Source organism: Scatophagus argus, chromosome 9 (genome assembly GCF_020382885.2).
Source record: "Scatophagus argus isolate fScaArg1 chromosome 9, fScaArg1.pri, whole genome shotgun sequence".
Lineage (NCBI taxonomy): Eukaryota > Metazoa > Chordata > Actinopteri > Scatophagidae > Scatophagus > Scatophagus argus.
The window spans coordinates 6,421,613-6,493,701 of record NC_058501.1 but is presented as its reverse complement, the minus strand read 5'-3'; the positions used below and the strand labels follow the sequence as shown (position 1 = coordinate 6,493,701).

At 41.8% G+C, this 72,089-nt stretch overlaps 3 protein-coding genes across 4 annotated transcripts in view; 1 reads left to right on the top strand and 2 right to left on the bottom strand.

The window, feature by feature from the left end:
• Positions 1-48,331: 48,331 nt before the first annotated feature.
• Positions 48,332-55,781, bottom strand: gdf6a (growth differentiation factor 6a). The gene is made up of 2 exons (XM_046400609.1): positions 55,221-55,781; positions 48,332-50,851 (listed from the first exon to the last, which is right to left on the bottom strand). Exons 1-2 carry the CDS (start codon positions 55,579-55,581, stop codon positions 49,893-49,895), a joined length of 1,320 nt encoding a protein of 439 aa, XP_046256565.1. The 5' UTR covers positions 55,582-55,781; the 3' UTR covers positions 48,332-49,892.
• Positions 55,782-62,385: 6,604 nt separating this feature from the next.
• On the top strand, positions 62,386-70,238 carry sybu (syntabulin (syntaxin-interacting)). Of its 2 annotated transcripts, XM_046399640.1 has the most exons (7): positions 62,386-62,424; positions 62,709-62,895; positions 63,953-64,153; positions 65,561-65,660; positions 65,784-65,933; positions 67,264-67,419; positions 68,373-70,238. In XM_046399640.1, exons 1-7 carry the CDS (start codon positions 62,401-62,403, stop codon positions 69,571-69,573), a joined length of 2,019 nt encoding a protein of 672 aa, XP_046255596.1. In that variant the 5' UTR covers positions 62,386-62,400; the 3' UTR covers positions 69,574-70,238. The 2 variants fall into 2 exon arrangements, with proteins under 2 accessions (XP_046255596.1, XP_046255595.1); XM_046399639.1 differs by lacking the exons at positions 62,386-62,424; positions 62,709-62,895; positions 63,953-64,153 and adding an exon at positions 64,624-64,777.
• A 1,582-nt stretch (positions 70,239-71,820) lies between these two features.
• Positions 71,821-72,089, bottom strand: part of ebag9 (estrogen receptor binding site associated antigen 9) — a 6,596-nt gene continuing 6,327 nt past the window's right edge. The window contains exon 7 of the mRNA XM_046399641.1: positions 71,821-72,089. This exon is cut by the window's right edge and continues 1,586 nt beyond it. The gene's annotated coding sequence lies outside the window, so the exon portion shown is untranslated.

The following is a 72,089-nucleotide window of genomic DNA, read 5'->3' as shown; positions in this document are numbered from 1 at the left end:
GGGACCACCATCCTGATCACTAACTACATGTATGCTGTGTGAGAAGAAAAGGTTGGCAGAGATGGCAACTAGAACCCAGGGAGGTGGGGCTTGGTGAACAGTTACTTAAGATTATTTTAGAGAATTAAAAAAAATCACAGTAAAATGTCTTTATATTTCATTTTGCTTCTGACCTTTGGAGCCACGTCAAGGGATCGTAAGTATACACCATTTCCTAATATTTTGATCAGCCTTAATCAACCTTATTATGACAGGGTGCTTCATTTGAGCGTGTATGATAAGCCTGTGCTTTGCCCTGTAAAGGATATGGCTGCTGACTGAAAGAATTAAATTATGCAAAGAGGGTCAGGTTGCTCAAACAGTTCGCCTGCAGGGCTGCCAGGGTGAGGTCCAGCCCATGGTGGACCTGGTTAGCAGGAGGCCCAATCTGTCTCCCAAAAGCCTTCAGTGCCAGCATGCATCTCATTAAGTTAACAGCTTGCCGTCAGCACGGAGACAGGAAGTCAGACTGTTGTGTCATGATGAATGCTCCCGTAAGCACTGCATGTCATAGATGGAGGTTAAACTGAGGTATTTAGAGAAGGCATAGGGGGGTTCATTGCGTTGTTGCAATATCCAAATCATACCCTCTTCTTTTTCATATACCTTTGCAATTTACCCACTTACCTGTAAGCGAAATATTTTTTTCTAAAACAAACCTGTAACTCCTAAGTTATGTTTTAGGTTCATTTTTGGATCTCAAACATCTCAGTCTTCTTGACTGGCATCTACTTGTGGTTTTGTAATACACTTGTGAGTATTCTCACTCATCAAAACAATTGTGAAATGTTCTTTTTAAAATCAAGCTGTCTGAACAAATAGTTATGTATACAGTATGACAGAGCGCAGAGTTATGCCTGATGGTGTAGAATTATAAACAAGAGGCTCATTAAAAGCCTGGAAGTCTTTTCTCCTTGGCAGTAGTGTTTTATTAGGGGTTGAGGCAGAAACTGCTTGCCTGTCACACTGATACATTTTGTTATTGCACTAATTTGCAAACAATACCCCAAGCACTTCATATATAACCATTTTCTGGGATAATTTGATTGCTCAGATGTTTGTCTGTGTCCCCTGTGTCAAAGGTTTTTGCCCCAGCGCTGAATGTACACTATGTCAGCAAAGAAAATAAACCTCATAAAAACTGGGGTCTGTGCCAGCCAGTACCCAGATGGTTCATTTAAGAACCATGAAAACAACATTATATGTTTCTTATTGTACATGTTTCATAAAACTGCTAAGGTTACCCCCTAATTCTCTCCATGCATGTGCACACAGACTCACACACTACACACATACACACATACGTACCCTCCCCACCACCACCACACATAAGGGCAATTCAACTTCATATATGGCCATGTGTGTTTGCACATACATTTGAAGTATGATGTTTGTTCACATTAAAATTCATGCATTTACCCCCATATGTTCAGAAGATGTAAGAGGAGAAATACTATACTGGCCAGATGTGAATGAAACAGAACAACACTACAACAATACTAATTCACTCTGTTAGATGTGTGCTTGGAGAAGTGAGCAATGTGTTGAATACATCCTGCACTTAGCAAAAACCTGAGTAAACAAAGGTTGAATTAATACCACTAACAAATAATAAAATATAATATAATAATAAAGGTGTACATTTATTGCTAGAAAATTAATGTTGATACTTTATTGCATTCAATATAACACATTTTAGGACTTTTACCCAAGAACAATTTGTATAGGTGACAGGTGACTGATTTCAGGTTTTATTCTTCTTAAGGGGATGTTTTATGGATGCAACAGGGTACAAAATGCATGAATTTGAAGCCCTGTGAATGAGACTATGCTGGAAGAAAGATGTGAGTAACAGTAGTATCACACCTTTAGCGAAACTGTGGAACAAAGTAACTGAACAATTTAGACACAAGCAGAAAGTGTAGTCATATTTGTCTTTCCATCTAATTACATTCTCACCAGGCGGCGGCAGTGATTGACCACTGTTTGCCAACTGTCAATTGAAATAAATAAGGGCAAGAGGAAGAGGAAATTTTCCTGTTTTGGTGTTTTAGCTTTTACATTAGGCTTCATTTTTCCACCAAGCTTTGGTTTATATTGTTATGACAGGATTGCTGCACCTGAGATGTCCAGCCTGTGTGCTGTATGTCCAGTTCTGTTGATTTTGTTATTTTCTGTCCATTGATGCCTGTTTTACTTTTATTGGAAAACAATTATCGAAATATCAATTTATCACTTTTTTACAAAATCACTCTCCACTTGAGAAAAGGGGTCTTCCTAATGAATTCTTTTGATGACAGGGCACTCCTAAAATGACCATCCCAACGCAGCCCCCCCAGCTTTGCTCCTCTGGCATCATTCCCGACCCCTGCCAGTCTCTGGGAAACTCCCAGTGTGCTCTCTGTTCCACCAGGAACCGCAGGAAATGAGTCTCGGGGAGCGCTGAAGTTTAATAAAAAATAAATGAATGGGGTGTCCCATGGACAGAGTGAATGAAGAGTGGGGAAAAAGAAGGAGAGAGAAGCTGGAGTTGGTCCTCTGAAGTGGAGGACAAGCAAGGGAGGAGAAGGGAAGGAAAAACAAGATTTAAATTTGAACCCATTACTGTGTGTGTTTCTGTACAGTGATGAATCAGGGAAACCAAAACCAGCTGCAACGAGGGGTTCTCGTGAATGGCAACAAGGATCAACTGGCTGAAAACCATCTAACCCTCTCTTTACCCTTTCTTACAATGACCACTGGGCATGGAGCTTACAAACACAGTGCAAACACACCCTCAACCACAATTTGCTTGTGTGTGAGTGTGTGCACAGAGATAGCTGCATAGATCCCTTTCTTCCCTCTCCTGACACAATAACTCTCATGCTCTGAATGGAGGGACAAACATTCCAAACATGCCACATGTCGGGGCTGCTGGCGAATCATTAAACTGTGGAAGAGAAACTGCAGGATACCCACTTTTTCTCCCATGTCTGCACTAATTACCCTTATACCTTTAATTGATGTTAAACATGAAACAGGTATTAACTTAAAGGAAAGGAGGAAAATGGAAATCTGCAGGGCATTTGGACTTACGTGGATGCACTTTATGCTCTGGCGAGGATATGTGATAACTCTATAAATTAGGGAGAGTATTATCTCCCCTCGGCAACTGACTGCTTCCAGGATTAAATCTTACCTCTGGGCCTCCACCCGGGAACATGGTATAAAACACAAGCCCGAATAATAAAGGTTTACTTTACAAATCCATCTCTTAACTGGTCTCAAAGAGAAAAAGGAGTGATTCTGAAATGCTAGTGGCTGCTGGACTCAGGGCTCGCATACCCTCGGGGCCCCAGCCCCCCTTTGAAAGCGTGGCCGTCTAAGTGCCTGAAGTGTAACACCAAGCAGTCTATTGATAGGCAGGTGATGTGCAGAACAAAGGGAGGATTCAGCACCTCAGTGACACAGTGGGAAAGAGATGAGTGATTATTAGCCCCACCGAGAGCCATGACAGACCATTTAAAGGCAGCTTCCTTTGATTGTGACAGTGTAATTGTTTCACAGATACAATCACGTTGAGCACTTACCTGGGGCAGGGGAAACTGGACTTTCATTAAAGTGCGGGATTGTCTCCAGGCTGCTCTGTAATTGTGTCTGTTGTCTTGTTTTGTGATGTTGTCGGGCTTTGTCCCTCTTCTGCTCTGAGGTAATCTAGAGGTGTGTGAGAGAATGTGTGTGGAGTTGACTCCAGGCTGTTTAGACACTGTAACAAATAGTGTTTAACACAAAGTAAAAGTGTGTGAGATGCAATTAAATATTTCCATTTACATGTTACAGATTTCTCAGATTATGATTAAAGAAAAACACTGTTAGAAATCTCTAATTTCAATGGTGAACTAGTCTGAAACAGACAAGAGGTGCGAATAAATCAAACTTAAGGAGTGTAAACAAAGATAAATAAATGGAAGGAAGGTGGGAAGTCTTCTCACTTAATCCCAGTTTCCTCAAGAGAGCAAACTAGCCTGTGTGTTTGTTTTTGATTCAGCAGGCTGAGATGACACAGTCTGTTGGGTACTCTATTGGCCATGTGGTCTGGGTCCATTGAGCGTGGCTGTGTGTCCGAGGGCTGAGCTGATTAGATAATAAACCGCAGGATGAAGAGAGAGATGGCAGAAGAGTCGGGAGGCCTCTTTGCTGCGTTTTTAACTGCTGCATCACCCTGTCAGGATGCCAAAGAGCTTCGTGGCTGACACAACAACCAGCACTGTACAAACATTTTAAAAGATTTTCAAAGTGTTGACATCCAGCCTGTGTTGCCAACTACTCATCTCTAACTGAATATGTTTTCTCGAGAATGGAATTAACTACTTTAAGGGATTTATCTGCATTGTAAACACAGGATGTTTACGCATTTGTTTAAGGAATTACACAAGTTGAGAGCCGGCCGCAGATTGCAGATTTTGCAACCGATAAGTAAAACATACAAATCATCAGTGCTTTAATACTTCTGTTTGATTTGAGGAGATTAGTTCCGGGGTAATAACAGAATCCCAGCGTGCTGCCAACCACGATTTGGAAAGAAAAAATACACAAACACACAACTGAGAGCTCAACACAAGAGCTCTCCCTCAGTTGTTTATTCCTGCATGTCGAAATGCAGTGTGAAGTATTTTTCATTAAAGAAAAATAAATTAGTGTTATTATTGTTCGAATCAGTCACGCTTCCCACAACCCATGTAATATAATCTCATTCCCCTTCCTCTCGGTTTTGTGTTCGCTGCTCAATTTAAATGATGTATTTTTGTTGTCAAATGACAAATGTACGCTAACTAGGAGCTTGTGTGTCTGTGTGTGCGTGCCGTGCAACTGCCACTGACCCCTGTCCTCTGTGTTCATGCTCAAAATACCAGCAGCTAATTTGAAACCTGTTGATAGGTATGGTGCAGATCAAGTGCAATTTGGGGGCAGCAATAAAGGCCGATGTGAGCGGAGGGAAACAGACGTGGATTCACTCTGGCCGGCACAAAGTTAAACAAAGACAAGTCTGCTTAAGTTGAAAACTTTTCATCTTGAGCAAAAACGAAAGGCATTTTGGCATCAGCTATTCTGATGGACTCTGCTTTATAAATTAAAAGAAAGAAATTAAATGAGCAGCAAATGGAGCTCTTAGTTAATTAAATAGATAGACAGGGTTAATGCCACTCTCAGTTTATGCTAAGCTAAGATATGCTAATCATGCCTCACAGAGGAGTGTTCGAACTTTCTTTCTGCTTATTGCTGTTACTGCTGTAACTTTCATATATTCTGTCCATTAGCTACTTTGCTAGTAGATTCAGATACACGAGTCATAACGTGAAAAAAATGCATATTGTAGCTCTTCTACTGGCATATAAGGAGGTAAAGTGACAGCTGACGCCAATATTGCATCCCTCAGTGGTTTGGCGTGTGTCCATGAGTCCCTGTGCTGTGCTTTCTACACAACAGGGTCAGTCTTCAAGCCAAATCTCTCTCCAAAAGCCTTCGAGAAGTGGAGTTAACAGGGCCCCCAGGAACAGAGCCTTAATGGGGATCCTGATGGGCCTCCATCTCTGTGGAAAGATCAGTTCCCCTGTTTAACGAGGCTCTGGGCCCCTCCTCGCCGTCGTCCTGCCTCTCCTCGCCGTTTCTCACGTCCGCCGGATCAGATTCACTTCCTTCTCACCGTAAATCTGGCGAGCAGCGGCCCTGATCGACGTTAATTACCTGCACTCCTCCTCAAGGAAGTTCACTCACTCGTCAGATGACTGAATGAACCGTTAACGTGCGCCAAGCTTGTGCTCGTGTGTGTGTGTGTGCATATGTGTGTGAAAAGGGAAATTGAGTTACGATAACAGGAGATGAGCAAATTGAATTCTCACACCATACATCCACGCAGTGGGACAGCCCACACCTCCCTTCCTCCTCACCCCCACCACCCCCACCTCCACCTCCCCTCCCTCCTGCCGCTGCGGAGTCCCCTGCTCTCTGTTTATAATTGCCTGAGCCCCCAGAATTTAAAATAATAAGATCAGGTTTCCAGGCAGGTAAGTGCATCCAGACTTGTTATCTGTGATATCACCAGTGCTTTAGCCCTCTTCCTCCCTCTCCCTCGTTCTCTCCCTTATCCCCCCTCTCTCTCCATCTCTCTCTCTTTCTAGGGTATCTCCTGCTTTTCTAAAACTGTACAGTGAAACATAATACTTTGCATTATATACTTTGTGAAAAGCGGTTTCTGCAGCATCTTGTCATCGTTTGGGTGACCGGCTGCTGTTTGAAGTGCTCTCGGGTTCAGGGCTCGGCGTATAACAGTGACGGCTCGACTGCACAACAGCGTATTATTTACCCAGATGGGGTTAATTGCTGAATAAAAGAATGGTTCTTTTCAGTTGACCATTGTAAAGCTTCACCCACCCCTCTACCAAGCCTTCCTACACACTCACACACACACACACAAAACTGCATGGCCACAGAAATATGAGCACACACGCGGAGAGCACACACACAGGGACATACACATGCACGTGGACATTTGTGCTCTCACTATGTGCACAGCCATAGAAATATTACAAGAATGCAAACAAAACGCCACACACAATTGGACATACATACACATGTGGAAATGCATATACATACATACATGATAACAAGAACTAAAAGTCTGACTTCTGCTGCAGTGCAACCTCTTCAGGTATTAAAAACCACAATATCTGTGTGTGTGTGTGTGTGTGTGTGTGCGTGTGCGTGTGTGTCTGTGGGTGTGATTGAGGGGACTTGGGGGGGGTGGGTGGGTAATAATCCACCAGCTTTCCCCATCAGATCAGTACTGAAAGAGGTGGCATTATCCCATAAAAATGTAAAAATGCAAGCCAATTACATATCTACATGAAACTCAAATTGCCAGCGTAATCAGATGACATATGATGGCATGTAACAAATATGAGAGAAAAAAATTACAAAGCATGTGAGGGAAGAGAGGGGAAAAAAGAGTTAATGCACAGAAGGCGGGAGAGAGAAAATGAGAGAATGTGAAAAAGAAAGAAGAGGAGAGGTTAAATAGCTCCCACACTTCAAGGCAGGATGGCAGGTTGGACAGGGCTTGACAAGTCCCAGAACAGTAGCCTCTCCTGATCCCCATTAGCAGCAGCCTGACAGTATTTCTCCTTTGAAGAACAGAAAGTCAACACTCCATTTGTGGAGATAAGGTGCAGGTGAAGGAGTGAGCATGGAGCCAGAAAATCAGTTTGGGCTATAGTGGCAAAGAAAAAAGAAAAGGTTAAATCATTTGAACTACTGCACTATTGAAACAATGTGTATGTTACCGCCGCTCTTTCCATCTATCCTCTAAAACTGCTTTTCAGAGCCCTTAACTGTTTAACACTTTACGTTGCTGCTGATCCACTCCTGTAAGCATCGGTTCAGCAGACATACAAATGCAGTGACATCACACACCTGAACAAAGCTTGGGAGTGAAGGCCATCAGAGTTCCCACTCTCCATTTCAGTGACCTGTATATCTCTTAAAAAGCCCACGCACTCTACCCCCCCGACTCCCCGTGCAGAAATCACGGTGTCCCATCTTAGCCCTGCTCTTCAAACAGGCCTGCATTGATTAACTCAGGGGGGCTTTCTCTGCCATCCACCTATTAATTATATGGCCTTCATTAACACTGAGCTGATGAATGGCCTCTGCTGGAAAGGCGAGTTAAGAGGAGGTGTTAACACAGCACCTGCCTGCACTCATGTGGCCACTTATTAACCAACAATGACCTTCCACATCATAAACCCACTGGCCGGCTATTTGCTGTCTAATAAACGGAGCCTCTCTACCTCTGTGCCGCCCCCACCCACCCTTTCCCCACTGGGTCCCCTTTACTTGAGCCCCTCAGAGTTTATTGTTCTGGGGGAAAAAAATGGATGCCTGTAAACTTCGGACACCTGGAATCAACTAAAATACAGATCTATGGGATCAAAAAGGAGTTAAATAGCATAGGTAGTGAATGGATTGATGAAGAGCCTCTCCACAGGTCCTCTTAAGAGGAGACGAGCAGAAGAAGAAGCAGCTAGAGGTAAGTGTCAAAGCTGTTCTCTCTTGACATCGTAGCTAATGGTAGCAGCACTCCAATGCTAATTCATCTTAATAGCGGTCAGCATATGTGTAGAAACACTCATTCAGAGTTACAGGTTTCTGTTGCTTTTTTATTCAGGCATCACAGGACTGTTACAGAAAGAGCAACAGTGCTAGCTCAGCACTGTGAGTAGGAGTGATATGATTATGATTTATGAGTAATAAAGTATAAATGAGGTGGGATCAAGTCCCAAGGCTTTGCACTTAAGTCCAAATTCAAGACTGACAAGATGCAACTGCTAAATTTTGGGTATAATCAAATGCGATGCTATTTGAACAGCAGAGCCTAGATTACAATTATTTTACAATTTCAAAAGTTGTTATTTCTGTCCATAATTGTTAACCTGCATATTTTGCACACGACACATGTTCATTGAGATGGTTTGTTTATGTGTTGCATTTGAATGCACCATCAAGTCGAGTTGATTTTGTCAAGTCAAGTTGCCTGATTAATGCAGTCTTTACACTGTGCCGTGGTAAAAGTGTTATGAAAATGTTACAGGTCAGACATAGTAAGTTTGACAGTGTGACTTTCAGGTAGTGAAAATTAGACGCTTATTCAGACTAGAGACATGAAATCGTCATCAAATTTACATGAGGAGGTGGATGTCTGAAGAGGCCAGAGATGAACAAGTGAAATAAGATATTTGGATATTTGTAAGTTTGTTAGCTATGACAGTGGGCTGTGAAATGATTGAAGAAATGTGTTTGAATTAAACTAGACGTGTTGAGACAGAACAGTAAAACCAAAAGAAACAAGTCCCAAAAAAGAAGAAAAAAGAATTTTTAAAAAATCACTGATGACTGGGGTGGTGGGAGGGATATATTTATGTCAGTGTCAGAGTGAGTAGTTTCGGCCATTTGCCCAGCGGTTAGAGTGCTCTACAGCGGCCGTGTGGATGGAGACCTCTCAACAGAGGGCTATAGTTTGGTAGATCTCAGACAGACATAATGGTCTGGGGCCAAGCCACCGCTCGGTCCCTCCACAGACCAGGGGGAGAAATGGGAGAGAGAGGCCTGGTAATGGGCCCTAATGTGAGGACGTATTTATTTCATCCACTGGCCCAAGTAATTGGCTGTCTTTCAGTGTGGCCAGGGTTAAAATGCCGAGTGATGGATGGCAGTTTTGACAGAGGTTAGCTGGCTTCCGCTTTCACTGCTATTCTTCTCTCTGAGAGGTGGATCCTGTCACTGGCTTTGGTAGAGTGATCCACTTTGAACCCCTTCATCCTGGACCAAAAAACTACAGGCCAGTGTTAGAAAAATTAATAACTGAACATTAAATAAAACATGAATTAAGGAAAACAATAGAACTATGAGCAAGGAACAGAACCCATGAAATTCACTCTGGAGGAGAACATAACTCTCCCAGTTTGAACTGTAATGTCACATTGAAATTCCTTCATGCTGTACTGAAGTCACTATGGGAGTATGGGATAAATGGGCATGTCAAACCTTTTAGCAACTAATCTTAATAAATGCAACGATGAGAGATGAATTTAGAGGGGAAAGCACAAACCAAACCAATTATGAAAGCCACTGCTATGCTGGCATGAGAATATTATTCTGTCCATTAGTATAAATGTATTGTACAATAAACTCAACTAATTCCCTAGTCAATGCATCTGAGGGAAAAGAGAGTGGCCTCTGCAGACGACTCTGCTCAAGTTTCAGTTGTTTATAGCCATCATTGCTGAGTCTTCATCTGTTCATTTAAGAAAAGAAAAAACCGTGTTGACTAGAAATGGAATAATTCTGGATTTGTTTGAGATACCATCCCACAAAATGTTCTAATTAAATATTTCATCTGCTCTGAGCTTTGCCAAACCCACAAAGAGCCAGATATGTGGACTGGATCCTAAAAAAGCAGAGCCAAAAACGTTACATTTGAGATTAAAGCAAGTTTGCTTTGGCTCAGTGACAACAGCGAACAAGTGACTCTGAGAGCCATAAAAAACACATTCATGATGTACCAGAAAAAATGAAAGGAAGATGTAAAAAAGTGAAAAGGACAGTTAACCTCCCCAACCCCCACCTCTGCCTGTTCTCAGGTCTTGGCTCACTGTCTGACCTGGCAGGTGAATTCAGCCATTGCCGAAGTGGGGGCTGGCCCATTAAATTGCAACTTAGGGAGACGAGTTTTCCACAGTCACCAGGACCACCTAACCATTGCAGCTAAATAAAAGCAGTTAAACGCATAACATAAATCTAATCAAACAAGCCCCTCTCTCTCATTACTCCATCTGATTCAGTGGTGCTCCCTCATGCCACGGACAGAACACCATGCCAGGATGGCTGAAAAATCCGGAACTGAAATCCAGACACAATGAAGAGGACTTTCTAAAACCAGACATTTTGAACACGGTGCATGTTTTGCTTTTTTTGCTCAGAGGAGATTTTAAGAATTATGTTCCCTGTTATCCTGCTGTTGATCCCTTGATTATGGTACATACAGGTTATGCTGAAATTCTTAGGCAAGCTGGGAACGGGTCTTTGAGCATGCAGCACATACTGCTTTATGGGAATGAATCAACCATGTGACAGCTTTTAAATTCCTCAGAGTCTCCCAAACAAATGTTACTCCTGATGGTCAGAGAGGAAGTCTTTGCCTCATCCAAAAGTAAATCAAATACATATTTATGTCTTTATTTTCTGTCTCGCTCTCCTTTTCTTTTTTCCTCTCCCCTTCCCTCTGTGAAGCAGGGGCTACATGAAGAACTTTCCCTGCTTCAGCGGACTAGGCCGTAGGGATATTGGTCGAGACAGGCAATAGTGTTGATTACTCATTGGCCATTAGATTGCTTTCACTGCAGTGGCTAAGCCTCCTGCATCATGAGATCGCTTGGCTGAGTGCGAGATTAGAGAGCGTGCTTTGCTCAAATCCCCTGCTCAACCTCCACCCACTGACCCACCACCCCTTTACCCCTCCAAGCCACCCTTCTCTTTCTTTTCCCCACCTCAAAAAAAAAGTTCATCTGGCTCCCCTCAGGTCAGCGAGGCAGTGCAGCAGCAAGACAGGTTGACTAGCAGCACAATCCTTATTACCTCATTTCCTGTGACCACAGTTTTACCCCCTTTTCTTTTTCTAGTGCAGGAACATGTTTTATGATGGTAATACATAGTTAATGGTCCCTATGACTTAATTGTTTTTAGGGTCAATTTAGAGTGACAAATTCAACTGAACCCAATTGTTTTGTTGGCTTCTTGGCACATGTTTGGCAAGCGTGGAAGGAGCAGGTTCTGTTTGTGATTTTAGTGAGTTCTGTCACACATACAAAATACAGGGAAACTCTACATACGCATAAAACACATGGACAAACATACTGCCGCATATATTTGGACTTATGACACCCATGTGGGCAGAATGAAGGATGGTAAGAACTCAGTGTTAAACAAAGATCCTGAGAACTTTTACAGTTTTATCCCTCTGTTTCTAAAGTTGGTTTCTCTGGCTCTGATGGGATTCAGAAAAATCAACAAGAGCTTTCCTTCATAAAACAGAGCAAGAGAGAAAAAATCGCATGCACCACTTCGTATCCGCTAGTCCTCTCAAAGTGAACCCAAAGCTTACTTTGAGAGTTTATGGTTTTGAGCCTCCTCTTCAAAATAAGCTTGTACTTGAAAGGTGGCAAAGCAAAAGCAGGGAGAGGCATAGCAGTGCAGCTTAAAGCTCATTACTCTCTCTGCCCGGCACCTTGCTGAGTTGAAAAGGCTTGGCTGCCTCTCATAGGCACATTCACTGGCTGCTAATCAGGTCAACAGCGGAATTAACCAATCTTTTAAATTTAGTCACTGATGCTTGCAGGTTGTAAAAATACTTGCTTTTGAGTGTCATTGTGGTTTACTGTGATATAGTTCTTGTCTGTCATTTAGAACAAAGAGGGATACTTTGAGAGAGTTAAAAGGCAAGGCTGCATGCCCTTATCCTCCTTCAGGGAGGCATGCAAGCTTAAGTTATGAGCTTTTTATACACTATTTTACAACTGAAGTTAATTATTTCGAAAGCAACAATTTTACATATTTTAAATTATATATATATGTATAGATATATAGATACACATATGTGTGTGGGTGTGTGTGTGTGTGTGTGTGTGTGTGAGTGTGTGCACCGGATGTACACAGGCTGAGTCCTCAGCAGCAGCACTGGGTCAATTCCAACCTGTTGGAAAACAAGGAACAGCTCCACTCGACCAGCCACTGCCGCTTGCATGCTAAGACATCACTAACTCAATAATACAATACATGATAATATAAAACTCTAAAAGGAGCCATTCTTTGCAATCTCAGAAACCACTGGCTCTCAGCTGACAATGACTTCAGGGGGTAGTGATTCAGGCCTTCCAGTGTAACCAAGGCATATCCAAATCACAGATTTCTGGGCCAAAACTTCTTCTTTTGTGCAACAGTCGTTGCTTACACTATGAATAGCAACTTGAGATATAAATGCAGATAATTTATTTGTTAATAAAATGAATATAAAGCTAAATCATCGACAGATGATAGCCAGTCGGTTCTGAGGTTACAATTTGGCCAATGAGTTCCATCTCTGTGCTCACTAGACAGCACAAAGCACACTCAAACATGATTGGTCAGTAGAAATCAAACTACAAACAGACCACAAATGGAGAGTACAATGTTTCTGATATTAAAGTCCTGTCACTTGTTGACAGATTCTTCATTCATATGCAGATATACTGTATGTTTAAACACACTAAATTATACATATTAGGCAGAGTAGCAAAAGTAAACATTAATCATTTCACACAAATGTATTCCACATGATTATAAATACTGACACATTAATATGTAGCCATCAGTTTAATGTCACAGCTGCTAAATGTGGGACTGATTTCACCTTATTACTGTATCACTCACAGTAATCTGTATCACTGCATTGTGGTCTTGGTACTTTTTCTGCTTGCTGAGGATCTAATATTTGGTAGAGCACAGGCTTTCTCAACTTCATTCATTTACATTAGACAGAGCGCATATCTTTAAAAGGACAAAACAATGCATTACCTGCTGTTTTGTGTGGCAGACACACACACACGCACACACACACACACACACACACACATCCACCAGGGCAGCTGGTGTGTACTAGCCAGTCTCCCTGACACAGATGGTCATACAGTACATTGTCCTGACTGAGAGGTGCATCAATCTCTCTCATGTAGCACGGTGCTAAAGTGAGGCCATAAAGCAGCAAAAACAGAGTGGCATGTGTGTGTTTTCCAAAGAGGAATTTTTACTGAGCTCTCCTTCTAAAAGACCACATCCCTGCCTTCAGCCTCTTTTACTTGCCACCTCCTTAACACACACTTTTACCCACACACACATACACACACCTACAGACAGCCGTCACCCGTTAGAATGTAACGTGCTGACTTTCACCGTAGGTTTTATCAAGTCTTTCTGCAGTGTGACTAAATGGCACCAGACAATTTTGAGGTTGAAATATGAGGTCACAGAGCTCTGACAGGTTGCACATAAAAGGTTATTGATCTCTCTTCAGGGACAGATGTAAATCTGAAAGAGGCAAACCTTAGCAGGCCCCCGCACCCTCACCCTAGGTGCTGTTTCACTTTTGCAGTCATGCAGCCTCAGGGTGTCTAGGAGGTTTGGATGGTGAGAGATGAGGTGGGGGGTGTTGTGTAGTTGAGTACTATTGAACTGTGAGAATGTGGGAGATGCTCTCTGACATCTCAGTGTGGATTACAGCTCATGAGCCATCACTCCCAGTTGGCCCTGCTCTACATCATCATCATCCACTCAGACCTGCAGGTCTGGGTTCGCCTGGTCTGGTCTGGTCCTTCACCACCACTACAGGTACAGTAGCAGTGAGAGATGGGGCTACAAATGATTGGTGAGACTGGTCTAAAGGAAAACAGGATAATATCTCTTAGATTTATGAACCCCTCACTGAAGCTCCATGGGTAAAAAGCAGAAAGAGTAAATACAGATATTCTTTATCTGTTATTTAAACCTCTGAAAGTTATGTTATTGATTCTATAACATGGCATTCAGATGTGTAAAAAATAGAAACAAGGCTACTAGGAGATGTTTGTTGTACTAACCTGAAAATTTGCTTAACTGCAATTTTCCGGTTTAGCGGGCTATTTATTATAGGATTTAAGATATTAAGGACCACAGCTACTGTTAATCTGATCTGCAGGCTGTTTTGAATGTTATCCTACCCATGTCTGAAAAGAAAGAAAAGAAAGTAAAAAAGCATTTACTATACACAACAAAGTATGAAGGTGGACCTTATGATTGTTCTGGATCACCAAACAACTGGGAACATGGATGTCAGCGACAGATTTTATTGCCTGGAGCCATGCTGCTAGCTTGGCTAAAACAATGTGCAAGTGACAAGGTTGAGCTACTTGGCTGCTGATTATTCTCGCAACTAAGCGTTTGGATGAGCTGTACCAGACACTGTATTACACATGTTCGTTCTCTGAGAGGACAAACAGGACATCACAAGTGAGAAGGAAGCCCGTGTGTGTTTGAAGCACAGCCATTATATGACGTACAATTCATCATCCGCTCACTCCACTCCACAAGCCATTAATAAAAGACCAAACACCATGACTCACCCCATCTTTGTCTGTTTCATATTGAGTGTATAAGGACCAGGAGACAGACAGGTATACCAAGTCAGAAATAGAAATCATATGTACAGTGGAGCATTTATTTCTTACAAAAACAGAGAAAGAGAGATATCAGGGCTCACAGATAAAAGGATTTTGCTTTCGTCAAAGAGAAAAATCCTCACCCAGTGAGATCATTCCTCAAATTCCAGTGAGGAGTAGGAGCCAGTCTCACCACTGGCTCATTTGGTATGATTGACATTATTTGCTACCATTAGCCACTAGTATGGAGTTGCCCTTTGACCCCCCAGCAACCATGTTGTTTGAAACAACTTTAAGCAGTACGGTTTAATCTGCATGGGAAAAAAAGCTTGTGGAACCCGTCTGTCCAGGGCCTCTTAGATCAATCAACAATTAGAGGTGAGATAATGGTGGCCGTATCTCCAGGGTCAGTGATCCTAGATTCTCCTCCTTGCCCAGCCCGCCTGAGCCCAGTTCCTCTTGCTCCATCACCACAGCCATAATAACCACTGCAAAGGCTATAGATGCAGGCGTAGTAAGCTGCTTGTTTCTTTAACCACAGCGGTTTGACATTAAGAAAAGCAGAAACACTTTCTTTTCCTCTGAGCAAAAAGACAGACGTTTCAGCCAAGAAGTTCCTGCCTTTGCCTCATCAGACTGACGTAAGTGTGAATTAAGTAGCGCAACACAGAGGCGAGGTACAGCAGGCTTTAAATATGAGCTATGCACAGGAGCATTTTGATTGACAATTCGATCCTGCAGTTGAAAGCTTGTTTATTATCTACTGTGCATGGTACGTGGCACCGCTGAGATATTTATGCTCAATAAAAGAAGTTACAGTAAGGTAGTGGTATAACAGTCACATGAAGGATACTGCAGTGACTGTGATGGATTTACACACCACATAGTCAGAGAGATTTATTTTATATTTTGAAACTTGTGGTATTTTGTAAGAGGAATAAAATGCACGATACGAGCTTTGACAATCTGTGAAGCATTTCTTCCATCAATAATTCCCTGTTTTGAGTGACCCCGTCTATGCTCTGCCTCCCTGCTGTAACAAAATGCCATTACAGAAACATGGTCACAGTACAGCCAGTGTATGTCCAAGTTAAAAGGGGTGAGTGGTGTAAAAATGAAGAACACCTGAGGTATATTAAGTTTGCAACAGGCTGAACTGTGACCCTCCCGTATTGAGCAGCTGGTGTGAAACAAGGGTTAACAACATCTACACCCTCGCTTGCCTCGCCAAAAAAGACTGCAGAGGTGATGAGGAGCTAGAACCACATGAAGCAAGGAAAGGGGAACTAAGAAGGGGGCAAGGAGGACCAGGGGAGGTCCCTGGTTAAAAGCAATCAATAGCTGCACATTCAGAGCTACGATATAATTAGCACAAATGTAATGAGAAGCAATTTCATTCCTCACCTTAGGTGTTTAAACTCAGGAAGAAACCATCCAGGTGAATGCTTCTAAGAAGGCTTTTTCTGACATGTGATATCGATTTGCTCTTGTCTGTCAGTAAAGTGAGTCATTGTTTAACTTCCTCTCCAACACCCAAAGCCATCTCTCCGCGGGATGAGGAATGTTTGGATGTTGAATGATGAGAGTTCTACTGTTGGTAATAATCCTCCTCGCTGTGTTGGGCTGCACAAACACATTGGATTTATACATGTATCACACTGATGACAGCTCAGGGCTACACTGAAAGTAAACATGTGCTGGTTCTGTTCAAGTCAAAAATTCTAACTATTTACTTGTATATTTTCACATGTCTGGAGCAATTATGGCAGTGGTGGATTGTAATGTCAAGTACATTTACTCAAGGACTGCCCCGAAGTATAACTTCTAGGTTTTTGACATTATGTGTAACTTACTGTAATACGTCATTACATTGTCAGTGGGGTACACTGTGGTGTGCACTTCACCAAATACATATTGTATTTCACAGATATAAATGATGATTTTTTGAATTAAATTCTCCAGACATTGAAAATTAACTCAGTTTGCTCAGTAAATTCTCACTTACACATTCATGCATCTGTAGCAATGATCTAATGATACTATAATAATGGGATCATTTTTATGCTAAATGATTATTAATACTTTTTATACTTTAAGTAGTAAACTGCATAATGTATTTCTTTTGTTTTGAATGCAGTTTTGTTTTTTCTTGTCACATTGAGGTAATGTTTATTTTGGTAAAACAATCACTGAAGTATAACTTTTGGCTGTAAAGTCATGATGAACTACAATGTCCAGTGATGTCTAGCATAAACTGAAATGTTAACATTAAATAAAGTAATAATGAAGTCCCACTGAACAAATCACTGACGTTTGTGCTGAATGTCTTGGTTAATTATCTTTTGAGAATTCTCAAAAATTCAGTAAAAAAGCTGAAGGTTAGATATTATTAGAAACTTTATTCCTCAGCGTAATATACAACCCCTGAGCCAAAAATGTTGGGACACTGTATGAAACATAAATAAATATATTAAATGATTTGTAAACAAACTGTTTACTGACAAATGTTTTATGAAGTGTTCCTGAGCCCATGCAGTAATACCATTATCCAAAGTGTTGAACCTCAGTCCATCCCTGCTTGTGAATTACTGAGCCTTTGGAGGACGCTCCTTTCACACCCAGTCATGATATTATCAACTGTTACCAATGAACCTGTTCACCTGTGGAAGGTTTCAAACTGCTGTTGTTTGAGCAGTACACAACTTTCTAAGTCTTTTGTTCCTCATGTCCCAAAAACCAGTGAAGTCGATAAGATAAAACATTAAATATAATGTCCTTGTACTGTTTTCAAATGAATATATGCCATAAAGGATTAGCACTTTATGGCATTCTGTTTTATTTATATTTTACACAGTGTTGGAATCAGGGTTGCAAGTATCTAAAACTTTTGTTTGCTGTAAATATTCACGCAAAAATGAAATACAAAATATCAATGGCTGATGAGGCACTTTGACTGGACAAAGAAAGGCCAGGTTCTGTTAAAATGTCTTAAAGTGTGACATCACGTGACGCCAAACAAAGAAACCAACAAATAGAAACAGTTCCCATCTCATCAAGCAGCAAACGCCCATTCAGTGAGTAACTATTTTAGATTCACACTCCACAAAAGCCAGAGTTAAGCCAGAGGCTGTTTATGTCATGCTCAACATATTCCTTTCTTCAAGAATCAACACATTTACTTGGGCAATAAGACACATCCGCAATTTAGGATGTGTCTTATTGCACCAAGGTCTTAAGGTAGCCTGCTAATTGTTTAAATGTGTTTTTTCTCCAGAGACCCCTCTGTTTTCTGGTTTGTGTTGCTGTGTACTATAAGGGGGTTCATAAAGTAACATTTCCTTACTCCAGGCAACGTTCCTTGTCAAGCAGGCCTTGCACAACAATATAACCTCTGTGTTTGTTTGATGCTACACAATCTTTGACACATCAAAAATGTGTCTGAATTCGATTTAAAGAAGATAGAAAAAAGAAAATAAAGAAGAGATTGAAGCGTGTTTTGTGTCTGAGCAAGTAAAGCATGATCCAAAACAGTTATAGGCCTTCAAGTTGACACAAGGACTTGTATACAGTAGTGGTTAGTTGCTGTGAACACACGTGTCCTGCCTTAGACCTGTTTGTCTCCTCTCTCTGCAGTGCCAGATGCTGCACTGATGTGTTCTTCCATATGGAACCACTTGGCTAAGCAAACAGAGAGGAGGCTGGATCACCACAGTGGGAAGGGAACTGTCCCTCTGAGTAATAATAATGAAAAGTAGGCTAACCATACGTCAACTATCCCACATATACAACAGTCTTCATCCCTCAAACCCTCCCTCTCTCTTTACCCAGCCAACCTTTTTCTCTGCTCTTTACCTGCCATAATCCACAGCAGGTTCACAACAAGTGCACCTATTTACTAGTACTGACATTGCATTGATATGGATTTTGTGAAGGCCAGTGAGAGCATTTGTGAATTATTGCTGCTATTTTGTAGCAGCACTGAAAAAAACAAAATGTCTTTTGTTTTTGCCAGAACATTAGTTATTGTATTATTACATTATTATATCATTTGACAAACCATCAGAAGTTAATAACAAAAAAAGGTAAAGAAAATAAAATTACTGAAATATGATCAGATAGTTGTTTAAATTTAAGGGCTGCCCATAGAAAGTAGTAATATTGGCCAAAACAGCATGCAATGAGTGTATTAAACAAGCTGCATGTATCTGTCATATCAGAGATTGACAACAAATGCATGTACTTATTTTGCAATTTTGGAAGTATCATGTTCATTTAGATTTTGTACACAAACTGGCAGTGTTAAGATATTTAAAGGTGCAATATGTAAGAATTATCCACCTTTCAAATATCATGGTTTGGCATTTTAGTTTAGTTAGTTACTGTTTTATTGGGCTTCCTCCTCTTCTGTCTAGTTTTCCTTCACATTTTTGTATTTGATGAGTTTCACCTGTTCCTCATTTGTTTTCCCTCCATAGTGTATTTATCTGTTACTTAGTCCTACATGTTGCAAGTGTCTCTGTTGTTCTCCCCATGTTCCTGTTTTGATTATGCACTGGATTTATTTTGTGTTGTTTTTGCCTCACTTTCATTTGGACCGTTTGCTGTTTGGACTCACTCTGTTTTTTACATGGACTTCCAGATGCTTTTAGCTCTTTGTGTTTCCCTGCCTGATTTAGTTACCACCTCAAGTAAGTTAATTAATGTTTCCTGTATCCATTATACCTCCCCTTGTGTCCGTGTCTGCATTTTAGGTCCTACATTCTGAACTGGACATAACATTGGAGGTCACTTCGAAAAGTAGGGGGCAAGATATCACCAGAGTTAGTACTAACTGCTTCTCATTATATCCTTTGCTAGTAAGCTGTCACCTAGTTTGCTCAGTTAGCCATGTGGCTAGTGTCCAGCTGACTAGACCTGGACTTGGAGCTTCGAGCACCAGGTGAATGTGGTGTTTACACTGCAGTCATCAGGCCACACTCAGACCAAAGACGGACGTCTACATAAATGATTTAAGTTAGCATTTCAGCAAGACCAGCCTGTTGGACTAACTGGGACAAAATTTGATCTACGAATATCACAGTATCGGTTTTTTAGTTTTATCAAGGCCAAAAGAATTCACCATAATGAGTTTATTACACAATGACGCTATCAGTCAAATTTATCTTCATCTTTGTTTATTGTGTTTTTTGATTCTTTGAACAAATGAATTACACTCAAAATACAAGGGAAGGGAGACAGAGAGAGAGTCTGTAACTATAACTGTAAAAAATAAAGTACAAAAAGAACACCTGGGCTGAATGAATAGTGAAAAGGCAATCAAATCAATTAATAAACAAAAAATCCACTGAGCCTAACATCTGCACTAGATTATTTACTCCATATATTATAATGTCAGTGTATTATTTGTTTTTATTGTACCAATTAGTTAGACACTGACCTCACCACAACAAGAGATCAGTCCTCATAGGTCCAGTGTTCTTAAAGGGTTGCTAAGCCCAAATGTCATTGAAATGTAATCCTTCAACTTAAATCCCCAGAATCAGACCTGTGATATTTTCTCATGACAACAGCAATGTACATGCCTGTGCACACAAACAGACACACACTCTCTCTATCTCACAGACACACACACACACACACACTGACTGTATCATAATGAAATGTCTGCCTGGCAAATGATGATACAGTAAAACAAACTCAATTCCCAGTGACAGCAGCTCTTTGATCAGAGAATTGGCTTCTTTCAGCTCCTGATGACATATACCTGAGTGTGTGTGTGTGTGTGTGTGTGTGTGTGTGTGTGTGTGTGTGTACATGTCTGTGTCAGTCTGCCCTCGGGTCACATTGGGAGGAAAAATGAGACGGCTTCATATCAAGACACACACACCACTGTACTCCTCGCCAGTGGTCCTCCTATATTACAAAATATGATTTATAGCCCCTAAATACAGCCATGAGGTGCTTTAATAAGACAGGGAGCTTATAAAGAGGGACTTGAGATTAAGAGCAGATCCCTGATCCTCTTGGGTCAATGAGGAGCATATAATATGGTTTGGGGGGCAGGGGGTGGGGTGACGGGACAGATGTACAGAGGTCCTGAAGGTAAGGAGATGAGATCTTATTTGCTGTCGAACTCAATCCTGGCTTCACTCTGGCTTTCTGAGCTCTGCAATGTTCCTCCTCTGTGGGAGAAGATATTACAAAATAGAGATGGAATTCTCCTTTTTTTTTAACCCTGTTTCAATTAGAGAGGTAGTATTTATCTCCCGACGTAATGAACAGAGACGTAGAATAATGTGCAGGTTCAGGGATTTCAACTTGACCACTGAGAAATAACTAAAGGTTCTTTGTATGGTCCCTCCTGACTGATTTCTTTAGAAGCTGAGGTTGCTTTACTCTTAACCAATTACAAACGCACCATGTGATATGATACAGGCTGCACTTGCACTAATTATGGCATTTTAACCAAAGGGTGGGGTCTCTGGGATCCTCTGTGAGGTTAGAAACACACTTGCACACATGCATGCACATACACACACACATGCACATGTATTGCACACCTTTGCATCTATCCCTTCCTGTGCTCTGTGTGTGTGTGAAATAGAGAATTGGATCGGACTCTGGCTTCAGTCACAGAGTTGGACAAAGTGTCCAATGTGAACAGGGGTCGGCGTATGTCCTGAGACAGAAGGGAAAACCGCTCTGTGCTGACTGTCCTATTGTTTCCCTGTGGGGCGTTCGATGGCAAGTGACTGCTCAAAATTGCAGTTGCGCCCAAATTTCTAATTATTTTAACTTTGACCTCAGTTGTTGCTGACATTTCTAAACACAACCAATGAAGTAAGACTTGTGTTTGACTGACACATGTAGACAGGTGAGTTAGAGATGGGAAAAAAAAAATGACAAGGGTTATGATCATTTCATTTCACAACTATATAGACAGCAATGATCAGAAAACACCAGCAGGAAACAGTACCGTCATAATATGAAATTCACGTTTTTTTTTATTTAAATTTTGCTCTTTTGTTGCACAAGAATGTAAAAAGTAATAAAATGATGATGAGCTATACCTGGATCAATAAAGTATATCTATCTGTCTATCTATCTATTTTGTCTCTGCAAATGTCTGTGCCCCACCTCACAGTGAGTGAAGAGTAAATCTCTTATCGTGTGTATCGTGTGAAGGCAGCGTTAGCCCTGTTTATCCCCTGATTATAGGCCTTTGTGACAGCAGATATTTTGACATGTGCTAACAGGAAAAGCTCAGGTGTAATCACATCAGTGATGGCTGCATTCCATTGAAAATATGTCAGTTCCAGGGTCCAGATATTGTGCATGTTCCCTATGGCTTATTAGGAGACTTACATGAAATAGAACCATCATTAACACTATTTGTTGCATTTTATCTTTTCCTGCGAGGGCAATTCAGTTAACACGAAAGGAATCCAGACAACTAGAAAAGCAATTTGGGAAAGTATGGAGAAAGCAGACTATAAAGAAGGAAAATATTGGGTTTGCATTTTTTCTTTAACACTGCATTAAAATGTCCAGGTTTTTTTACACAAGGTCATGGTAATATTGATACATGGACATACTGTAGTTCAGGTGCCATTGAGGGCTAAATGTGTGCAGGTTTTCATCCCATTCTAGTTACCTCAACAGGTCAGTTTATCCCTTTGACCTGAAAGAACAGCAGACATTTAGATAGTCAAGTGCTTGGTTGGAATGAAAACCTGCTGACTGTTACCCCTCCATGGTACATGAGTGCCCATCCTTGCTACAACGAAACTTTACTGGTGTGTAATTGAGATCAAAATGAAAGCCAAATTCCAAGAAGGGTGTGGTCCAACTCATGAGTACTGAGTACTCCTGGACTGGAAAGTCAACATGTTGACGGGTGCTATGTTGGGTGTGATCCTATCCCAAGATGGTCTCTAGCTAACTTTACTACCAGCGAATAAAAATGCTGAACACTTTAATTTCACTCGTCTTATACCACTGATGCTCTGTAGTAGCTCTGTTGAGACTCAAATTGTCCCTGCAGCTCAGCTGTGGACCTGGGGAAGCCATTAGCATGAGAGAGACTTTAACAGAGACGTCTCTGCAGCTCAGAGGGCCAAGGCAGTCCAGACTCTGATTTGGAGTTGATTGAGGTGTGTGGCAAACAGGCAAGGTCTTATCATCACCTACACTTCCTCTCTTACTCAACCTCCCCATCTCTCTCTCTCTCTCTCTATCTCTCTATCTCTCACACACACACTCCGTGTGGTCCGAAGCATTGACCATCTGGGAGAAATGGAGGAGGACAGGGTCCCAATCCAACTAACTCTGTCAGCAAGGCAACGCATTTCCTCCCCCTCTGTCTGTGTGAAAGACAGAGAAAGGAAGAGAGAGAGAGAGAAAGAGAGAAATGAAGAGAGGGAGTCTGTCCTTGCTCCGTCTAGTGTCTGCTTACTGCTAACCTCCCCAGGTCCTGCATTGCCTCATCCTATATGAGCTCAAAATGGGCTGGGACCAATGTGTCAGGGGTCGCACTGTGGGGACTAGGCTTGGCCTGAAAGCCTGGGAAACGTGTAGATATTTGGCCATATACATTATAGCTGCCAAGAGCAAATACTTCATGCATGCATGCTTGTGCACAAACAAAGAAATAGACATCCACTACATTTAAAACACATGGCTAAGTAAGTGGGTGTAAAACTGTGAAAAAAAGGAGGAGAAACCTACTGTAGGTAAACAGGTTGGGAGCATCGTGGTTGTGCAAAGGGGAAAATCCCCCTGCAGGATCCCATCCCCCTGTTGTCCTTTCACCACACACACCTCACAAATCATAGCAGCTTCTCACCAAAGTCCACATTCCTCAAGATTCAACTTCATGAGAAACATATGGCTGACATGAATCGCATTATTCGTGATTAAGTGAGTATTGGAGGAAAACATCCATAATAAACATTAGGGGTATTACACACGAGTTCATTAGACTGCCAAGGTGCATAGTGAAAATAATGCCAGCCACAGGTAATCTGCTCGGTGGAGGTTTTACATTGCTTGGCGAGAAAACAGTACAACCTTCAAAAGATCGTGAAAAAAATGCAAACATAACTCTTATGGGGTATTCTTATTTCAGGGACTACTTTTCCAGGGTAAGGTCAAAAAGAGGAAAAAAAACTTCAGTCATTTATAATAAACAAAAGCTTTTGTGCAAAAATACAAATGAAACCAATTAGAAACCTGAGTAGACACAGTTACACTGAACAGTGAACTAAACAGTGGACAGGAGTATGAGAAACCACCAAAAAAATGAAGGCTTGTAAGGACAACTACAATCTACAACAAGGCAAAGACAATTATCTACTTGATGTGAAGCATCTGCAGTTTAATGTGCAACATTCTACTAAAATAGCATTACTAATCATGAAGGTAAATATAGAAAAACATATAATCCAAATAAACAATAAAATGTGTGTGTGTGTGTTCTCTCTCGGTTTCCATTCCATACGAACACACACTTACATATATATATATATATACATATATATATATATATGTGTGTGTGTGTGTATGTGTGTGTGGTAGACCCCAGCCTGTTCTTGTGCTGCCATGAAGCACTTCGGTGCCGTCCTTCAATACAGCCTTTTCCGCCCATTGGTAGGATTTCTTGATATCGGCCACTTTGTCTGTCTTTTGGCGGTACATGCTGTGCAAGTCTCTCCATGATGGTTCATCCTCCTCCTCATCATTGTCATGTTTCTGACACTTACTAGTTGTTGGCCTCTCACGTTCCACATAGTGTACCGTCTCAGGGTGCTGGACTTGGGGTGAAACCCTCTGCGTATCATGAGGTGCTTCTTTGTCTTGATGTCAAGGGCCTTTATTTCCTCTGTTGGCCAGCATATTATACCCCTGAGACAATTCAGCACATAACAGCAATGTGTAAGATGCAGGCAGGAATAGCATACATGGAATGCCATAACCAAGTGGCTGGCATTTTATACAGGAAAATCTGCACTGCCTCCCGAGATGGTTGACACTGACCAAGCTAAGATCCTGTGGAACTTCCAGATCTAAATTGACAAAATGGTGATGGCAAACTAGTTGGACATTGTGGTGGTCAACAAACAGTAGAAGAAGGCAGTTGTGATAGATGTAGCAATCCCAAGCAACAGCAACATCAAGAAGAAGGAACATGAGAAGCTGGAAAAATACCAAGGGCTGAATGAGGAGCTAGAAAAGATGTGGGGAGGAAAAGCAACAGTGGTGCCAGTGGTAATCGAGGCACTGGGGGCTGTGACCCCCAAACTGGAAGAGTGGCTCCAGGTACAAAATTGGTGGCATCTGTCCAGAAGAGCATAGTCATTACCAGGTTCTTCAAATACTGACACTTTGTCACATCCCTCTGCTGTGTCTCACACACAAGTATACGCTACTCTTTAACATCTGTAAGACATACGCCATGCTTAAAACTAACTCCATCAGTGGCTCTACAACACAGTCATGGGTTGAGTTCAAGGTTGAGTGGCTGGTCACACACAGTAACTTCACCCAGGAGACCACGGTTTGCATGAAACTAAGTGTCAACAGTGTTTTCATATCAACAATGTGCTACTCTGTCTAACAATCTGTCTGTGGAAATTGATACCATATAAAGCAATATGATAAGTGTTCTCCACAAATTGGCCTTGATAACAAGGCTTGTGGCTGCTTTAGAAATTTTTTGCAAACCAGAGTTCAATGTGTTGCAGCTGATGGTGTTCACTCTGATTTTTTAACATCAGTAGAGAATTTCAACAGAGTTGAGGGTCCTGTCCTTCATACAGTCTACATTATCAACTGTTCGGCAATAAAATAAAACATTACACTTGTATGCAGATGACACTATAATATTTTAAAACAGACAAGCCTGAACATGACTAAATACACTACAGTTTGACTGTATAAAAAACATCACATATCACATCAGTTAAACTAGTTGTAAAAGGTGAATAAAACTGAGATGAGCTTTCAAAAATGAATTTATCATGTGGTCTTGGATAAATCTTGATAGAGGGATAGCTATGCACACATATGTAAATTACACAGAGTGGATTATATAACTGCATGTAAGAATGTACCATGACGGCGTGTCAAACTCTATGGAGGGTGGCTGTAAATTTTGTCTTTCATGGAAAACGTTCATACACAGGCTAGATAACTAACCTAACTAAGCTAACGTTACAACTCAATCGAGGAGGACACAATCCTCTCATCTATGAATATATGCAGGTTTCTTTCAGTTTGATATAAAGAAATAGTTTCTCCATGAAACCGCACAGAAGAAAGTCTTTGGGTTATTTTTGAATAACTATGTCATCTCTGGATCTCATGCTGCCATGTGTGTACATATATATGTATATATATATATATATATTGTAGATATATATATATAACACACAACATAAAAATTATCATCATTCAATTGGAACACTCCCTAAGGCACTTGCCAGCAAAACACAACTAAGTACTTCCTTATAGTGTTTACCTGGGTTAAAAGGTTAGTGCTTTGGCTTGTCACATATGAATCACAGAAATTAAATAGTGTCTTGAATTGAGGTTTTTTTTGCCTGTAGGGATGTGGCTAAAGGTTTGAGGAGTCATTACAGGAAGAGAGTGCCGTGTAAGTGACGGCATGTCATTTGGTCAATGGACACACTCTACCCTCCAATTCACACCATCCCACAATCAGCTGAGAACACAGATGAAAGGGTGAGACAGTGACAATACAGCAGAGAGAGAAAAAAAATGTATAGAAAGAAAACAAAGACAGGGGAAAAAAACTGTGGCAGCAAACACTGATGAAGGATAATTAGAGGGCCAGACCTTGTCATGCCATGCGATTACTCAATTCTTGTGATATCCCTGAGAAGCTCCAGCAAACCTGCTCTATAATCTAAACCTCAGCCGAAGGACACTGCACAGGAAGAAGAAAAAGACACAAGAGACAGAAGGATGCAGCGAGAGAGGTCAAAATGTCATCAGTAAATCATGATCATAAGAGGATTTCCGGAGGTGTTTTTCTTCATATTTTGAATCATATTTACATCATTTGAGTTCATATTTACACCTCTGTCACCACAGAAACCAGCATCACCAGTGCCGATGTAATAAAATACTAATCACCACTTTCCACAAAAGTGAATACAGTTAAAATTAAAATTAAATTAAATCTACATATGACAAAATGATACAGACCAAAAACATGTTCAGCACATGAGTCATATTGCCTCAGGGAGTATGGGAGTATGAAATTTTATTAAGAGCCTTGTAAACCTGGGGCATCTAAATTACACCTTTGATTATTAATTACCCAAAAAGAAGCCATCTATTATTGAGACCACGTCATCCTGCTGCTGGCGGAGAAGCCAGCCAGTGATTCAGAATGGTGAAGCACAGGAAACTACTCTGGCAAATTACACAGAGTGCAGGAAGAGTATGAAGCATGTATAGAGGAAAACACTGAACAGCCTGCGGTCAAACAGACTGGGTGAAGTAGGGGCATAGGATCATTTTTATTTCAAAAGAACATGTCCCAGATGATCAAAAACAACATCCCATAATATTATCCATATGAAAGAGAACAGTATCTATTACAACCACAAGTACACTACAAACTCTACTATCACTTTTATGCTATTACTTCAATTCAGTGGTGGACTCAGGCTTTTCGAGGAGTAGAAGCGACAAAGAAAATACATTATGTGACACAGATTTCAGGTTATAATTATTACGTCTTTGCAATAAAAACACACAGGGAACAAACCATTTAACCATTTATGGGCACGTGGCAGCTAACTCATTTTCCAGCATGTTGGGGCGACCTACAGCACTGCGTCATGTTGTCTCCACTGGAAGGGCAACCCAGAAGGAACTTTGCCATGTTTTAACTGCAAGAAATGCATCCAAGAGGGAACTTTTGCAGCATTTTTTCAAACACTGGGTTACCAGGTGGTCACCTGCCCTCCTACCACCATTATGACAACTACTACCTCAGTAAGGTTTATATAAAGACTTCTTATTATTGTGTAATGCATACAAGTGTGCCCAAGCATCCCAAGTGTACTTACAAGAGACCACAAATTAAAGGACAATTTAATTTTATTACAGACTGGGTTTTTCAGTCCGCTTTCATCGTTTTTGACAGTATTTCAATCTCTCAAGTATTGTTGAGGCCTCGGAAGACAAGTGTCAAGTATCACATGTCAATACAATGAAGGGATCAGTTGATCGTACAGGTTGTAAACACAAAGTAAATAAATCTTATCAAGCACATCGTCCCTTTGAATCCTTTTTGCATTATCCTACCTGCAACAGGTATATCTAAAACTATATGATATGTAAATATATATACTACAATAGATGAATGCGCAGTGCATACATTTTGAAATATTAACTCAAAAAACACAGAGTGAGGGTTCATCTGTACCTTCTTTTCTGAAATACTGTAAAGAAAAGCACATCTGCTATTTCAACTAGTAATAGCATCTTACTTAAATCTGTTGGTTTGATCCAAAACTTTTTGACCTCAGTCAGTTAATTAGCACTTTTCCCAAGTAGCTGCATCCGCTCCATCTGCCTGGAGATTTATGCCCGGGCGAAGGGATGACAGCAAGGGAAAGCACTCTCTGATTTCAGACTCTCTTTTTTCTTTCTTCCTTTCCTCTTCATCCTCTCAGACCCAATCCCACCTCCTCTACCCCCTTACCTCCTCCCATAACAGCACTGATCTATGAAAACATACAAACATGACACTGAGCCTATGATAAACACCAGGTCTGTATTTGGCTAGAGGAGGAAATCAACTCCAGTTCAGGATGTGACCACTACCTCTGCCCAGATCAATCATACTCTAGCAGACCTGCATGTGGGGGGCAACCATATCAGTTGGGGTGGGGGTGCACGCACACACACACACAAACAAACGCTGTGGTAGTGCCTGTGCAGTGCAATGCTCACACAAAGTTAACAAGTCTCCCAGGCAGCCAGGTAAGGAATGAACCCACTGCAACTGGATTCCAGGACCGTGGTGCTGGGTTTACACTTTCAACTCCCCCTTCCTTATCTTCCAGATTAGCTCGATAAGAGAATTATAAAGCCAGACGGACATCTAAAGCTTCCTGGGGGGTCAACGGTGTGATGAGAGACAGCCCGGGAAGGGAGACCGCCGCCTCTGAAACACTTAGCCCTCCCACAACATACATGCACACGCGCACACACACACACATGTGCACTCATATGCACAAACCCCCAACCCAGGGCTCTACTTATTCATTGCTCTATCGTCCCTTTTCCCCTTTATCAGAAAAAAAGGAGCGGGAAACAAAGGAGGAGGGAAGTAAAGGAAGGGGGTGAGTACAGATAGCCTTGCTTCTGTGACTTCCTTCCTGTGCATTCCAGGTTTTGTGACCCTCTTTCAAGGACAAAGAGCTGAAACTCACTTCCCTCCTTCTTCTCAAAAAGGAGGAAAATGAGGAAAAAATGAAAGTGTCTCTCCAAGTTGGAGGATGTTAAAAAACAATAAATTATGGAGGTCATGAAGTCACCTGGTCACATGTGCAACTCAGCACTGTACAGGTACAAACATCTGCGGATGGCGTGTCCATGAAGTGTGCACACGGGTCTAAAATATCTTTGTTCTAGTGCAGTTTTTACTGTTTAAATGACAAAATACACAAAGTGCTGTGATTTGGCCCTGCTTGTAACTCCTCTACCATACTGAGATAATGTAATTAAGACAACAAATAAAATATATCTACATTAATGTTCTGAAGTTAATTCAAGTTTTCTTACTCTGGAAAAGTCAGTTGTGACACTGTACACAGGTTGAAAAGCCTTTGAATCTTAATTCTTTTCATGTAACATGTTTCATGGTATTTGCAGTTTAAGCTGGAATACTTAAAGCAGTTGAATTAACCACTGAAGAGTAAAAGCTGAAATCTGTTAAAATGTAATTTGATATGGAAGGGATGAAAGACACTGAACCATCAGTCAATGTGAATTATCAGTTTAAGTGTAAATAAAAATTGAAATGCTGTAAATGATAGAAACAAATAAAATTTCATAGTTGTGTCAGATGGAAGAAGTGACTGCAGTTGAAATTTGAAATTGAGGAAAGTGAAATAAATTCCCTTTCTTATCAATTTTTTTCACGCGACTTTTGATTAAAATAAATGGAATGACTGTGTTGTCTTGAAAACAGGGACTCAAACTTAAAACCAATAGTATGTTTTATACAAATAATTACATTAATGTAAGTGTTTGGCAAGTAGAGTAAGTCTGTGTGATGTTATATTATGTCAGTGGATTGTGAGTACTTTCAGCACAGAGTGATGTTTTTCTAAGGCTGATTTCTTCTGGGCAGTAGGTTGACTGGTTGGTCGATATGCTTTTGTCTTCCCAAATTCTCATACCTGATTGCTGCTGTTACTTAAATAAGGAGAAAAGTGCTTCTTAATCCATCAGACACAGACAAATACACCCAAAAGGAGACTGTCCATCAATGTGTCCTCACCTACTGGACAGGAAATAACTCCATTTGGTTTAGGTGAGGGGTGGCACCTGTGCATGGCGTGCCTCCAGCATACTGGATACAGTGCAGCTGCATGAGAACCAAAACTCTGCATTTTTAGTTAACCTCGGCATAACATGCAGATTTTTTCCCCATGGACCAGTCAGTTGAAGAGACGTAAGATTTTCAGTTGACCAAGATTTTCTTCAGTGTCCTACAGCCCTGTGTTTTTCTACTGTTAATAACCTTCAGAGACCTGAAGAGGTAAAAGTATCCAGTTTTAACAAGAATGTATGGAATGTTTAAAAATGTTTCAGAAAAAACGAGCTATTATGTAATGTATGGGTTCCTGTCCTGAGACTTATCTGGTGATCTGTTGAAAGTGCCCCAACCCACCACACTCACAATATGGCCAAAAGCCACATGTTCCGTACATGGTCCATGTGACAATATTGTGGGTCACTAACAATCAGTCTGAAAACAAGCTTGATGTGTTTTCTACCAGAAACAACACACTAAAAGTGGAGAACAACATCTCCTGCAGAGTTTCCTGTTGGCAGAAGGGAATCTGTGCCCTCAGCCATCACACGTCCTCCCCTGGGCGAACACCTACATGATGCCAGAATTTAAGAGTTTTAAAGAGGCTTTAAAGGAACAACAAGCACGACCCCACCCATACCCCAACACTCCCCACATTTCCCGTGCATCTCAAAACCGGCCAGTCTCGGCGTCCATCCATCCTATGATTCATCCTGCAGCTCTGTCATCTGTGACTGCTGACGCACCTTCCTGCCCGGGGCATAATGAAACCTCTTACAGAGATCGCAGCTGCACACACCTTCACCATCTGATCCTCTGCTCCCGTATCTTCTTCACCCAACAACCAGGCAAAAGTGCCCCTCTGGACCCCTTAACTCCAACCTTCTTCACACTGGTGCCCTCACTCTGGGCTCAAACTAGCCAAGCCCTCATGCCATGCTAATTTAATCCAAAAACACTTCCTATAGCAGCCTGTTAATGTCAGAGTAGATTTCCTCTGCGTTCTCTGTAACCCAGAAAAGAGCACCACCCTGCCACTTTGCCAGGAACCTTCCTTGGTTTAGTGTTTCCCAACAAACGGCAAATATGCTTCAAAACCAATAAACCTACCCTTGATATTTATTAGGCTGTTATTCAAGTATTTGCTTTCTTCTCAGCCAAGTGGAGACACACACACGCACGCGTGCACATGTATGAGAGTGTATGCACAGACTTGTGCACACACATGCAGGCAGTCACACACCTTTTGTCAACCACATACATATTAGTAATTCTAATGAGGAGCAAAAGATTAAAGAGTTGCGTTGTCTTGGGTGTTACAGTACACGTCTTGCCTTACTATGAGGACCAGAGGTCAAGAAGAGGAACACGGAGGGAGGAAATTGAGAACATTTCTTGATTAAAGGCCTCTGGAACATCTAACCTTTGACTGCGTGCAGGCTCGTCAGTGCTCTTACTCCATATGCTGCCTGGCCCCGGTCGTTTTGTGTACCTCCAATAGCACCTGGAAAGGAAAGAGGATAAAAAAGGATATTCAGGGACTCGCATCGCTCGCCCAGACATCTGGGGACAAACTGGTAAAAGCAGCAGCCAGCTTGGCAGCAATAGTTATTGTCTGGCTCAAGTACTTGTGTAGAATAACATCGGCATGTAAAGTCGGCTCTGTCTTTGTATGGAAATAACAGACACGTATTGGACATTTGCCTTCTTCATAACTCTAGAAAATGCTTTGGTGTTTTCTTAATTTTTTTGTTGTTGAAGATCAATGTTTTTGAAAGATAATAAATGAGGAGTACACTGTGCTCACATCAAAAATAAACTGAAAAAACACTTTACATTAAAGTCTAGAGTCTGACCTTGCTTCTAGCTAAGTGGAGTGGTAGAAACAATTTCCATTCTGAAAACAATTTTGTGGGGTGCATCTCTACCTTTTCCTGCCATCCAGTCAAGTCACTGTTTCCTCATGTCGGCTGACCTCACAACACCTTCACCCCCTCCCAGCAGTTTGTTTATCAATCATCCCTCTGGTCCGTCATCGGTCTCCTTGTGAAAATCTCCTTGTTTCTGCCAGTTGTTTCCTTGACTGCCAGTGTGTTTGTTAAGACCCTGAAAAAGCTCCCCCTTTCCTGTTGGGTTAGTCAAAGGCTAATAAAACTGTCTTGGTCAGTCATAAGACACTCTGAGAGAAAGAAAGAGGTTGGGATTGGTGTGGTGTTGTTAGTGGTGAAACTGTGGGGGTAGCAGGGTCACGGCTCAGAGGAGATTTAGTTGGACCTGACTCGCTTAGCCGAGGGGAGGGTCTCAGTTTCGAACCTCCAAACCTAGAGGATGATAAATGGCATTTAAAAGAGACAGTAAAACACAACTATTGCATAAAGTCATCAGTTAAAGTTAATTACAAAATATATGGGGGTTTGATTGAATGGGTCTCCAGGGAGTGATCAGGGAGAGAAGCTGCAGGCGAGCCGTAGACAGTTGTCCGATGAGCGGCAGTGACTCACAGACATTCCTTGACCTGGGACCTGGTCTGTGTAAAGGACTTCAGTGAGTGGGGATGATTCATCCCGGCTTCCATAAAAGCAAAACCTATGAGCAAATGTTGGTCACTAGCCTACCATATTCAGTCCTTCACAAGGAACCTGGAACCGGCAAACCATTTAATGTCCTGTTGTTTTAAAGTTGTTGTTTTTTCTAAAGCTGCAGTCAGAAAGAGTTTTAATGGAATTACTAGAGCAATGGTGTTGTAGGCATCAGCGGGGAAATGACTTAACCTGCTTCACTGACACTACCTCCAATCAAGAGGAAGCTGAGGCCCAATGACATTACACTTTACAGACATAATGCATGTTATCAAGGGCTTGAAATTCCCAGCATGCGGTTTGCTCTTGCTTCCTTTTACACCTCTTCACCTGAAAGTTTATTAACAATCTAAACATGCACCATATAAATGTGAAATGTATTCTAGCTTTTCAGGTGAACAAAAGCATTACTTATTTACAGTGCATACAACAATAATATTGATCATTTCTATTGTTAATTGGAAAAAAAATAAAATTAGTTAGTCTGTCATTAGTCTATCACACTGGATCACAAGCATCTTTGATAAGCATGCTCATACCAAGAAAATGGAACGATTGTCCACTGACACCCGTACAACAGATACATATAGAAAACGAGAGGATAGTATGCATGCTTTGTGTAAGTGCTCATGTCTGTGTTTGCCTGAAGGTGTGTGTGTGTGTGTGTATGTTCAGGGGGATCTGTTATGTTTCAGACAGAAGGCTTTGTTACTGCTTCTGAGTGTTGGGGTGCAGCCGTGCATGCAATCAGTCTGTGTTTCTTTATAATTTTCAATAAGCCTGTTTTTGGGCCTCCTATACCTCAGTGCCAATTCACCTACACAACCTCACGTTCAGCAACACTCACACACATACATACATCCAAGAAACACACACCAGAAAACCTCTGTTCTCATTTCCAAGCCAAATGATTTAAGCCAGCTCCTCATTCAGCCCACAGACACCATGTGTTTCTTCTGTTGCCCTGACAGTCCCTTTTCATGAGATCTTAATGTTTTCTTTCCAAGTAAAAGGGACACAAGGTCTGATCTCTCAGCATCAAGCTATAGAGTACAAATCGTATTGAGGTAAAACACTACAAAAGAGAAGAACGAAAAGTGGTGGGAGCAGGGCTGGTGGTGTATAAATCTTCATGGGGTTTTCAGGGAAGGAAACTCTTATGCTGAGGAACAAGAAGCACATGTAGCGAGCAAGCTACCAGGAAATTAGTATAGTCTTGTATGATTTTATAGGGATCTTGGGCATGCCCTTCACATTAATTAGGATGTGGAGTGCGGAGGTATTTTTTACAGGAAACTAAGTATGGAACCCCCGCTGTCTGCCTCAGGGCTCCAGCTCCTGAGTCAAAAAACCTAGAGGACTGTGTAACAAAAGTAAAGCAGGATAATGCGGGTCATATGCACACAAACACGCTGACACACACCATCAGGCATGAACACACACATACACAGACAGGCACATACTGTACACACGCTTGAGACAAGCGTTATTGGTTGAGAACAAACAAATGAGAAAATGAACCTTTGGAGGTTTGAGCTGCCAGTGCAGGTACATTTTAATAGTGGAATTTCAAGTTAATCAGTGTTTGTTTATTTGTTTGTTTGGTTTTTCTTGTTTTGTTTTTTTTGTTTGTTTTTTTTTTTTTTGCCCGACTTCATTTGTGTAGTTTTTGACTTCAGAGTGATCTTGTTCCATCAACAAGGGACCTTGATTTGCATTGATTTTGGAGGCCCCACATCCTTCTGTGGGAGGAGGAGGGTCAATTCAGGATCAGTTTAAAACCCTTTCAAATCCTGCAATTCTCTCATCTGTTGAATGACTGACCAAGGCTGACTCATGTTTTCAGCCATGCTTCACTGCTGCTTATTTATTTATTCTTCAGTCAATTATTTTCTATTTCTTGATGCCCCGAATCAGCAATGACCACAAAATATAACGTCCAAACGCAGCTCTCCAAAGAAAAATCTCCTCCTCCTGTTCTCGCTTAACTGGCTACCATACTGCCAAACATTGCTTGGGAAAACAAACGCTCTCCCGGTCTGTGTGCCATAAATTGTTTTGTCAGTGACAGGCAATGACAGGCATTATAGATGACTATATGGAGACAGCTAATCTTCTTGATGATGATCTAATTTGCTTATGTTAGTCATATAGAGACGTCAGCATGAAACTTAAAAACTCCTTGTACTACACTTGAGTTTGATAGGTTTGATAACAATAAATCCCTTAACATAGGTTACTCAGTGTGTTTTTTGTTTTTTAATATTTTAATATTTGAATAGTCATACTCTAGAGATAAGAACATGACTCCTACAAGCTCATCTGTGGTAAGCTCAGACACTTTCCCACTCACAGCCACAGTCTCTTTCTCCTCTTTTAGCCCAGTGTGTGTGTAAGTGTGTGCATGCTGACTGCCCAAACTCCTGTCATCCCTGCCCACCCAGGTAGTTCTTCAGAAGTACACCATGGTAACCTCCTCTGCCTACTTAAATATGGCACTGCTGAAATGCCTGTGTCTAACCTAAAGAGAGACCAAAACGACCTTACAAGAAAACATGCCATCAAATTGTATTTAAAATTTCATCCAAGCATGTTCGTATGCATTTCTCTATGTACATTGTAAAGTAATCTTTTAATCTCGTCACTTTTTTCTGTAATTTAGTCCTTACATTTTTTTTCTCCAGATTTTACCATTTTTACCTTCTGTAATAACCTCAAATTACCTGTCTATAAAGTACTTTTGCTGACAGTGGCGGAGTCTGCCACTTCCATGCTGTATTAAATTTTCCTACCAACACACAAGTGCATCACAGGAAACAGTGCAGTAGAAAGTGTTACTATTTGCAATGTGATCTCATTGGTATCAGCCTCACTGTTACTGTTCACTCTTCTACAGATGTTTCAGAACTTTATTAAGTTACTACTAATGTGTAGCTGCTGCTGCTTCACATTAAAGCATTCAGATGGCAAGTGCACCGCTTCCAGCTCCTCAGCAAGGTCAGCCAACCTTACTGTGCTTTGTCGTGCAGGACAAAACTATAATCACGTCACCCTTGCAGTTATTACAATGCTAGAGAGAATGTGCTTGTACGGTGATATTGTCTCCACTTGCTTCTTATAAAATTCATTGTGTCCATTATTTTTTAAAATGAAGTTTATTTTTTTCTTGATTTTAGTGACTCGCACGCTGTGTGTCTAATTTGCAGAAAACAAGGAAGATACAGCGAGCTGTATCTTCAGAAACGTATTATGTTTCTGCTACACAAACCTAAGTTATGTGTATTTTTTCAGACTTTCTACTAATCTTTCATTTTTCATTTAACTTTAAGTAGGAAAATCACTTTTTGGTTGAAATGGCATGAAATGACACATGCCACAGGTGACAAGGAGCTACAACTAGATATTGCTTTAAATGAAGTGGTCACAAGCCAAAAAGATTTAGAATCTCTTTTGTGTACGATGAAGTGGCTGTTGGATCTCATTTGACAGAAAAAAAAAAGAAGTTACTTTTCACCTTTCCTCCTCCAAATATTTGCTACCGCTTTTGTTCCTGACCGTTTGCACTCCCACACAGACAAACCAGAGGGAAGATCTGCAGTTTCAGAGGAGGAAGAACTGTTGGAGCGTGTAGCACAGTGTCAGAACAAGCTGTGTCTAAACGTCTAGATGTATGTTTACACAATCTAATGCACAAGTTCAAAGGTGAAGGGGAAAAGGCCTTTTAATGTTTCCGGGTTTATTTATTCAGCCTAGAGCCTGGCTAAGGACTAACTCCCACCCACCCTCACTTCAGGCCCTCCTACAAGGGTTCCCACCTCAAATGACATCGCAAAGCCTGCGATACGATTGGAGAAGAGCACAATGTGGTCTGTGTGAGAGGGAAAAAAAAAAAAGAGAGGAGCTGTAACTTCTATCCACATGTTTTCCAAGGCAAGTTAAGTACACACAGTAGTATATAAGGGCAATAAATCAGCAAACAGCAGACCACAACAGTCCCGCTCGTTTCTGCTCTGGGCTCAGGGGGTGTGTGTTATCGATTTCAAATAGCTCATGTAATTTTCTTTACAAGCACAGATCTCAAAGTTTAATAAGTTGTTTCATTTTGAGAGGAGAAGTGAAATCTGAAATTTGTGTGGAAACTTGTGCATCTGAATTGCCCATGTATAAAAAAAACTAAACTGCGTTGCTCTCACTCTGAGCAGATGTTGAAAATAGTATAAAATGTGCCTACACACACACACACACACACACACACACACACTATAAAAATTGTTTTAGGTAGGCAGACGCAGTATGCCAAACCTTAACTGTTGTTCCTGTGAGCAGTCAATCATAAAGAGTTGAGCCATTTTATTTGGCCAACTCTCTGTTAGTGGAAAGTGTTGGCACTCTGGCCAGAGGCTCATAAAATTGACATGTCTGTAAATTCATGCATTTATTGACACAAATTAACAGATGCAATGCCTTTCTCCGCTATTTCATTCTGTACTTTTCTCTACATTCTCAACCAGTTGGACAGCTTTTGGATGAGGTTCCCAGTCTAAGGGAAGTGCGTTTTTCTTCTCTTTTTTCTAGAGAGGCAAGTTTCAAAACCTTTTAGTAGAATGTTGCAGCCAGACTAAACAGAAAACAGAAAAGTTTACTGTGCACAGATGCACTCAAGTTCAGTTTGAGTCCAGGAACTGAAGCCAAAGAGTCATGGCTGACTGTATATTATGGCTATCAGGGGGCTCTCGTCTTTAGACAAGGACAAACCATTACATTATGCAGTGGGGAGAATATTTTTGAGGGGACAGTTTGAAACTCAGCGCTGGTGCTGTGTGTGTGGATTGTGCATGTGTTGTGTGTGTGTTTGTGTAGCCTTCCTGCAGGTGATCCAGTTTGTTCCCACACTCCAGATATATGCAGGTGAACTTAAATTTTGCTCAGTGAGTCTAATCTTTTGAAACGCTAAATGCAAAAATAGAGGCATAGGAAAAAGACGGACAACAAAAATATTAAAACATGCAGTCGTAGTAAATTCCACCATCTATCTGCAAGTTACAAATACCAAAGGCAACACACTACAGTACTTATGAACACTGTTTCTGATCTAATGTATTTAATTATTGTGGTTGGAGTCCTAGAGACCCTGAGTCCTCCTTAATGGACACAAACTTAACATTGTTGTGTCACCATGATACTTCATCACTTTCCCTAACTGTATGAGAATTAATAGACGTGATTTTGAACTGATGACATGAAGGTCTGCAACAGAACATGATGCATTACGTTATTCGGTTTGAGGTCTCAGCTGTAAAACATGGAAAAATACAATGGGTCATTTTCTCTACATATGTGATTGGTTTCCGCAGTGCTTTTTAAGCAGCGCTATGTCTCCAAAACCACAACTAAATCTGTTTAGATTTATGTCATTAAACTTTTGTAACAGTTTGTTCATAACATCATTGTGTGGAATAACAAACTGTGGAATTCTTTGTCTGTGAATGTGTTTTTATAAAACCTTAAATTTCCTTATCTGACCTTGTAATAATACTTTGTGGTCATTACCATTTTTTTAATTCAAATATATGACACATTGGGAAAAAAAATTACATTGATAATTTTCTTCATATTTGTTTTTAACAAGGTCGGGGCCAAGAATATAAAATATACTTGAAAGGAAAAGATATGAATATAATAATTATTAATTTTATTTTTATTTTTTTTCTGTGTGAACCAAAGAATGAGGATTTAATACGAAGTTTTAAAAAATTCTTATTTAAAAAAAGTAAGTGTTTCTGCCTGACTGTTTGGTTTGTTTCAAAACACAACTGGACTGATACCTTGTCCAGAATCTGGTTTCTGATCCACTAATGATCCCACCCAGTATCTGGTAGCACTGTACATTACGCGTTAAGCATGCTATGAATTATGTGTCAAGGTTTTAGCCCGAAATAAAGTCTTTTCATGTTCCAAACTGTTGGGTAGTGAAGGAAGTATTGTCTCTCACATGGCTTTTGGTGATGAGTTATGGTTCTTGAGTAATTTTGCTGTGTTGGATGTATTGAAATGATGCATTGACGCAACTCCTCCCCTGACATAAACCAAAGCACCAGACCAAACAGACTGCAGGCTTGAGAACAAACTAACTCTGCATTCCCAACCTCATTTTCTCAATTTCACCCTCACTTGTCCCCTCCTCTCCACACTAACGAGATGAGCCAGTCGCTGGACACCCTGCTGGCTGCAGAGAGCATTGCCTCTGCAGGACAGGTGAGGAGCAGGCTTTTGCCGATCAGCCTGGCTGGAAATCAGGAATGCCCTCCTGCTCCACCTCTTCCTCCTCCTCCTCCTGCTCCTCTCTCATCGTTCTTCCCTTCCTAATGGCTCATACCAAACTCACCAGGAGATCTGTGACCGCACCATCCTCAGACCATGAGAAGACTGCCACCAACTTCCCCAGAGGTGGAGGATTATGTGTGCAAATGCTTTGCATCTGTGCATGCCAGAGTGCTCTTTCTACATAAGCTAAATGTAATGGAAGGCAGTCTCATGTCCCCAGAGGTTAAAGTTTCATGCAGAGAGCATCAGTCTTGGGAGAGCAGGAGTTTTCATTCATAGACTATGGATCATAGCCTGTAGGGAGGCGCTGGCGCAATTGAATTGCAGTCTTAGAGAAGTGAATGGCACTCTGTCATGAAACTGTGTCCATCAATGCACATGCCTGTTAAGAGGTTTTATTTTTTTTTAAAAAAAGATGTTTCACTACTGTTCTGGTATTTTTATTATTTTATTTTATGAGGACATCACCCCCTCCCCCTTCCATTTATTTGCTTCAGTTTACATTCTCTTTACTGCCTCTTCTCCAGAGTTCAGCTGGAAGTGCTCTGTTTTCTCCACAAGAATTTTACGACTCTCTAACAGAGTGTTGAGACACAAAACACTTGAGCAGCGCTGGAAAAGACGTCGAGACGGGACTGACAAACAGGGACACAAAGCCTTGGAGGAATGAGAAGGAGAGAGATGGAGACAGGCAGGAAGAGTGTGTGTGTTTGTGCGTGCGTCTGTGTTCGGCCAACATATTTCAGCATGATGATCAAGCATTTCTACTCGTTATTTAAAGTCATTTCCAAATCTCACAGGAAGTGCGCATTTGGCTTCCACAGGACATGTGGTGTTAAATGTACCTGCTCTGCCCAGTTGTGCTTCAATTTGAGGTTCATGAGCTACATCTCACATGCTTAATGGTTCACAGCAGCACTGCAGCATCTGTTCAGTGTCTGTCTGAGGGTGGATATGCATTTTTTGGGCCAATAAGTGCACAAGTGACAGGGGTGGATGAAATAGTTTGTCCTAGATTAATCAGATTCATTGCAAAAACCCTGCAATCCTAGAAGTCTAAAGAGAAAGCCTGGATCTTAATTCAAGACTTGCATTTGAACCTCTCTGAAGTAGACAAAGAGGTAATTTTCAAAAGCATCTGGATCCGGCAGCAAAGCAGGCTGAGCAGTGGAGTAGGTTCCCATCCACAGCCCCTCTCCACCCAACCCCCTTTCCTCTCCAACCACCACCCTCGTCTGTTTATCATAGGATCTCCAACACACAATCAAACATGAAAGGATGAGTGCTCGCAAGAGCCTTTTTAGATTTTGTGGAAATGTGACATCTCTGGAAACATTTATCCTGTCATAGCTGCTGCTGCTCTTCAAAGAGCGCCGAGAGGAATAGATTAATGTCGCTTCTGTAACAAACCTTCTTCCTGTCTGTCCTCCTTTCCTACTAAACATATATCTACTGTAACCATGCACAGAGATTACTGATTGTATGCTAATAACGCAGCAAATCATTTGAAGATGTGTGTGTGTGTGTATCAGCTTTATAGTGACTATTATTTCAAACTGATAAAGCATGTGTGCCAGGCTTTTGTATTAACTGGGTGCAAATATTTGTTTCGGTTTCCCACAATCTAAAGTTAAAATTATTAATTTATGTCTGAGTTATGCCAACAAAAATAGACTCAGTGTGCACATTGCTAACAAGCTTCAGTCACTACACTGGTCCAGCTGTCAAATTTAAGTGAATGTGAAAATTTGCTTTTTGATACCCAAAATCTGTGGAGTGAACCTTTCGGTGCTAAGGTCATTTTGTGACATGTGTTCAATGCTTCTTAACTCCAGATCAACTCTTCTGTAGTTGTGCCTGACCGTTGACCTCTGGAGATGGAAAATTAAGAGACTTTTCTTGTAGCGATCTCACACTCACAGTATTGGTGTTTGTGTTGAGAACCAGCCACTTTTTGTGTGACAGTGCAGCCCTAATGCATGGCCAGACATCACATCACTGGCTGTATCTTGTTGACATTACTGCTCTGTCACTCTGAATGTTGGCGACTCCAAATGGTAGCAAGAGGGAACTGATTAAACTTCAACATGTAAAAACACTAGAATTCAAGACAAACATGAGAAGTTTTATGCCAAAGGGAGGGAGACAGGACATTATTATGATGACTCTAGTTTTTCCTGGAAGTTTTATTATGTCCCCTGAGTGGAGACATTAGACATTCACATGGGCAAATACAGTGAATCCATGACATCTCAAATGGCAGCTTCGTGGTTTTTGGCTTGGATACGTGTAATCCAATGAAATATCCATTTCATAATATTTTTACCAGAGTACATAAAGAAATGTGGTGTGTGGAGTCGAGGTGCGGCCAAACTGTTGTGTGGAGGCCTGTTGCACGGTCCACTTTGTAGCATGTGGATAGCAATGACGTTCACTCCACCATTGCCACAGAGTCTTATGATCAGGGGGACCAAGAGTCCCAAGCTTTTACCTCATTTACCTGAGGTTAGGGGAAACCTTGTTGGGGTTTAGTTCAGGTGTCCAACAGAGGACCAGAGATGCAAGTACAAAGCTAACGTTGACTAGTGTTGGTCCTCTTTAGGTTCGATGATAAAGTAATCAAACACTTATGGCTATTTTCAGTGACTGTCACTAATGTAATATGAATTGATGAACAATGTATAATAACAAAGCTGATAATGTGGCCACTTTTCCAAGTCTTATGAACCACTCAATAAGAGGGAGATTCTGTCTTTTTCCATCCACTCGGTAAAGTCTGTATACCCCCCATTATGACTGTTTGGATCAGTTTTGCATTCTTTCAGTCTTTCACAACTAATGGTTCACCCAACACATATGCCATGGGGAGAATTTGTGGTGGGGAGTTGGGAGAACGTTGTATTGTTGGACAGACCACCTGTATTAATATAATATTCCAACAAGAATGGAATTATGTGTGCAGTGCCAGAAAAAAAATAAACTATATTTCACTTTATTTCAATCAAAATTGTTAATCTTCTAATTCTTCATCTGACCCCTTGTGGTCAGCCAGAGGTCAGATGAAGAGTGGCTGTAGCAGACAGCAGATACAAACTGGGATGTGAAGTGCTTTGCTAATATAGACAGACTTTAATAAAGAAAGATGAGAAAGAGAGACAAAAATAGGAGGCAGAGAGGGTCAGACACAGAGAAAGGAATGCTGTTTACTCATTGCACTCATCCATAAGAGGGCTCCATCTCAACAGTCAGTCAGCCGGACGTTGCCTTGAGTTCAGCACCACATCCAGCCAACACCACCACCACCACCACCACCCCTTCTCCTCCCCCGAATTCCCCCAACCCTAAACCGCCACCACTTTACCAACACAAAAAGATGCAGCACGGCACTTTCCTTTTCACCCTAGCATGCAACCCCCCACCCAACACACACACACACACACCCCTGGCCTCCCCCTTTCCCACCTTTGTATCAGTTGAAAGGCATATGGTTACTGCCATCCGATTCCCCTCGGCTGAAAGTGCCTTTCACTTTACCGCAGTTCACAAAGAGGTCAGACTACGGCAAACAGAAATATTGTGTGAGAGCTCACTTTTTTGTGCCTGAGCTAAGAGATGTGAGAGACGCAAGAATAGCAGGGGAGAGAGAGTCCCTGATAAAGTTACATCTGGTCAAACAAACCTCACTCCATTCCTCATGCCAGAGCAGGAGAATTTATGTTGTAGTGAATAAAGAGCGGTATTTGAGAGAATTGACAGAAACTAACCTCGGACATGGTCAGCCATATATCATTCACTCAACTCCACATCCATGCACTGAGATTTCTACCCAGGTCGGATTTCCTGATGTAGTTCAAACAGCTGCAGTAGAAAATTGATGTTTGGAGCCACAGCCGTGGGATTTTCAGTAAAAGTCAAATGGTGACAAATTCAGGAATGAGAAGACAAGGGCATCTTGTCTGAGGTGTCCATCACAATGACAAAATCAATCGTGGATGGGCAGGTAGGAGGTGTCAGAAATATCACAGTGTGTGTAACATGATGAGGCAGTGTTTCAGTCACAAACCCCTGGGTCCTCTGGGCTATCTAGTCTCTTTAGCTCTCTTTGTGCTACTCTGGCAAATGATTAATAATGAGTGTTCCTCTGCTGACCTTGTTTGTTAGAAGACTTGTACCTGACAACTTTAGCGCACAAAAGGAAAACCATTTCTGACACAGACAGGGCCCTACTCCAGTTTCCGAATGTCTCCCTGTGCCGATTAAATGAGTCATACAATAAGTTGATCTCTTTGAAGCTTTGCAATCTCTACCCCAGTGTCCCTATTGTTAACCTTAATAATTGTAGCCATGAGTTGCAGGGTAAATTTTCAGACCACAGCCCTGTAATTAGACTGCCTATTCAGGCACCAATTTATGACCAATATTTTACTTGGCATAAATGCTACACAGCTAAAGATTTGATTTCCAAACGAGAACTCTGGGGAACCACACCAAAACAGCCTCTGGAAAGAAACCACACAGCCAAAGAGTCCTCAGCACTTCAAACACTTCACTGCAAGCTAAAAGATATTAATTCTGAAAAGCTAACTGGTGTTTACTTTGCTCTTTATGATGGTTCCTTTTAGTAGGATAACATTTGGTGAGAAAGTGTCAGACTTGGTTTTACTCGAGGCCTGCAGCTTCCCTGCAGACCAGGGACTCCCCCCACTGGGGAACAGACTGACGACCATCCTGGAAGCGTGCCTTGTTCCACGGGGCCATCAAACATTTATTCATCTCACAGGCTGCTGCCAACAGCCTCGCTCACAGCCGTGGGCGCTGCAGTGAGCTGGGCGAATGAAGGGCACGTCAGGCTCTCAGTTGTGACAGTCGTATAAAAGATAAAGCAGTAAATTCATATGCAATCCTGTTTCAGTGTGTGTAAACACAAACAAACATGCAATTGTGCGTATGTGTGTGCATTAGGAAATGCTGAGATGAGTTTTTTTTGTTTTATTTTTTTTTACCCCAGAATGGAAGACTGCCTTGCACCATAAATCTGTCCCTCCTTGGGAAGACAAAATGAAAATGGCCCCGTCATAAAACATCTGTAATGGCTCCATCCACCACCAACACATAATGGGGCAATTACTAAGAGGGGGGCTGGGACAGCATGAAGCCTTTAGCACTCTTTGGTACACCACATAACATTCTGGTGTATGTGTTGATATCTCATATTCATACGTATGTATATGCATATGCTGGTGTTTCATTCCAGCTAAGAAGTAAAGATCTTACAAGATGCACAGAGTGAACAATATTGGATAGACCTCCATGTTTACCTGTTCATTGACCCTGTTCTACAAAAAAAACACCCTGTCGATCATGTACAGTGACAGACAGGCACATTTAATCTGAAATTGCATTATTGATGCCTGATCTTTTGCATGGCCCAGCCTGAGCCCGGTGTCTTCCACACCTCGTAATCAAGTATAATTGAGGTTAACTGTACGGCACGGCTGAAACGCTAGACAGGTAAGCTGCAGCCTCTCATGATTAATGTAGTGTGTTAGTGTTCTGGGCTCTGACCTTTTGAGATAGGCCAGGCACCATTTTTAAGTGAAAGCTCTGCCTCTGCCGACTTGTGGAGTTGTCCATCAAGTCCTCCTGCACCCCACCAAACTCCACCCCACCATCACCCCCCCCAAAGTCAGATCCTTGTCTTGCTGCCTCATTGCCCCTGACCCATGTTTGTTTGCTTATATGTCTCGTTTTACAATTCAGAACCAAAGCCTCTTTTTACCACCCAGGTCCTTCTTTAAATTTGGGTATGTTTTACGTATCTGGCCGAGAAAGCTAATGTGCATTGATCGAGGATAGTTCAGGAGAAAAAGAATGGCATTGTCAACTGAGATTTTGGGTGTTCTGTTACTTTTAAGTCACAAAGGCTATTCTGTGGTACTCTGGTGCTGCTTTACTTATTAATTCTGCCTTTTCCTTTGACATTGCAAATCAGAGCACTCATTTTGGTTGGTCTAATTTGTGCATGGACTAAGTGTTCACACCAGTGAATGCCATTGTCTGGCCCTGGTTGGTCAATGACCCTCCCTCTCCCCTCCACAAGCCTCTGCGGATGTGAATTGGTAGGGAGGTCATGTCCTTGCCTTGCTCCCAAACATAAGCATTGTCAGAGTTAACTGAGTAAATTTACTTTTGGCTCAAGCTCATTCAGACCCTCACACTAACACACAGAGACACAAAAAAAGATGAACTGCGAGCATACAAAAAGGCAAGCCTTCTTTTTGCAGAGATTTGCTGGAGAATCAGAAGGTGTTCTTGTCAATTGGGGATGGTGAGGACCCAGGTCACCATCTGTAACATAGACCAGGGGCAGTAAATGGATGAGGAGGGGTGAAAGGGCACCCTCAGACATTCCTTTGGAAAATAAACAGAACAAAAGCGGGCTTCTCTGGACAGGTACCCCAAGCAGATCTATCAATTTTACTTCAGTTTTTGCCCTTTCCTGACTTCGCAAATGCACTGAATGCAAAGATTTTTCCCAGATTTAAAAATGCATGTGAAAAGTAAAGCTTCTGCTGCTGCTGAAATCAATCACATTAGCTTCATCCTCACATTTCAAAAGCCCAGTTGGGAGTGAGTTTAATGCAATTAGCAGGTTATCTGTGGTGAGGTGGAGGTGTCTGCTCTCTTCCTGTCACCGTATGGTCTGACAGGAGGGAGGGATGGCTTTCTGCAGGACTACAGAGGAGAGACGGGCAGATGCCCCGTTCGAACACCCTAGTCTTTTGTTACACTGTGGCTGCTCTGTCCAGGGTTTATTATCTGTCTCCACTTAAACAGCACCTGCCAAATTCAACCAACCACTCCTCTGTTAAACAACACATTTTTACAGTTTTGGTTCTCGTGCAGCAAATGACATCAAATTTTAACAAAACACATCTTTAAGTTAAAAAAGTTTTTTGAAAAATGGACAGCAGGAGGAGAAAAACAGTAGTGACCTCTGGCATTAAGGCACAGGCAAGTGTATTTAATGTTTGGGGCCGCCCCTGCCTTTGTGTTGAAGCCAGTGGTTCAATGAAAGGCGGCAGTAGGGGTCACCTCAGGCATCTGCTGCTCCCCTGCACCACTCATCTGTCCATCTGTGTATGCTGTAGCCCTTCTGTCCACTCATGCAGACTGACACAAACACACAAAAATACAAACAGAGAGACACATTCTGTAATGCTGTGCGCATACGGCTGTAGAAGGGTAAGTTTGTCAGCATATTTTATTCTGTATCTGTTTAGTGCAGACAAACACCACCTTGCCTGTGTTCTTGGCTGAAGAAAGGTGTCAAGGAACTATGGTATCTGCAAACCATAATGCTGGGAACTAGAAGAAACCAGAGAAGGAGGGACCCCTCTAGAGGCAACAATAAAACAAATACTGTGAGGAGCGAAAGAGTAGCTGAAAAATAAATAAATTATTCCTGGATTTTATCAGTAGCAGTTAAAAGTCAGACCTTGGCAGCTTCAGAGCTCGTTTTTCTCTTCCCTTCTCTTCATTGAAATTGTATCCATTGAGCAAATCAAAGCACAAGAGCTAAGTCCTCACAATAAATTTTCCAATGCTGCTTAATGCCTGTTAAACAAATTTCTGCTTGCTTAGAGGTCCTTGCTGTCTGAAAGATTGGGATGATTTATGCCTTTCCTGTCACTGATGAGGACATAACTGATAACGGGGAGGTTAAGCATGCAGAACATTTATGTCTCCATATGAGCCAAGACGTTTTGTTGTTTTTTTTTTTTTTCTTTTTCTTGTCTTCTTGGAGAGGCTCCCGGGCTTTCCACTCAGAGCAACACCTAGTAGATCTTCAGTTATGCAGCCTTAGTGATGTCTGAAGAGGAGCCTCCACACACAGATGTGGGGTGTCAAGACTATTTGTGTTTCTGATGAAAAGGACCCCTCTCTTCGCAGATTTCAGTTTGCTTAGACTAATATATTAGAACCCAGTTTCAAATAAACATAACTTTTTTTGCTCTCTCTGCCTCAGTGTTCAGTGCAGGGACAATAAGTCAGTTGTGATGAAGAACTTTATAGGAACATTTAACTTGAGAGTGAGGGATTGAAGCGGGTAAACAAAGCATTCCTTTCCCTTTCATCACCATTTAACTGTTCCCTTAACATTCAGTCTCACCTCCAGGCCAGTGCCCACCAGACCAGAGAACTTGTCAAATAAATATAAATCAAAAAGTCAAAGTTTATCCCACAAGTTACCATGAAGTTGCTTAAAAATTTAAACTTGATTGTGCAACATTCTAATCCAGAATCGGCTGCAAAGACTCATGGTGGTGCACAGTATCTCCCACAGTGAACTTGTGAGCAGCATGGCTCATGGTAGCACCCCGGTGATGGAGTTCTAGACTTATAGCCCGGAGGGCCATTTGGTTATACTCAGGGGAATGTTGTGTTGTGTCAGTCATTTGCAGCGACCGCTAAAGAGTGCACTTAGCATCCTCTGTTTCCCCCTAGCAAACATGTGGGGAGTGACATGATACTGTACAAGAGCCTGGACAACATATAACATTTCAAAGCAATTTCCTAATTGTTTCCAGGCCAAGGTCGATAGCCTATATGGAAGCAATCCCTTCTTTCAAACTTTTTCATGCAGAGATTGGGAAACATTAAAGTGTTAAGTAAACTTGACCCAGGCGGGCTAATTCATTGGGAAATAGCTGGAGTTTGTACATTCAGTGCCATATCAGTGACAGTCAGTCAGTGGATTTCCTTCTACTTGGATGGTCACCATATGGTTATATGCCTTTTGTGGTGCAATCCTGAGCCAGCCAGGGCCTGAATAATGACATTTGTTGTCTATGATGAGAGACTGTTTACAAAGGGGAAGAATAGATTAGCTAGCATACCTGAAGGTATATGTACTCCATATGCACTCTACACATTACACATCCTCATGGGGACTTCTAGTGTTGATGTGATTTGGAAAAAAAAAAACAGAATAAGACTTGAACTTAAAACGTTTATATGACTACATGGAAGAGTCCAGAATTGCCACAATGCAGGATTTCTTTCTTATCTTTCCTTAAAATGTCATTCAGTATGATCTTAAACCTTGTGTTTTAAATTGTTAGTGTAATTTAAGAATATATTTTCATTTAGGGAAGTCAGACTCTTTGAAACACTTCAAATAAAAGAAATGAAGGCAAAAAAGGTTGCATTAATCATCAGAAGTAGCAGACTTTGTTTGGAATTTTATTTGTACAGTAATGGTGTGGAATATTATCCAGTAATATATGTATATAAATGATCTTATATATCATTGTAAAAGCTCTTTACACTCTAACTGAATGCACCTCAAAACTCAGATCCTATATGCAATTATGAGGTAGACATTAATAATGGTATTTTCCACCCTCTGCAAAAAATATCGAATACACATTAAATTACTCTTATCAATGTAAGAAATATATGATTATCATGAAACTCTGTACATCACAAATAATAAAATAATTATAGAATAGAAATTATACCGATTTGAGTGCATTTAGTATATTTACAAAGAAATGCCGTTTTCTCATTTCTTCATTCGTTGCACTTTGTAAAGTTCTCATCTGTACAAATATTTACAGCTCAAAATAATAATGAACAGCAGTGCATTCAAAGCTAATGTGCATTTAAATATCGTCTCGTTTGCGAGTCTTTTTTTTTCTTATATTTTTGTCATCAGAGAAGACATACTCTCTGGCTGACCGCACGTCCTTGGCGCAGTCAGTTGTGGAAGTGCATTTCTTAAAGATGCAGACTTCTGAGCAAAGGGTTCGCTTCAGTTATGTGTGCTTTTTTCCTTTTTTTTTTCTTTTTTTTCTTTTTTTTTTCTTTTTTTACAACAGGGCCCCAGTCAGGCACAAGTCTGATTTTGTGTCCTTTTCTGTCCACAAAGGCGCACGACGCCTCTCCCAGCGCCGCTCAACTGGTCTCCAGTCAGGCAAAAATCTCTTGAAGGCAATACCACCACCCTCTTATCTCCTCTCTTCAGACCAGTCTGTGTGTATGTGTGTGTGTGTGTGTGTGTCTGTGGTAGATTAGACATTCACCCCTTTTTGACAAACAGGCACTTGCTCGGGCCTGTAATGACTCCAGCTGGACAGTGACAATTACGGCCTGGGTGCACATACCCAAAAGAGTCCGGCCTGGCTGGCAGGATCACACGGCAGAGCTGCAACAAAGCGCTGACAGGCAAAGCCCACTGTCCTCTGGCCTCGGCACGAACAGGTGCACAGTCGCACTCAATAGGCTCCCATCTCGCCTTGTACCCATTCTTTATGCCACATGGACACGTCTCACTCTCTGGGAAACAAAAGCCTGTTTGATCAGTGATAACTTGTTGCACGGATGGAAGTGAAAGCTTAACACGTTAAGGCAGAGAGTGTGAACTACTGTGTCTGGACTGAGTCTGAATAAATAGCAGGTTTTGCCTTTGCGTGCATCCCTTTTGAATAAGGCGCGTCATGCGTCAAAGCATTTCGGACATAAGGACTTTTTATCTTCAACCTGGGACCCATCGATACTAATGTTTGATTTTTCTGTCTTTCGAAGCTTTGTTATGAATAAGGACCGCTACCTGCACCCACACTGCTCCACCACCATGTCCTCGTACTGTTTGTACACCACGTTATTGCCTGAGTCTATGTACAGGATGCTGATGGGGCTGAGTTTGGTGGGGACGCAGCAGCTGGGAGGCGTGCTGTTGGGATCCATGGAGTTCATGAGCGTCTGTATGATGGCGTGGTTGGTCGGCTCGAGGTGCGACCTCAGGGGAAAGTCACACACCCCCTCGCAGTGGTAAGCCTCGTAATCCAGGGGCGCGATGATCCAGTCGTCCCAGCCCAGCTCTTTGAAATTCACATGCAGCGCCTTCTTGCTGCACCTGGATTTGGATTTCTTCCCATGCCTCTTCCCGTGTCGGTTGCTCAGCGCGGTCCTCCGCCGCCGCCGGGGCCCTTCTCCTTTAACCCCCTTCAGAGAGACCCCCTCTTCCGCAGCCGCCTCCTCCCTCTCGCCTACCGACCTCCTCGACTTGATCTTCTCCTTCATCTCGTTGAACAGGTTCTCCCTCTTCTTGGAGCGGGTGTAGGCCACCAGGATGGCCTTCTCCCGCTGGGGCCGGCCGCTCCTGTCCAGCCCCAGCTGCCTCAGGTCCACCTCGGTGTCTGATTTGCCGAGAGTGACGCGGAGCTGGAAGCAGAGCTGCTGGTTCCCGTGCTGGTAGTGTTGATGATTGTAGGGGTGATGATAGTGGTGCTGGTGTGCTTTAAACATTTCCCACACGTCCAAAACCTCCCAGCCTGCCTTGGTGGAGTCTAACGGGTCCAGAGACCTGGAGTCCAACAGTCTGTCCGAGCGGCAGGGGTAGACCTGGATGTCGTACAGACCCGTCGTCTGCAGGGAAGTCTGCAAATCCCCGGGCGCTCTCCTAAATATCCTTAATTCCGCCCCGACCAGCTCCTCTTTGTCTGAAAGGGTTGAGACATCAAACAGATACTTTTGTCTTCGCAGAGGAGAGTGCAAAAGATCGTCTGCAAGGATAAAAGAAGAAAATAATTGCAGTCAGATTCACTTAGGGTGTACAGTGTTCAGAGGGATAAAGGGAGGGAGGGGGACTCACATTCTCCCACAGAGGCCTTCTCTCTCTCTCTCTCTTGTTTTTCAAATGTCTGAAACAAACTACAGCTGACAAGTCCTCAGTTTGGAAAAAAATCTCCCAGTTAACACCACGTCTATTATTGGAAAAAAAGCTTTGCTGGTCATCCAGTCAGTGCTCGACTATGTTATACTTATAAAGCCATTCTTCTCTCATTTACTTTGATTTGATTCAGTTGATTCAGTTTGATTGGATTCAGTTGTTTTCTCTTTGTAATAAAATATTGTACGTCTTTGAATGCTGAATGCTAAAGGATGTGTGTAGGTTAAGTTTAGAAAGCCTGCTTTAAGGCTTCCGCCCTAAAGTTGTGGCTGTTCAAGTTTCTTAATTTCATTTCATGCGAATATGTTGCACATTACCATGTAGAAGTCATGTAACGCAAAGCACACAACGATTCCAATCTTAAAAAAAAAAAGGAAAAAAAATCAATACATAATGTATTTATCCGCTATTCAACCACAGGACAAAAATTGGTTTTTGATGTTGCAGTGAGAATAATCCAATCCAAACTGGTGAAAATGTAATGCCAGATTTAATCAAAGCCACCATGTTTTAATGAAAATAGTTCTGCTTTCATTTCACTTGATGACAGAAAAATTATTCATTTCCAGCTCCCTGACAGAGTGGAAGTAAACTTTTCCGTCTTTTTCAGTCTCGTAAGCTCTTAAATCAAAGCAGCAGTCAGAACATCAGAAATGTGATTAGGTTGCTGTTTTGAGAACTCTTGCAGGGTTATAAAGCAAAGAAAGAAAAAAAAAACAAGGGGCCTAGTGATGTGAAAGCCCCTGGCTGCTGTCAGACACAACGGACCAAAGACGACATACTGTACACTCAGCTGAACAATACACAATTAATGCATTATTCCCTGCTGGAGACCCAGGAGGCCTCCAAATATTGCATCAAGGCGAACCAATGAGACGAGAAGATAACAATGCATGAAAAGGCGTTTCTAAACACATTAAAGGTCTGCATCTATCAAACGACGAGTCCAGCCTCTTCCCCCCGTTGTTTTAAATAGATTTTGGATCAAAGTGATTTATGTTTAGCATGTGTTATCATGTATATCAAACTGTCAGCTCACAGCATATTACAGTATGGATACAATGAGCAGTTTCCTGGTTTCACTCCAGAGAAAATCCACTGTAACAAGTTCTTTTCTACTGTTTCCTTTTAGATCTTTTTCTTCTTCTGAAAAACTGAACGCAAACAACAAATAAAGGCCGATTAATGTCGTTAAAACACAGTTTGGTGATTTTCTCTTTTTTGTTTTGGACGCTTTTCCTGCTGCTGCTTTCAGTGCTTTGACTACATGTGGAATCCGGAGGCAGAATTTATTAAGAATAAGACATTAAATTCAGGCAAATTGATTTTGAAAAACGTCCATTTTAGTTGGGATAGGTGAACAACAACTTTCTATTGAATATCAAAAAAATCCATCTGTTTGAAAAGAAAAATTCGGAATTGAATTGCTTGTTGAGATGAATGTTTTGTGATTTAAAAAATAAATAAATAAATGAAAGCACGTTGCCTCGGTCGATTGTCTCCATTAATATGTGAACTTGCTTTAGAAATATAAAATAAAAGTGACACGCCTGCATCTAAACACCCCTGTGATATAATTTGTAAAAGTTTGCTCTAAAGAGATATTTGAATGTGGTTGTCAGTTTCCCTCCGTGAGCCCTGCAGAGTCAAACAGTAAAAGCAGATTGAAACCTTGTGCTCGTTTCAGTAACTTTGCGCGTATGGTCTGCATTAAGATTCTTTTTTTTTTATAAGACCTCAAACAAATCGAATACAAGTTCACCAAATAATTAACAGTTCTGAATTCCCAGCTTCCTCATTAAAGCACTTCCCCTCTTATATTTCATCCCATCCTGCCAACGACAACATTCCCCTTAAAAAGCGCCTGCACGGACTGACTGACTGACTGACTGACCGAAAAGGCTGTTGGAGCTATTGAGAGATATTCATGTTGACAATTGAAAAAATGTACAAAGTTTTCTTAATTTCATTATTATGTAAAGAGGCATTTTTTCCATTACGCGTTAGAAGCCTGACGGTGGATAATTCGGGGAGAATGCGGTGGATTTTACTGCTTGCTTAAAACGACTTCAAGTGCACTTTTGTTTGACCTTGTTGCTTGTATTTGAAGAAATGCAAAACATGTTTTTTATCATCCATGCCTCTGTCTGGAGAGAGAGAGAGAGAGAGAGAGAGAGAGAGAGAGAGGCGGTCGGCCTGCACCATCTGCGCTTTAATGAGTTACCCCAAGTGCCAAAAGTAATTTTCAAATTCGGGTTATTCTTTTCTGATCTTGCCTTTTCTGACCTCCAGGAAACACCCTGCCTGGTTTTATAAGCAAATTTCATTTACCTACAAAAGTGTGAAAAGCAAAGCAGCCGTAGATCATAGGTGCACTCAGTAAAACCGGCCCCTACATGCATGAATAATGCCTGAAAGACGCAAAAACCTGTTACTTTACGTGTCAAAAGGTGCCCCCGTGTGTGTTTCAGTTCCTGATGGAGAAGCTTTGAATAACTCTCAGCTGAGGTGCACTCTGCAGGTTAATGCAGTGCAACACTTGGGGGACGCTGGGACGAATCCCAAAAGAAACCAAAAGGCGCTTGAGCTGAAAGAACGGAAAGAAAAATAATTTACCGTAATTAAAGTGGCGGTCGCAAAGGGAGGTTCTGCAGTCAAAAGAAAAAAGAAAAAAAAAAGAAATACGAGCCACTTCATAGCGGAGGAAGTGTTCTTTCATTTTTTTTCCCCCCTCGTCGTTTTTTGGTGATGTGCCCATCGTGGCCGGGCTGGGTCATTATGGGAGAATAGACAGTGTTTGATATGTTATGACATGAACACTCAATTAGATCACCGAGTTCAAATACTCCAATCAGCCGTTCGATGCCAAGCAGCTCTCAGAGGGTCCAGCTCGGGGTCAGAGCCAGTGACACATCAGATCAAAATCACAGGAGAAAGTGAGGCGTTTTTCCTATCAAATCGGCTCACGCTGCAAGAAATGGCCACACGGACGAGCCCTTTTGGCTTTAAATTCATTCTTAAAACGTCCTCTTTTGTCTGAAAACGAGTAGCTGTGTGAGAGAGGGCTGCTTTTCCCCCTTTGAGCTGAGGTTCTTTTTTAGGAAAACCTTGGATTACGGTTTGATTTCACTGAAAGTCTTGAAAAAAGTGGATGTGCAGTGGGAATAATTGCAGCTGCGTCTTACCAAGCAGGTAGATAAGAACGTGAGTGAAGCAGCCGTCTCTCCGGACATAATAACTCGTAACGATGGATATTTTTTGCAGCGCGCAGTCTGCGTCTGAGAGCTGAGGCTCGGACTGTTTCGGGCAGGAGAGGACGCAAACAAAGATAGCTTTTATTTCTCCTGCAAAGATTAACTCGGCTTATGCCCCCTTGTGTGTGCTGGATGTGTTTGTGTTTATCAGATTGTGTTTGTCCGCGCAGGCTCGTCAAATCACTTGGTTACACATGTTAACTGACCCAAACACCTGCTTCTCACACCGACCCGCTCTGTCATGGCCCCCAGCTCCCTTTGTCAGCATAAGTGGGCCTGACTGGGCACCATGATGGCAACAGATTGAACTTTTTAACATGCGCCGGATTTTGAGAGGGTTAAACTTGAATTTTAAATGTTCGGGCTTATTTCATATAATTTGAGTTTGAGTTTGAGATGAACTTACCTAAAATGAATCAATAACTGAGTTCTCTTATTTAGGTGAAAAAAAGTTGTGTCTGTATTCACGTGGAGGTTGGGAGCAGCTTGCAGCCTGCGCTGACACTGATTTACAGCCTTCATTTAGAGAGCGCCTTAATTAGTGTTTTACTGTCGTGTAACCCAGAGGTTAATTTAAGTGTAATATAATTTAATACTCGGAAAAGCTTACATGTTTCGCCGGCTGTGAGTCAAATAAATCCGAATACAACCACGAAACTGCTCAGGAACAACATAGTATCCTGTGGTTTTTAACACTTTTCTGTTCTTGTTCTTAATCTTATCATTATTGATATTTTGTGCGCGCAAAAGTCCGTTTGCACACCATTTTGTCTCGTTTTAAACGTGCGTAAAAGTTGCCGCTGCGAGCTGGTTTTCCTGTAGTTTTTAGCCACATTTTATTAATAACTATACAAGAGGAGGATATTAGACCAGTCAGCTGAGGAAAATACTGTGCCACAGAATTATGCAAGACTGAGCTGAAGGAGCTGGCAGCGGGCTGAAACCAACCTGTTCCTCTGTCCACAAAACTTGTTATGGTGTTGGCAGATTTAGAAGAGCGGAAAAAACTCGCGTTTAGTCCGAGCTTCTCTGCAGCCGAGTATGTCCTGTATATAGAGAGCATGTATTCATGCGGCACAATAGCGTCCTTTAGGTCTTCTTTGTGATGGCCCACGACAGGATGCGAAGACGCGAAAATGTCTTTTAGGAATTTGGATGACCTTTGTCCGTCCTGATGGGAGATCCTGGCTCCTCTGTTTCTCCTCGGCGCAGAGGGAGAGATGATTGCAGCAGACTGGAAACACGGTATATTCCCAAGGAAAACAAGGAGCAGGCCCAGATAAAGCGTAACGAGTCGAGATGCGTCCATGGCTGGAGGAGCCGCCGGGAGATTTTAAGAAACTCTTTTTTTCCCGCTCAGTGAAGTTGAATTCGGGGTGGCCGCCGAAGTCGGAGACGGTGTGCGCGTCAGGGTCGGAGAGCTGCTACTTTTGCGCTCTCCAGTCGCTCCAGAAGAAGTGCGTTTTGCGCTCTGGACTCCACACAAGAGCGGAGGCTGTTGGGCCGAGAGAAACACGCCCACATGGTCGCTCAGCTCAGGGCTTCCCAAACAATTTCATGTCACAGACCTCCAAACGGACGCGCACTATAGAGCCAGTGGACCGCCACAAGATACGCACACGACCGTCCATGTGGGAAAGTTTGGGTTGGTGGCAAAGCAGCCAACTGCTGACCAGTTTATGCAGTCCATTTTTTTAAAATATTTTAATTAGTTTATCAAATTACAATGAAATTAACCTTTTGCTCGTCATTATTTATTGCTATAAACAAATATCTGAACAGCACAGAGCGACTTCCGTCAATACCAAGTTTGTAGAAGTTAACTACAGTGGATGTAGGTCCAAATAGTTTCCAGAAGAGCAGTTATAGTCCTCCTTATCACAAACTCTTGAGGACCTCAAAGCTTCCAAGGACACGTCAGATCAGGTTAGATTAGATTAGATTTTACACACAGATAGTATGAAGACACAGCACGCACGGGCTGCTCATAAAGCAGAGGTGTTTAAAATAAAAAGAAAGAAAGAAAGGCAGACAGAAACTTGGTGAATTTTGAATTTTGTCAGGTCACAGCTTATCTATTGAGATATTTAAAATGTTATTAAATAGATAATATAAAAAGTCTGATGAAATTTCCGGTGTATGATTTAGTGTTGAGCATTTGAAGAGGGGATAATCAACAGAAACATGGTCTCTGCATTTAAATGTAAAACCTCAAGATGTGATCACAGCAAACCCAAAACATTCAGCCTCAATGCATCGCCTGCAGTTTAAATAACACCAGTGACCTCTAGTGGTCATTATTATTTATTACAACTCGGTGTCTGCCATATATAATACAAGCCTACAGAAATGAAAACAAACGCTGCAATACTGCATAAATACTGCCCAGCAAATATTCCTGCAGCTTTCACACTTGCATTTAAACATCCACTTTTTGTTTTACAGCACTGCAACATTTCAAAATAAAAACCAAATAGAAAATCGTTATAGAAAATGTTATGTCGTTGCTACCTGAATGCATCATCAGGGCTGTGTCTGGATGACAGTGAACAAATGTCATCTCACTTTCAAGCTGTGTCATATTTTCTTTGGTAGGTAAGTAAGATGAGATTTCCACATTTACTTTTTAAAGTAAATAACTTTGTCATGTCGAATAAATATTGTTCCACATACCACATTAAAGGCCTTTGTCATGTGTTCATATTATTTTATCTGATCTTGTATTGTAGAAAAACATGAGGGGCAGCATGTCACATTTCTTTCAATACGGGCTGAAACAAGGCACATTAATGCACATCACTGTGCAAAGACCAAAAAGCATTTGACAGTTGAATTGCATCCAGAGCGAACGACGGAATGACTTCAGTCGTTATGGGGCTGCTGTGTCCCTCGCTTTAAGCCTAACTGAGCCTCTTTGTACTGAGCTCTAAATACATTCATATGCAGGTTTGGAGTTACGTGACAGGAGCTTGTGAACTTGTCCCAGTGATGGGGATGTTCATGCCATCCTGTTGTTCCAGCAGAGGGCCTCAGTGAAGAGAAGACAAAGTGCAGCTGTTCGGACACATGCTCACGTTTGGCTCAGTGCCACCCGGTCTGAGACAAGGCACAACGTCAACATGCAGCATACGGGTCAGCTCACAGACATACACAAAGACATTGGACTTCTCTGGACTCCAGTGACTGTCTGCACTAATGTCCGCCCTCGAGTCAATGGCGCAGTTGATCAGGCAAGCTTTTTGACGTTACTACCTGACACAATGTGTATAGAAACGGATGTAAAGTGGGACAGGATCCGCGCCTACCTCCCTGATTTCAGCACCATGGAGAGCAAACATGCTCTTACACTGAGAGGAAGTCAGCATGCTGCATATCACTGTACACCCAGACCTCCTGCGTGTGTTGACCCTGTGCCAGGCCTCTGTGTCACGCTCTGGAGTTTAGCTGGCGTCGTCGTAATGTGAGTCAGTCAACAACACGAGACCATATTCCACGAATCCATGCAAGAACAGCGAAACACCACAGGGGAAGCCAGTGTTTCAGATTCTGGATAAATATTCTAAATTATGAAGGTAATTTTGGTGATGAGCACCTGGGATCTCACAATATATGTTTTTATTCACTTATAAACAACGCATCGAGGCATTAAAATGGCCCTCTAAAGTGAAATACAGGGACAACACGCATTAAATGTACATGGTCAGCCCATATCTGCATGCCCGCCTGCCTGCAGCTTATAGTTCTATATGATGGAGGGGAGTCAGTGGTTAAGTAATTCCTCATTTGTTATGTAACACACTTGGGATGGCGGTCATATTGTGCGTGCACCGTCAGTGGTCTCGGTTCTTGTCCAATCGTGTGCGTCCTCAGTCTGCGCACAGCTCTCCTCCGCCCGACATCCAAACAGCAGAGCGGAGGCTGCCACCGCCGGAGCACCAGCAGCGGCACGAGCCTTTGTGCTTCACCCACTGACGCGCATCCATCTGACAGGAACCGCCATCACACACGCAGGTAAGAATTTCATTTCTTTTCCTCTCATGAAAACTCGTTTCAAACCGATCCATTGTCACCATTAGCTTGGAAATACCGGAACAGAAACTATTGACAGGAGGAGAGCAGGTGGTGCTGAGGAAGAGCTGTTTACAAGTTCAGGAGCCACCCTTTTGTCAACGCTTCCACATGTTCGCATGAGGTGCTGAAGGTGGTTCTAGGCGGAGGTCTCAAGTTGGAGTTTCACCACGTCTGATGTCGTACCTTACCAGTCTTTATTCTACAGGCTGAGGGGAAAACATCCTCAGCTGCTGAGGGGGGGCGCCAGATGAAACAAAACAAAACAAAACCAAACCGCTTCGCTGAATAGAACATGAAAAAAAAATGTAAAACAAGACATGTGAAGACAGTGTGGGAGAAGATGCTGTCGTTGACAAGAAAATCTCATAAGCCTTTTAAAACAGTGACATTGGCTTTGAAGTGAGATGTGGAAAACAAGGGAGGAGGGGGGGTTGCTGTAAGCATGTGAACACATGGGGGGCTGTGGTTCTGTTTCATGGCTGATATTACGTTTTAAAGGGTTTTAGCACGCAAAGGTTCAGTGTGGATCCATATGCTTCTGTAATACAGAAAATGATTATATGAGGGCAGTCAGCTGTGATTTTCTATGTGCTGTGAGTCCACCAAACATATTCTGTATCACATTTTCTGAATATTGTTGCTGGTTTCACTATGCTTTATGCTTCCTGGAATGACTACTCAGTAATGACATCATGCAGAGTCTGTTTAAGGCTTGGTGTTATGCATGACATGCTCCACAGGAGGTATTAATATCTGTACATTTTCAGAGTGCAGTTATTTCCTGATTTGAAAAATGTTTGGCCACAGATACTCAGCTAAGTTCACATCTTTCAAAACCGTACTTTACAGTCTGTTAAAATCGCAGAAGAGCATTAAATATCTTCATCACTGAAGTGACACAGACTTAACACTTAATTAACAATCGACGCAACAAACGGACTAACAGACTGAGTGCATTGTGGGGTTCATGTCAGATTGGAAAAATACAACATCATATGATCCACATGAGAGAGCACACAGACAGGGATGGATTAAGGGAATTTATAACTCACGCCCACTCCATGCTGTGTTAGACCATCTGGATAAGGGAAGTGGCTTCACTGGAGGCTTAAAGACTTGTTTACCAGTCATGAACACATTTACAGCATCCTACTGACAGCTTTCATCCTTTATCAGGATATCTACATCCCAAATGAGGGCAGTCTTATGCATGGAGGAGTTTTTGGAGTGATTGTGTGTTACTTACATAGCTAGTTTGGCTGCTGGTCATGCTTAAGAGAGCTGAAAATCCTGTGTTTGCAGCTTAGATAATGCTTAGCCTATTGCTCAGCAGGTAGCCAATCATTATTGCCTGGAGTCAAGCAGAGGACTGAAATGTTTACAGTGGCTGATTCAGGACAGTAACAAGTGCAAACACAATGGAAGCACACAAAATGTCATGGCAGTTAAGATGAAAGGACAGGTAGTCACGGCTTGCATGGGCAGGCGTCTGTGTCCAAACACCTCACAGGGTTTCAGGTTTACGAGCCGCTGGAAGGTCATTAGCAAAGGGAAATAGTGTCGCAGTGTTTGAATGTTTCAGCTGATCTCTGACTCTTTATTCTTCATATTGCAATGTTGCCGCGCTGCTGCGTTCCTTTCCTTTGGCTGCTTGTGGTGGCATCAGCTTAGAGAAGTCACGCTCTGAGCCAAAAACCTTCACGCTCCCCTCTTCTCTCAACCACACCCTGTTTTATTGAATTATTTCTCCCCGACTCAGTTCTTATTTCTTTTGTAGCACTTGACTATTGTACACAGTCATTCTGGGTTCATCACCTTATATCCTTGTAGTCTTCACTACTAGTTTGTTTTCTTTATCTTAGATTTTAAAAAAAGAACTATTGCATTCTTCCTAAGAAAATCTGTTTCAAAAAAAAGGAAAATAGTCATTATAACTCAAAATATATCATAAATGTAAGTCAGTAGTATTTAAGTATATACAAAAGCTAAGCTCACACATACAGACTCAAGGACAGACTGTTCATTCATTCTGAGAAAACCACTGTGCAGCTGAATCACCTCGGCACGCTCTCCATGTTCCCTCAGCGAAGAAAAGGCATAGCAGGATGAGCAGCAGAAGAGAACACTCTGTGTACATTTGCACATAATTGGTCCCATCTAGCTGGAGTCATTCGTGTACTGTTTTTCCCTCTGTTGCTCAGACTGTTGCGAGGGCACGGCTCTGGTTGCTCTGCCCTGCTTGGTGCTCATAACACGATCCTGCTGTGCGCTGCTACAGTACGATAGTACGCTGGATACCTGAAAATGAAAGTGAAACCATAGGCAAGGTAGTGAAGGCCACCCAGAGCACAAATCTATTTTTGAGTCTGATGAAAAAAGGAGGTGGATTTTGATTCCCATGACTCTCTGGTCTATTTTTGCAATCCTCTTTAGGCCTCTGTGGTTTGGAGAAAGAGGATTTTTGCACAAGTCTGAGCTCATTCAGGGAACGTGGCTCATATTAGGTCATCCATTGGCGATATCATTCCATTATTGACGGAGGATTGTTTGGGAAAGTCAGATAATCAAGGCAAGACTAATTTTCAGCCAAAATGTTTAAATAAAGTTAACATCTGGATGAAGCGAGGGAGGACAGGTTCGTATTCACTGATGCGACAGCAGCACACACAGACCTTGGGGTCAATAACGTCATTCCCTGTGCAAAAAAAAGGAAAATCATGTATGCACTTACGTAACTGACCCCCTTAGGCAGCAACTCTGAGAGGAAATCCACAGACGAGAGGAAGTGAAGTGATTGTATAAAGTTCATTCAAGCATGAGAGAAATTCTGCATTATTTAGCTTTAAAGCATCAATTAAATATGTTTCCTCCTTGTTTAAATGTGCATGTACAAAATGAACAAATTCAGTGTGAGATAACAGTTTCTAACTTGGTGCCCAGGTTTTTAAAGAAGTGATAAGAGTTAGAGCAGTTTTGCTTATCAAAATGATATCCTGAAGTTGGACACCTTTTATCTTTTACTGTGCTTCATATGATTATCCAGGATGACTGACAAAAGCAAGAATATATTAAGAACAACACCAGCCTTTCTTCTTTAGAGCTGTATCTGTGTAGACTCTGAACACTCTCTGCTCTTTTGAAATCTCAAGCAGATGAGTTGTTCCAGTTGTTTTAAATCTGTTTGTCTCATATTGTTTTTTCTTCTGGTATCTCTTTTACCATTTTTAGTCATGATGGTGACATGGCTCTATGGGAAATGTTTGTCCCCGACTTCAGTTCCGACTGTCTTATTCATGGTCCCAAGAGGATGAATCCTAAAGTCAAGTTCTAGTCTACTGACTACTCAAAGTCGTTTACAGCACATTTACAGACAACTGATGGTTGAGTTATGTGCAAGAAGTCAACCCGCTCATCAGGAGAAATATTGCCTTTTCTATCCAAAACACTTCACGCTGTTTCATCCACATACTCTCACACACCAATAGACGTGTTGAGTATGTCGATGAGCAATCACCATATGACTGACATTTGTGACTTAAATGAATTTCTCAACAACGTTTGAGTGGATTGCCATGAAATCTGGGTCTGATTCAAGGTGCCTTGTGGATAGATTAGACTAGATTAGATTCTAATTTTTGCCATATAGCCACTTACTCACCAACAACTTATTCAACAACATATAACACAGAGTTCTTAATCGATTTCCGTTAAATTTTGTACAGACTTGTTTATTACTGCAGAATTATTTAGTTGTTAAATACTTTATGTATTTATGTGTGACCTGTTAAATTAGTTTCATAAGGTCATAAATTAAGTTTGTGGCAGTAATGGTTAGCTCTGATCTTGTTGTGCCGTCTGTACCAGGCAGAATGTGTGTGTATGTGTGTGGTGGAGGCTGGGATTTAGTGGCGTAACAGGGTTCAGACAGAGGGCCCTTGTTTGGGGCTGAGCGCCACCTCCAAACGCTGCCACATACACACAGTCCAAATGAAAACATGACTCACCTGATTTATCTCCCCTTCTCGACTCATCAGGAGAAAACGCTACGTGAAGCACAATGGGACCCTTCCAAGAATATGAGGTGAGTCTTCATTCATTCGTTCATTTCCACAGCCAACAGTCTTCTGCATGCGGAATCAGTCCTTTCCAAAAAGAAGTAGCTTTTCTGGAAGCAGTGCAGTAAAGAAAATGAAGGCACATATGTGACTTGACAGTTATTATGCTAAGGACAACAACCAACATTATAAACAGACTTCGGTCTTTTATAGATTTAAACATATCGCCATCCTGAAAAAGAAGCTGCATGGATTTAGGGTGTTCGGCTACATTCCTGCCTGCAGCTCTGACAGATTTTGCTTTCATTAGGAAAAGAAGTCACCGGAGAAAGGAAGCCCCCGTAGCCGCATCCCACGGTTGGTCCTCCATCCCTTCCGACCAAAAGACAAAGGCTCGCCTCTGTCTGATTCTCCCTTTTCAGAGGAGGAGGGGAAGGAGTGTGACCTCAGCTCTGACCACTCCAAAAGGACCATCAGCACCAACAGCTTTTGTTCTGGTAAGAGGGTCAGCTCCAGTCTGAGGACAGCTGGATTCATAACTGAGCCTCAGATACACCATTTCTAGACCAAGAGGCACAAAATAGCATCCAGTACTCTTGGTTGGTTGAATAAACATAAAATCCTTACTTCATGTGTGATGAAAGCAGTGGTGCCAGATGTGTTTTACTTATGAAAAGTATCAGTACTGCAGTAAGAAAAAAACCTACATTACAAGTAAAAGTCCTACTTAAGTAAAAGTGCAGCAATATTTAAGAATACCCAAAGTACCCATTACACAGAATCATACTTTTAAACATTTTATCACCTATGCATTAACATGTGGACAGCATTTTAATGCCAGCTGGTCAAGGTGGAGCTTATTTTAACTGATGAACATATGATTATTATATAAGTGGTCTGTGTTTTAAAATCAAGAAAGATGTTCTGGAAAATCAGTAAAACTCAAAACTAATAAACTTATTTCACCACAATGGCATTATATATGATTTGTTGAGATGGAGATTTTGTAGTGTTGGGGATATGCAGAATGTTAATCTACAAAGTGATTCAAGCAATCAAATAAATGTAATAGAGTAAGAAGTATAATAATTCCCTCTGAATCGTGATAGAGTATAAGCATAAGGAAACAAAGAAAGGAAATAATCAAGTAAAGGTAGCTCAAAACTGTGCACAAGTACAACGCTTGAGAAACTTACATTCCTCCAACTTTGGGTTCATTACTTTGATTCAGGTTGCATTTCACCTTCTTTTTTAGCACAACATGCCGGATTAGTACATTAGTCATGTATATTTTATACATAAATTAGGGAAAATGAAAGACAAAAACAACACGGCAAAGAATGTCTGTGCGTGTGTTCAGTAAGAGTGCGTGTGTGTGTGTGTACACTGTGTAAACTACATCATGAAAGTGACGAGCCATTGTGACAGCCTGTTGAGCTGTCTGTCAGATAACACCCAGGCTGAACCTTGAGCTCTGACTGCGTGCTTGTGTTCCCTGCCTGCCAAACACTGCCTGTTCTTGGCTATTACTGTCTATGTGCCTGTTTACAATAGATGACACCGGCTGCCCCACTAGTCAGTCTGTGTCCCCCTCCAAAACCCCGTCAGGCTCAGAGCAGAGCGCTCATGGCTCGCCGATACTCCCCGAGCGCAAGACCAAGGTGAAAAGGGTGCGGGTGATGGCCGAGTGGAGCGGTGAACCTCGGAGCGCCCCAAGACACAAGAGGGAGCTGAGGTCGGCCATGAAAGCCAGAGGTAAAGAAGGATACAGAGATAAAGATAGAAAGATGATAAAAGATTGTTTTTTTCCAGAAAGAGCAGAATGAGAATCAACAGCATCTGAAAACTTCACCACAAGCTTGGCCTGTTATGATCTTTTTTTCTTTTACATGCACAGATGGATATACAGAGCACTGCATATATATGCTGATTCTTGCCAGTGATTCCCCAAAGACCAAAGTACAATAATTGTGTATTTGTCACATGTCAGCAGGGAGCAGATTCCCCCATATGTTGACTGGAACAAACACTGTCTGGGGAGCAGCTGCTTACCTAAAAGGAAAATAACTTGAGTGAATTGTCATCTATGCTTCTCTATGAATCTGTGCTCTCTTTACACACTTTTTTTAAATCAGGAAAAAAAAAACTACTTGATCATGAGTCACGACGAAGAAGAAAGCTGATTGGTTGAGGAAAAGGTTTGGGAGCTTAGCCAATTAGGCTGATTAGCAGGATTTTACTACACCCATGGAATGTGCTCAGACCCTCAGTTGAATCACTAAGTTGTGGAGGATCACTTAATTTTGAACAATTCAGATAACACACTCATCACTGAACACAGTAATATGGTTTTGTTTGATGGAAAAAGATGCTACTCAGGTATGATTTTAAATTTAATCTGTAATAATTTAAAGACAATATTGAGTAACCAGTTTCTCTCTGCTTAAACTATTAAATTGATGGTGTTCCAGGCTTCAGTACTGCGCTAAGGACATGTATATACAGTGTTTGAGCAAAGCAGATTATCAGGGCTCCATATAATGACTGAATGTTATTGGATAATTGTGGACTGTTAATGGAATTGCTAATCCAGTTAAAATTGTTATCTGTATTGCGCTGTTCAAACACATGTTAGTCTGAAGGGTGTAGGTATGTGAGTAGCCCATCAAGCTGCAACGTGAGAATCTGTTTGAAACTGTGATGTGCAGTCGGCCTCCCCATGAGGGAGTCTTAATGGAAGTACTGCTTACAGAAGCTGTAACATGATAGCCCTGCTTTATTCTACATTTGATCCTAAGGTGCTTTTAAAAGATAGGCTTGCAAAAACAAACAAAAAAGTGAGATTGTAGCTTTTTCTGAGCAGCAGCCACTGAGCACAGGTAGAATGAAACAACAAACATGTTTCCTGCTCGGGTACAATGTGTTTAGTTCTAGTTTTACTTTTGGTGCTTACCTGTTACCATTAGCCTGCCAAAGCATCCAGTCATACAGGACCAAGAATGGTTTTATCAGCAAAACCCTTGAGTGTGCTGACTTGAGCTTGTCTTTTATGATTTTATCTTTTCATTCAAAGAAAAAGATGTGTCATATCACCTTTCAGAAGTTGCATAATCTGGCTTTAAGTGTGACAGCATGCCAAAGCAGTGCTGCTTCTCCCCACAGGTAGTGAGGCAGACTTCAGCTCCTCCAGCAGCACAGGCAGCCTAAAGACCAGGGGGAACCTCACTTTCAGTTCAGCTGGAAAGAAGGCTCCATCACGCAAGTATGACATTGATATATTTTTCATCACTACTAAGATAGTCCTAGCTGAAATAAAATGGGGCTTTTAATTATGTGTTCAAATTTTCTATTTTTCCCATTCTCCCATTGTAACGCTTTAATCAAGTCGCAGCGCCCATATCAGACCGCTCCCAGTATTCAAACCAGCCGGGAGCCCCTCAGCAAACCGTGATGCAGAGCTCTACGCTCCCTACAGGACTCCTCCCAGGGCTGCCTCCTCGACCAACAGCAGCTGTAACTCCAGTCCAACTTCCAGGTACCAAAAATGGCTTTTTTATCATGCGTTAAGACTGGAAGACTTGTTCTTCATCAGTTGTATAACCTTCTGGTGATGTCCAGCCTTTCCACAATTCTCCACTTGGATTCATTACAAATCTCCAACCTTGCCTGCACGAGGCAGAAACAAGTAGATTTTGGAGACCAAAGAGATTTGGACTGTAGCTCAGGCAATGTGCAGCATACCAATGAATGAGTGAGTGGGTGGCTGGATTAAGCTCAGACTGTTTTATCAGTTCCTCTCATGCACCCATCTGGGATTATATCGGTCATGATTTGACTGTGGTTGGGATTAATGAAGATTTAATATAGCGAATGTCTGAATATGGTACCCAGACAGTGACCTTAGTTGACTGCACTTGCCTCATAGCTAAATTAGAATAAATGCACCTTCATTTGGAGAAGAGGGTCATTAAGATTTTGGTAATGCAAAACTGATGAAATAGCATGAAGTTCAAAGGTGTTTGGGACCAGGATGAGTTTCTGACACATCAGTCTGTGCTTCAGGCTCTACATTACTTGGAAGGTTTACTTCCAGCTAAGCCTTACATTAGGTTTAACCTCAAAATCCTCTCTCAGCAGTTTAAATGACAAACACCAAACCCACAGTTTTTTTAGTTTGTATGCAGTAGCAGAATCTGCACTCTTCATCTTATGTTCACAGCCTTCCGTAAATTTATTATAACCCTCCACGCTTGTCACTTTAAGACTTTTCCTCTGCCTCTCTGAGTGTCATGTGACATATTTTCCTCTGTCATGCTACCTTCTGCTGGGCTGTTTCTATTTCTGGCTGGATGCAGAGCGCTTGCATCAAAGCCTCAAGTATCCCAGGTTGCTAGGATATTATGTTAGGGCAAGAGAGGGGCTTACATGCTGATTTGCACACTGTCCAGATCTGCCCACTCATCCTTTACAGACGATACAAATCCTTTTATCAATTCCCTTTGAGTATGATAAAACGCTGATTGTAGGACATGCAAAGGACATTTTAATGCTAATAAAGCCCTAGATTGATTAATTAATTAATTAATTTATTTTGTTGCTTGTATTTAGATAAAGCAGCACTTTTTTGCCTCTAGTCTACATACCAGTAATCCTGTGTCAGACAGTAATTCCAGGCTTCGGAGAGCATCTGCCTTGATGGCAGTCTCAGACAAATTTGTCTGCAGGAAGCGATTTTACTCTTAACTGTCTACTTGGTTTGTTTTCTGCTGTTGCTTCAAAATGTCTAATTGAGAACCAATGAATAACGTTAGCTCTAGTGAGTAAATTTGGCTTTTAACCAACACATTCATCTCTCTGGCCAACAGAAGAGCGAACCTGGGCCGCTACCACTCCTGTGGAGACAACCATGGCATCAGACCCCCGAACCCTGAGCAGTATCTCACCCCCCTACAGCAGAAGGAAGTGGCAATCAGACACCTGAAGACCAAACTGATGGAGTCTGAGAACAGAGTCCGGGACAGGTTTGTTTAGGTTTAGCAGCACAGTAGCTTCTATGATTCTATCTGTAGGTTTTCATGGCTCTAAGATAGGATAATAGTGTTCATATCAGGGGAAAAAATGAAACCCTTTTTGTGATGAAACACACTGCAGCTCTGCTCAACCATTAAAATCCTCTGGCATGTGAACTCCCTGAAAATGACTGTTGCATAAGAGAAAGAACAGCATGATGCTGCCACTGTATAATTTAAAGAATTGCGTAAATCAATCTGTGTGATATTGTACATTATATTATGATGAAGATGAAATTGACATATTTTGTCATTGGAGGGAACTCACTCCAACGAAATTTGTGCTCTGCATTTAACCCACCCAAGTGATTTGCACAAACACATAGCAAACCCGGGGCAGTGGGTGACCGTGTGCAGCGCCCGGGGAGCAGTGGGGGTTAGGTACCTTGCTCAAGGGCACCTCAGCCATGGACACCGGTACGGGGAATCGAACCAGCGATCCACCGGTTACGGGTCCGACACCCTAACCGCTGATCCACGACTGCCCCAATTATTTGCTTTCTTGCTGAGCATTCAGTGAGAAGGTGGATACTTAAAAAATTAATAGAATCCACCTCCCAGAACAAGATGTCCTTACACTTGAGGAGTGAGCTTTGGAGGTTCAGTCAGGAATACAGGAACTAGGATGGATAGCAGGTAAATTAAACGGGCTCATATCTAACACCTCCTTGTCATAAGCTCTCAAAATCTTAGTGCTCACTGCAGCCATGCAGCATCACTCCTTCCCGACTGCCTGTTTTATATGCTAAGCTAGTCAGCAGCTGGTTGTAGCTTTGTATTTAGCATATACTGTAGACATACGAGTGTTATCAATCTCCTCATCTAATACTTTGCAAGAAAGGGAATAAGCACATTTTCCAAAATGTCTTTGCTGAAGTAACTGGTTTTTCCTTCCTTTTTATTAGAGAGACAGAAATTGAGGAGCTTAAGATGCAGCTCAGCAGAATGAGAGAAGACTGGATCGAAGAGGAATGTCATCGGGTGGAGGCTCAGCTGTCCCTTAAAGAGGCTCGTAAAGAGATCAAGCAGCTGCGTCAGGTGGTCGAAACAATGAAGAGCAGCCTGATGGAGAAGGATAAGGGAATACAGAAGTATTTCATCGACATCAACATCCAAAACAGGAAGTTGGAGTCCCTGCTGCAAAGTATGGAGCTTGCGCAGAGTGGCGCCAATCTCCAAGATGAAAACACCTTGGACTTCATCTGTGACAGCTCCGATAGTTGTGGGAAGAAGATGGTGGGGGAGGAAGATGGTGGGATGGAGTTGGAAGAACAAGGGGCAGAGGCGATGGCGGACAGTGGGCTGCTGGCAAATGATGAGATGGCCAACAGAGAGGACATTTTAGAGCAGGTCCTCATGTCCACTGCGGTGGATTTCAGTCAAGACTCTAACAGTAAGCTGAGAGCAGGGACAGAGTCTGGGCCTGTGGGTTCTGCGCTGTCAGTAGAGGAACAGTTGATTGATGTATCTCCTGAACCCCCACCAACTCTGCCAAACACAGGTTCCAACACTGTCATCATCTCTTCAAGCACACCTTCCCAGCAGAATGCAGAAGATAAAGGAATCCAGACCGACATAATGCCCATGTCTCCAGACCTGCCAGCTCTGCTCCTCCAGCTGCTAAAGTTCCATGGGGCAACAGCAGGGGACACAGTTCTGTCAAACTCCAGCAGTCTTCTGGTCCTCACAAACCTACCCACTTCCACTTCCACCATTGCCACTCTCCCTGACTCAACACCTCCCCCGCCCAGCATGATCAACCCTGCTCCCCCAGAGAGCCCTGACACCTCCACCGATTCTGGCATGTGCTGCTCAGAACCTGCAGAGAGCCGAAGGTTCATGAAGGAGCTGGACTTTGTTGTCGGTGAGGAGGAACCTTGTCTGTCGCCAGAGCTGGATGTGGTTGGAAAGCATTACTGGAGCAACAGCTTCTTGGTGGATCTGGTTGCAGTGGCAGCCCCTGTACTGCCCACTGTAGCCTGGCTGTACTCGAGGCACGGCGTGGACGGAAGCGCTCCAGTGTACAACATTGCTGCTCTTATTAGGGGCTGTTGCATCATGGGATTGCACTCTCTTCGTCACGTCACTCACAGGCCGGATGTTTAAAGGCTTCCACCTCGCATGCACGCGCCTAATCTTGAACTAAAAGCACTTAAGCATCTTTTCAAGAGTATTTGTGAGATTTGTGCATTTTTGTTAAACACTTAATGATATTAATGCAGTTATTTTGGTTCCAACACTGTTATTTTGCACTGTGCAGTTACCATAAGTTGAAGGAAAATGGTGACATGAAAGGGATTATTTTTAACAGAGGTTATTTATATATTTATTTATCATGTACATGTAGAAGCTGATCATCTGGGTAGATGGTTATGTGTTATCATTGTCCGGTTACGTCCCCAGTTGTCCATGAATTTAGGGAAAAAAAAAAAAAAAGTTTGTTTGTATGAGATTTTTAGGAAGTGAAAGATTAAATGTTCTGTTTGATGGGTTCTGAAAATTCTAATGGTTTGAGTTATTGTTCAGAAAGAAACCTTAAACCTTCAGCCAAAGCTTTAATGTGAGTTCACTGTTATTGTTTTGTGAAGAAGTATGTATTTTTTTTTCCCTCCCTGGGATAGAGCTTTATTCAGTACAGCCTGTGTATTGTTCATAGAAATAAGTTGATGCTTCAAAGCAATTGCCACTTGTTATGTGCCTCAGCTATGTGCAATACTGGTGGTTTACATCAAATGTCCTTGTATCTTTATTATTAAAGCATGATAAATTCATGTGTTGTCACTTGTGATGTTTTTGATCAGACAGGTCTGTTATGGGAGAGGATATGCGTGAACAGAAACAAAAGTTAAAAGTTCGACTTATGTAAGACTTGTGTTAAGAATACTGGAGAAGACTGGGAGAGCCCAAGTGTCTTCATTTGCACAAGATGTTCACATAAATTAATAAAAGGAAAAATATGAACCCAAGTGCAACCAAGCAGCATTCTCATGACGGCTCATCTTACGTAAAAGCTTTCTTCGCCTGTATTTTCAGACATCCCTTGGGTTGTGGGTCTGACAATGTAAAGTGCATTCGATCCACTTTACTGGGATCTCTCAGAAGCTGTAAAATGCTGTCTGTGCCCTTATTCCAGTAAAAACTGGGTCAGTGCCAGAGCAATAGCAAATGCCTTCTTTAGCCATTACGCAACATCTAGTTATATTCGATGGAAATGAAAGAGAAAAAAAGCTGATTAAATGAACTAACCTTTGGCAGCTTTACTCCATTTTCAACTCCGCCACATGGTGGTGTATCTTAAATTGCATAACCACAACCTCTCAGTTTATGAGGTGTCAGACTAATGAATCATCAGATGCCATAATCCCCACACTAGTCTGTAGATGCTTGATTAAAATGAGTGGGCAGCAGTGGTTGTAAGTCAAACCATCTGAGAATATACCGGTCCAGTAAAATCAGTATATCTGACTCTGAAGCCTTTTAGGACAATTATTCACCCAAATAGCTTGTTCCCTTTTCTGAAGACTCACAATGTGCAATGTCTCTTTTAGAAAGTGGGTCAGTCTCTGAGAGGTTTTGGCAGGCAGTGTCCCCAGACAGATGGGAGTAAGATGATTATTAACGGGGGTCAGATGAGTGATCGCAGCTGTCCGTCAGTCCAGGTTAAAGGCCACCTCAGTGTCAGCCATTATAAAATAGAGTCTATGCTAGCAGCTATGTGAGGCTGCACTGAGATACAGTAGTGCTTCGAGAATGGTAATCAGCATGCTAAAATGCTCACAATAACCATGCTAACATGCAGCTGATTAGCAGGTATGTTTACTACAAAGCATGTCGGCATGCTAATATTTATTAGTTAGAACTAAACGTAGCCGAGACTGAAAGGAATGACGTTGGTTAGCATGCGATTGGTCGGTAAACAAAAAATAGAAGGAATTTAAATTTTAACCAAATCCGAAAAAATCTAGATCACCAAAGTTATTACAAGTGATTGTGATCAAATGTCATCCTATCCATCAAACAGATGAACAGAACGGAACAGAAGAACAGCCAAAACATGAAACTCTTGATGGCACCAGAGGAAAGTCATGAGGACTTATCCTCAGGGGACTGTGAACGACTGTGCCAGATTTCACGGCACTCAGTCCATATACTTTCTGAGAGATTTCAGTCTGGAATAGAAAAAAAGGAGAGACTGACCAGCACTGCCACCCATAGAGTTATACCACTAGCTTGTATAATACACTAATATGTCATGTAACTGAAATGATGCCCCTACTACAATATTTCAAATAGTGTTTCCCAAATTACACATCAGGCAGCAGACGCATGATCAAACTTATTCACATCTAGAGGTATGAATCAAATAGTTTAATTAAAAACCTGTGTAGGACTAATAGAGCAGGCATACAATCTGCCAAACCTTCTGGACTGATTGAGCCTGTGAACTCATTTGTGCTCAACCACGTCAAGTGTTATTACATGAGGTCTTACACATCAATGGGAAGAAATGGTTGAGGAACAAAAAAAGCTCTCTGTGATTCATTTTGGAAAACTTAAATGTGCAAAATGACAAAAAGAACCACATGCAGCTTTTCTTAAAGGAAAACAATGGGAAATGAGCA

Excerpts from the sequence above, each read along its gene's own strand:
- gdf6a (XM_046400609.1), bottom strand. The coding sequence starts at position 55,581 with ATGGACGCATCTCGACTCGTTACGCTTTATCTGGGCCTGCTCCTTGTT. Across the intron at positions 50,852-55,220 it reads TTTTGTGGACAGAGGAACAG|ACGATCTTTTGCACTCTCCT; the intron begins GTTGGTTTCAGC and ends TTATCCTTGCAG.
- sybu (XM_046399640.1), top strand. The coding sequence starts at position 62,401 with ATGGGACCCTTCCAAGAATATGAG. Across the intron at positions 65,934-67,263 it reads AACTCCAGTCCAACTTCCAG|AAGAGCGAACCTGGGCCGCT; the intron begins GTACCAAAAATG and ends TCTGGCCAACAG. Across the intron at positions 67,420-68,372 it reads GAGAACAGAGTCCGGGACAG|AGAGACAGAAATTGAGGAGC; the intron begins GTTTGTTTAGGT and ends CCTTTTTATTAG.